Consider the following 72,089-nt stretch of genomic DNA (forward strand, 5'->3'; position numbering starts at 1 on the left):
TGTAATCAAGTCTCCGTATAAATGCACCTGCACTGTGATAGTCTCAGAGGTCCGTTAAAAGCTCAGAGAGCATCATGAAGAACAAGGAACACACCAGGCAGGTCCGAGATACTGTTGTGAAGAAGTTTAAAGCCGGATTTGGATACAAAAAGATTTCCCAAGCTTTAAACATCCCAAGGAGCACTGTGCAAGCGATAATATTGAAATGGAAGGAGTATCAGACCACTGCAAATCTACCAAGACCTGGCCGTCCCTCTAAACTTTCAGCTCATACAAGGAGAGGACTGATCAGAGATGCAGCCAAGAGGCCCATGATCACTCTGGATGAACTGCAGAGATCTACAGCTGAGGTGGGAGACTCTGTCCATAGGACAACAATCAGTCGTATATTGCACAAATCTAGCCTTTATGGAAGAGTGGCAAGAAGAAAGCCATTTCTTAAAGATATCCATAAAAAGTGTTGTTTAAAGTTTGCCACAAGCCACCTGGGAGACACACCAAACATGTGGAAGAAGGTGCTCTGGTCAGATGAAACCAAAATTGAACTTTTTGGCAACAATGCAAAACGTTATGTTTGGTGTAAAAGCAACACAGCTCATCACCCTGAACACACCATCCCCACTGTCAAACATGGTGGTGGCAGCATCATGGTTTGGGCCTGCTTTTCTTCAGCAGGGACAGGGAAGATGGTTAAAATTGATGGGAAGATGGATGGAGCCAAATACAGGACCATTCTGGAAGAAAACCTGATGGAGTCTGCAAAAGACCTGAGACTGGGACGGAGATTTGTCTTCCAACAAGACAATGATCCAAAACATAAAGCAAAATCTACAATGGAATGGTTCAAAAATAAGCATATCCAGGTGTTAGAATGGCCAAGTCAAAGTCCAGACCTGAATCCAATCGAGAATCTGTGGAAAGAACTGAAAACTGCTGTTCACAAATGCTCTCCATCCAACCTCACTGAGCTCGAGCTGTTTTGCAAGGAGGAATGGTAAAAAAGTCAGTCTCTCGATGTGCAAAACTGATAGAGACATACCCCAAGCGACCTACAGCTGTAATCGCAGCAAAAGGTGGCGCTACAAAGTATTAACTTAAGGGGGCTGAATAATTTTGCACGCCCAATTTTTCAGTTTTTGATTTGTTAAAAAAGTTTGAAATATCCAATAAATGTCGTTCCACTTCATGATTGTGTCCCACTTGTTGTTGATTCTTCACAAAAAAATACAGTTTTATATCTTTATGTTTGAAGCCTGAAATGTGGCAAAAGGTCGCAAAGTTCAAGGGGGCCGAATACTTTCGCAAGGCACTGTATCTTTCTAGTGACTGCGGGCTGAAAATAGAACAGGCGATACATTTTCCCTCGACCACTGCGGTCACTGGGAGCTTTGGTGTGTCTGAGTGTCTGTGCTGAACAACATGAACACTCATTTCCTCTCATAGTGTTCAATAGCTGTATGCAGAAGTTCAACAGCAATGTTCAATAGGTAATGAATCAGTTCTATCAGTTCTATGGGATGCAGTTCTATCTCTCTACACTGTCATACAAATGATGAAACCTCAAATGGTTCTGCACAGTGTGTTAAACCAACAACATTTGCATTTACACTCATTCCTTGTCATTGTTTTTCACAAGACACCCGGGGGGAGTAAAGGTGTGAACTTTTTTTTTAGTATAGTTCAAAGGGGAATCTAGCACCTGACACAGCCTCATCTCGTTCTAGCGGGCTGTCTCTCTACTTTCACAACCTGTGTACAGAGAGAAAGTGCAGTTGTAACTCTCAATCAACATGCCCGCTGTCAAAGGTGAGAGCACATCTTTCGATGTTTCATACATTTTTTAAAAATAAATGTCATAATTTTTTTATACATGTTAAATAGTTGATATATTCACGGGATATTAGCTTCCTGCAATTTTTCAACTAATAACAACTTTTATCAAAAGGAATATAAATACATTTTTGTTCTAAGATTTATTTAATCCAATAAATAAATAGATAAATAAATATGTGTTGTATAAGTAGGGGTTATATTGAATTAAATGACTAAAAAGGCACTACTGCAGGGCAGGATTAGCACAACAGTGTGTCCAGTCAATTGCTGCATGCATGTAGACAATGATATATACGAAAATAGTAAATGTGCTTCCGTTAGGTGAACATACTGTAGGTGATGTAGGGTGCCAGAATGGAAAAGCTAAAGCCTTTCAGCTTTACCTATACAAGCCATACAGCTGTATAGCTACGTAGGCTAGAATCATTCAATTGAGCTTTTACTTCTATATTATTAACACAATATCCGTGAATCGCTGACATCTGCTGCCCTTGTTTCAATTCATGATTTTTGAAATGTTAATTGACTTTTTTTAAGCGTTTCAAATCAATTGAGCATAGAAATACGGAAACTTGAACCAGGTTTGTAAGACTGAGAGGTTTGCAGGTACAGCCCCAGTTCACTCATGACACGTTTTGTAACCGAATCACTTCTGTTTTGAAGGTTTGAGAATTTCCAGTTTTCTGATCGTGCGATGAGTCAAAGGGGGATTTTTTTTTAAGTCGTTTTTGTTTTGTTTCTTTGTTTCTTTTTGTCTCTTAAAAAAAAAAGATTGATTTAATGCTTTCCATATTTGGGTATGCTATGATATCTTTGGACAACCGATCAATTGGTGCATCCCTTTCTGTTACCACCAGATGTCCTGCTGTGTCTTTTGTTGCACACTACAACAGGGGTCCTCAATTACATTCATCCGTGTGAATATTTTTCCTTGAGTGGATGGTCAGGAACATAGTTATATATGATTTGTACACTGCACAATTAACTGCAAAAGTCCCAAACAAATATAGTATTTGACAAAAGCAGAATCATTTCAAACCTTGAATACATTGAGATACGATCGCATATGCCTCTTTATTTATGCATGGGAATATTTGGGAACAGATTTTTCGAAATTAAAATCACTTTGAGCTGATTCCTTGGTGATTTTCCAGTGTTTTATGTCCAACAACAAACACGTTATTCTCAGAAAACTTGGGGTGGCCAAATAAAATCACCTGTGGGATGAATTTGGCCTGTTGGCCACTTATTGGGGAACCCTGCGGTACAAGCTAAATACCCAACAGTTGAGACAACTCAAATTCATTATTGAGACTTGCAAAAACAATATATGCTAATAACAAGGGACATCAACTCCTATGTAGCCTCATAAGTGACGTGTCTTGAACTCTTTCCGAAGGTTGTTCTTATAGTCAACTACTGTAACATATCAGTCTATTTATCGATCAACTGGTACTCTAGAGCTTTAACCACACCTTATCTGATTTTCAGATACACGAATCTTAGTACCAGCTCTGCTGATCTGGACCTACTTTGAGGTAAGAACAATGGACGAACACAGTCTTCAGTATACCATTTCATACAATATCATTTGTATGAAGTATTAATAGTCTTTTGATATAATTTTTTTGGACAATCATTTAAATGACATGTTGACAACTCACTTAATAACATGACACGAACTCTACCCACAGAAACGCACAAACACTACACTAGTACTAACCACAGTCTTTCAGTCAATGGCATACTGTATAGCGCAACTTCCTCTCAGGAAGTGGTACGCTCATCTGAAAGCATGTCAGTTTATCAAGGGGCCAGATGCAGGGTACATTGTGTCAGCTTCATTTTGGACCCAGTTCCCTGATCCTGAACACGAATCTATTTGAATGACATTTTATTAGAATTCAAGGCGTTCGACCACCAGTCAACCATCAATTGTCCTGATTTATAGTATGTCCCACTTTGTCTTTTTTTCAGACTTGCTTCTCTCAGAATGAAAACGTGACTACAGAGTTCACCACTGATTACAATGGTTACTCCACAGACACGAACGACTTGGATTATGATCATTGGACCCAGCAATGCCAGAAGGAATCCAACCGCCACTTCCGCTCCTGGTTCATGCCCACCTTCTACTCCCTCATCTGCTTCCTCGGTCTGGTCGGTAACATCCTGGTGATCGGTACCTACGTCTACTTCAATCGGCTGAAGACCGGGACCGATGTGTTCCTGCTCAGCCTGTCCGTCGCCGACCTGCTGTTCGCCGTGTCGCTGCCCCTCTGGGCGACCAACTCCATGACGGAATGGGTGCTGGGGCTGTTCATCTGCAAGGTCATGCACACCATCTATAAGGTCAGCTTCTACAGCGGCATGTTCCTCCTCACCTCCATCAGCGTGGACAGGTATGTTATTGCAAATGCGAACGCGTTCTCAAAGACTAACTTGGTTAAATAAAAGCCTGATTGAAACGTGTTGCAGTGTGCGTTCTGCTGTGACCTAATAGGCTGATCTGCTCCTATCTCTGCTGTGACCTAATAGGCTGATCTGCTCCTATCTCTGCTGTGACCTAATAGGCTGATCTGCTCCTATCTCTGCTGTGACCTAATAGGCTGATCTGCTCCTATCTCTGCTGTGACCTAATAGGCTGATCTGCTCCTATCTCTGCTGTGACCTAATAGGCTGATCTGCTCCTATCTCTGCTGTGACCTAATAGGCTGATCTGCTCCTATCTCTGCTGTGACCTAATAGGCTGATCTGCTCCTATCTCTGTAAATATTTGTATATATGAGCCTACCATATAAAGCCTACTTTTTGCCATTTTTCCGACAGGTACTTCGCCATCTCCAAGGCCGTCTCTGCCCACCGCCACCGCTCCACGGCCGTGTTCATTAGCAAGGTGACCTCTGTGGTCATCTGGGTGATGGCGCTGGTCTTCTCTGTGCCCGAGATGTCCTACACCAACATCAGCAACAAGACCTGCACCCCCTACACCGCCGGCTCAGACCAGATGCGCGTGGGCATCCAGGTGAGCCAGATGGTCCTGGGGTTTGTTCTGCCGCTCCTAATCATGGCCTTTTGTTACGGCGCCATTGTGAAGACCCTGTGCCAGGCCCGGAGCTTTGAGAAGAACAAGGCCATCAAGGTGATCTTCGCTGTGGTGGCGGTCTTCCTGCTCTGCCAGGTGCCCTATAATCTGGTACTGCTGCTGACCACTCTCGACACAGCTAACGGGGGCAGCAAGGATTGCATCTACGACAACAACCTCCTCTACGCCTCTGACATCACCCAGTGCCTGGCTTTCATGAGGTGCTGCCTCAACCCCTTTGTGTACGCGTTCATCGGGGTGAAGTTCCGCCGCGACCTCCTGAAGCTGCTGAAGGATCTGGGCTGTATGAGCCAGGAGAGATTCTTCCAGTACACCTGCGGAAAGAGGAGGAGTTCAGCGGTCGCCATGGAAACCGAGACCACAACCACTTTCTCCCCCTAAAGCTGCCAATGCTGCCTTGTCTGACGGCCTTTTCAACATGGACAAGACCTTGTGCACAGCCTGTGTTTATTTCTGATTATATTTGAAATGTTTGCTTGTAAGTGTTCTGTAGGTCACTTAAAAGGTCTAAAGGACATATATGTTTAATGTATCAGGCAGCTTACTGGTCGTCACCAGGAATTTATTTGGATCAGGTCTATACCATAAAAAAAAAATCCTGTTATATAGCTGCCAGTGGAGTACTAGCACTGTAAATACTCAATATCTTTGTATTATTTCTGTGTTGTTTTGAGTCTTATTTCAGAAGTCTTGTAAATAAAAAAAATTAATAAAAAATGTGTAGTCTGGTCTCTAAACTATAATTTGACACCTTGTTCAAGTGACCACTTGTTCCACAACCCGGATAAAAAAATACTAAAGTATTCTAGGGTATAAATACTGTAGTATTCACTGTAGTGTTTACTGTACTATACTGTATACTGTAGTATAAATGCTGTAGTAAAATAACTGTAGTATATACTATACTAATCCATGTAGTGTTTTTACAGGTTGTAGTATTTACTGTAGTGCTTTTGTAGACTTTAGTACACTGTAGTATTGACTGTAGGGTTTATGCAGATTGTAGTATTGACTGTAGGGTTTATGCAGATTGTAGTATTGACTGTAGGGTTTATGCAGATTGTAGTATTGACTGTAGGGTTTATGCAGATTGTAGTATTGACTGTAGGGTTTATGCAGATTGTAGTATTGACTGTAGGGTTTATGCAGATTGTAGTATTGACTGTAGGGTTTATGCAGATTGTAGTATTGACTGTAGGGTTTATGCAGATTGTAGTATTGACTGTAGGGTTTATGCAGATTGTAGTATTTACTGTAGGGTTTTTGCAGACTGTAGTATTTACTGTAGGGTTTTTGCAGACTGTAGTATACTGTAGTATTTACTGTTTTTGCAGACAAGGTGTCTTTGTTGTACTAGGCTTTCTCCTTCAGGCTTTCTCCTTCAGGAAACCTACTGGAGAAATATTAAAACAGCACAATTTTCCTAACCTGTATGTAGGTAGGACTTGGGTCTGAACAGCTAGTTCAGTGCTTCTGCTCTTTTCTATAACCTGTAGGGGAATGAATATGTGGTCTATACTTGCCATGTTTCTCAGTCATGGTGGCACAAATTGCGATACAGGGGAGGGGAATGGGCAGGGTATATGCAAATTAGTGTTTACTATAGTAAAAAAAAGTGTAGTGTTTTTGTGGACTGTAGTGTTTTTGACATTACTGCGGTTAATACTGTAGTATTTACCAGAGGTGGGACCAAGTAATTGTTTTACAAGTCTCAAGTCTTAGCACTCAAGTCCCAAGTCAAGACAGGCAAGTCCGAGTCAAGTCTCAAGTCAAGACCGTCAAGTATCAAGTCAAGACTGTCAAGTCTCAAGTCCTAAACTTTGAGTTTCGAGTCCTAAACAAGTCATAATGTGCTCTTCACCAAATGTAATACCATTTCATATTTTTAACAAGAGTAATAGTATATTACATTTATGCAAATCATGAATGCTTTTAAAAATATCTATATATTTATTACTTTCCAAATAAAAGTTATATTTCCATGGAAATACATGGGTAGCCATGAGAAAGACCACCCCCCCAAATAGTGATCGACTATCGAGGATGGCTATGGGGCGCAATCAGGCGATGTAGGCTTGTACACAATCGGCCAACCTTAACACACACATACACAGTCTCTGTGTGGTTACAGTAGGCTAACATATGTCAATGGTTTAAGGAACAGCAGCAACATCAGGCAGGATTTAGGCAACCAGCTGCTGTACGATTCAAACTGTAATACGTGAAATTAAGAGTTGATGGGCTGCACACTTTTTTTTTTTTAAAGCTTCATTTTTTAAATATTTGGGCTTGGGGAGGGTATCAAGTCAGGTCGAGTCATAAAGCTCAAGTCCAAGTCAAGTCATGAGTCATTGGTGTTAAAGTCAAAGTCGAGTTGCAAGCCATCCTATTTGTGACATGAGTCCACACCTCTGGTATTTACTATAGTATTCTACAGTATATTACAACATTCTATAGCAGGGCTGCCCAACCCTCTTCCTGGAGATCAACTGTCCTGTAGGTTTTCAGTCCAACCCTAATTTAGCGTATCTGATTCAGCTAGTTAAGGTCTTGTTGAGCAGCTGATAAGTAGAATCAGGTGTGTGAAATTAGAGTTGGACTGAAAACCCACAGGACTGTAGATCTCCAGGAAGACGGTTGGACAGCCCTGTTCTATAGTAAGTACTACACGTGATCGAGGGATTCTACAGTGTGGTGTAGTATTCTACAGCAGGGGTAGGTAACCCTGGTCCTGGAGGGCCACAGGCACTTCATGTTTTCGGTTTAACTGACCTGGAAGACCAGGTGTGTTGAATTTAGGCACTGAACTGATTAACAGTATACTGCAGTTTACTATAGAATTCTATAGTAAGTACTGTAGTATTCTATAGTAAACTGAAGTATTTTTTCATGTGGGAACCCTACTTCTAGGCTATTTGGCCTGTTAGATTTCCACCAATTTACAATACCTTGCTTCAATATGGGTATTTGAAGCCTGTAAGTCTTTATTTGTATAGTTCATCTGAAGATGCTCTACAGACCCATCAGTAACATTTCAGCTAACTATCTACTAACCCTAAACCTAGGCTTGACCCTTACCCTAACCCAGGGTTTCCCCAACTCGGTCCTGGGGACCCCAAGGGGTGCACATTTTGGTTTTTGCCCTTGAACTACACAGCTGATTCAAATAATCAACTAATCATCAAGCTTTGATCATGTTAGGGCAAAAACCCAAAACGTGCACCCCTTGGGGTCCCCAGGACCGAGTTGGGGAATCGTTGCCATAACCCTTATTTTAAACCTAACCCTAAGCTTAACCATAACCTTAGCAAGCAGTTGCTTATCAACAGATAGTTTGTTGATAGTATGGCCATCTGTAGAGCATCTACAGATGGACTATCCAGACTCTCCAAATAAAGTGTGACCTTGAAAACTTCCACGGCACAAAAGAACATCACATGGCCCGGTTAATAAATGGTTTACACTCAAACTATGGGGTTACAGAGGAGATTAGCAAAAGTCAGACATTGCCAGACATCGTTTCATTCACCTACTCGTTTCAAAACGGACCTTGGCGAGGTCACTTCCCCAGAAAAGCAAATGACAGTAGGCTATTGTTTGTAAGAAAGGGTTTATCCCTTTACATCCTTTCTGAGTGGAAAATATAAGACAGGGGTTGGACTCGTGCCCTCTTCACGACTGTGTTCTCTAGAACACTTACCCCTCCTTTCAATTTCACTCATTCTAGTTACAGATGCCTGTAAAAATACAAATTTATTCCAAATCACCATGAATTATATTATATATAATTCCTATTTCCTGTTACTGGCTCAAATGAATATCCTACAACTCTATGTGCTTACCACGTTGATGACATCATCCGACCTAACCCAGAATGTTAGAGCTGCAAGCAAGGGCGTGTGAAACAGTGGGCTGACTGGATGACAGTAGGAGGGGTCGGGAGCTATCAATAAAAGCATTCTACTCCTGGATTCATTTACTTTGAAACCTCAGGGACATAAACAACCCCTTTCTTTACACATTGAGAACAAGAGAACAACAAAAACAGGTAAGATACCTCAACTATATTTCAGTATACAGGATCTCATAAATGGGACGGAGGGAGATTAAGAATGCATTTAATTAGAATATGTATACTGTGTTTACTTATAATTCTGCTGTTACACTTTGGAGAAAAAAAAGATTTATGCAAGCAAGTATCAAAAAACGTTAATCAAGGATAGATAATTGTGTCTTTACAAATGTTAAAGTAGGGATTTTTCAGTAACAGACTTACACTATTGTTCAAAGGTTTGGGGTCACTTAGAAATGTACTAGTTTCTGAAAGAAAAGCAATTTTTTTGTCCATTAAAATAACATCAAATTGATAAGAAATACAGTGTAGGCATTGTTAATGTTGTAAATGACTATTGTAGCAGGAAACGGCTGATTTTTAATGGAATATCTACATAGGCGTATAGAGGCCCATTATGAGCAACCATCACTCCTGTGTTCCAATGGCACGTAATGTTAGCTAATCCAAGTTTATCATTTTAAAAGGCTAATTGATCATTAGAAAACCCTTTTGCAATTATGTTAGCACAGCTGAAAATGGTTGTTCTGATTAAAGAAGCAATAAAACTGGCCTTCTTTAGACTAGTTGAGTATCTGGAGCATCAGCATTTGTGGGTTCGATTACAGGCTCAAAATGCCCAGAAACAAAGAACTTTCTTCTGAAACTCAGCAGTCTATTCTTGTTCTGAGAAATGAAGGTTATTCCATGCGAGAAATTGCCAAGAAACTGAAGATCTCGTACAATGCTGTGTACTACTCCCTTCACAGAACAGTGCAAACTGGCTCTAACCAGAATAGAAAGAGGAGTGGGAGACCCTGGTGCATAACTGAGCAAGAGGACAAGTACATTAGAGTGTCTAGTTTGAGAAACAGATGCACCACAAGTCCTCAACTGGCAGCTTCATTAAATAGTACCCGCAAAACACCAGTCTCAACGTCAACAGCGAAGAGGCGTCTCCGGGATGCTGGCCTTGTGAGGCTGATAATGGGGCTCTCTAATGTGGCTCTGTATGCCTATGTAGATATTCCATTTTAAAAAATCAGCCGTTTCCAGCTACAATAGTCATTTACAAAATTATGAATGTCTACACTGTATTTCTGTATTTCAATTTGATGTTATTTTAATGGACATTTAAAAAAAAAAAAAATTAAACAAGGACATTTCTACGTGACCCCAAACTTTTTAACGGTAGTGTATATCAATTATTCTTATAAGCATTACGTGTATCGTGGTGAAGGTGGGTTGGGACCTCATGCACAAGCTACCTGCACATACACATGGAGATTGGACGTCCTTCGCAGGGTCTCAATCGAATGCTGCAACCTCATGCTACTGCAACTACAGTATGTGTTGCCCCTAAGGCTGATAGAATGTTTTTGAAGTGTGTCACATAACGGAGAGCCTCAAGCATCAACTTTCCTCACTCTGTCTGCAATGTGGAAATAGTAGGCTACAGTACACTCCAGCAACACTAAAGGGGGTCTTTATAAGGCCTCCCGAGTGGCACAGGGGTCTAAGGCACTGCATCTTAGTGATAGAGGACTCACTACAGACCCTGGTTCGATCCCAGGCTGTATCACAACTGGCCGTGATCAGGAGTCCCATGGGGCGGCGCACAACTGGCCCTGCGTCGTCCGGGTTAGGGGAGGGTTTGGCCGGGGTAGGCCATCATTGTAAATAAGAATTAGTTCTCAACCGATTTGCCTAGTTAAATAAAGGGTAAATAAAATAGGAAGCAGTTCTTAGATGTGACATCTGCACATCTTAATTGCTGTATTTACCATTGGTAAATCAGGATAGAAAACGTATGGTCTCTGATTGCTGTATCAGCAATGGAAATGTTGGGGGGGACAACAAGGGTTGCGTTGTCATGGTGACTCCCTCTGGCCCTGTGACTCACTGGGTGCCTTGCCCTGTCTGAGACGAGGGGGAGGAGGGGGTAGAGTCTATGATCTCCCTCTGACACACTACACACCCTTCCTCTGACTGCTTCCTTTATCTCCTCAACTATCACTGCAAGCAAACCTTTCACTTTCACAAGAGATTGCATCATACTTCTAGGTCAAACATGTCAGTTTCAGAATGACTATGGCCCTTACCTATACTCTTGCATGTGTGATGCTAATTAACAACAGTATTGATAAGCAACTGGTAGGCAGAAAACCTGAAGAGAAGGATATGAGTATCCGTTAATCGCCAGTAGCTGTTAAGCCAACAGTAAACAGGTCTCATATAATTAAATATTACTCATGTTTAGATGTAGCTCCTTTCACTGGGTTCACAAAAGAGTTGACCTTTGTTGACAATGCTATCAACAATACAATGAATGTTTGTGGAGGGTTCTTATAGTTCACGGGACAGCTGCAAGTCTATTGAGGCTGGGAACCGCTGGGTGGAGATCACACAATGTGGAAGAGTGATATTTGAATTGATTTGACTCAAGATAACAATGTGTGTGAGTCCAATGAAAAAAGCAATATGATGTGAATCCTAAAACAAACTTGGGTTCTGTTGAATTGCAATGTCCTTTAACTGACAGCTTTCTCTTAGTCGGCAACTCTGGTTGAAATTCCGTTCCTTACAACCAGACAGTTTTAATAACTTTTCCTCTCTGGGTTTCTTAACATTTTTATCTGTAATGTAGATTTGTATACATACATGTGCATTTGAGCAAAGTGTAAATATAACTTGTACAGTAGCAGGGTCAAGTGTAGGGTAGGTACAGCTGTCCTATTTAGGTCAGTTCGGACACAGTGCAATAACTTCCATTCATCCCATTGACACGCCAATGTTAGCAATCTCGCCCGTGCTAATCAAATGAAATCAAAGTTTAATATGGGACGTGGGAACAAATCCAATTAACAACCCAAAAAGCACTGTAACAGTAATCCAAATTCCATCTATATGTACAGTACCAGTTTAAAAGTTTGGACACACTTACTCAATCCAGGGTTTTTCTTTTTTTTTAACTATTTTCTACATTGTAGAACAATAGTGAAGACATCAAAACTATGAAATAACACATATGAAAACAAAGTGTTAAACAAATCAGAATATATTTTTTATTTGAGATTCTTCAAATAGCAACCCTTTTGCCTTGATGACAGCTATGCACACTCTTGGCATTCTCTCAACCAGCTTCAACCAGCTGGAATGCATTTCAATTAACAGGTGTGCCTTAATTTGAGGAATTTCTTTCCTTCTTAATGTGTTTCAGCCAATCAGTTGTGCTGTGCCATGGTAGGGGTGGTATTTAGAAGATAGCCATATTGGCAAAATACCAAGTACATATTATGTCAAGAACAGCTCAAATAAGCAAAGAGAAACGACAGTCCATCATTACTTTAAGACATGAAGGTCAGTCAAGTGCTGTCGCAAAAACCATCAAGTGCTATGATGAAACTGGCTCTCATGAGTACCGCCACAGGAAAGGAAGACCCATATTTAGCTTTGCAGAGGATAGGTTCATTAGAGTTAACTGCACCACAGATTGCAGCCCAAATAAATGCTTCATAGTAACAGTTTAAGTAACAGACACATCTCAACATCAACTGTTCTGAGGAGACTGCATGAATTAGGCCTTCATGGTTGAATTGCTGCAAAGAAACCACTACCAAAGAACACCAATAATAAGAAGAGACTTGCTTGGGCCAATTGAGATTGTTTGGGATGAGTTGGACCACAGAGTGAAGGAAAAGCAGCCAAGAAGTGCTCAGCATATGTGGGAATTCCTTCAAGACAGTTGGAAAAGCATTCCAGGTGAAGCTGGTTGAGAGAATGCCAAGTGTGCAAATCTGTCAAGGCAAAGGGCGGCTACTTTGAAGAATCTCAAATGTAAATTATATTCTGATGTGTTTAACACTTTTTTGGTTACTACATGATTCCATGTGTTTTTTCAGTAGTTTTGATGTCTTCACTGTTATTATACAATGTATAGAAAATAGTGAAAATAAAGGAAAACCCTTGAATGAGTAGGTGTGTCCAAATTTCTGACTGGTACTATGTACGCACCGGATGAATTTACACAAGATATACTAAGAATGATATTTACAGCAATAGATATATTAGTGAGTTAATCCCATTGGTGTGTCTGTTTCAGAGATTTACGTGATGCCTATAGCTGGAGCCATGTCTCACATAATACCCAATCACATTCTGAGGGTGGGTCAGAGTACCTGCCTGGACTCTGCTCGTGAGGCGGCTCTGGGGTGCAGTCCGAGCACCATGATAGACCCCAATGGGAGTTGCAGTGAACAGGACGACCTGGACATCTCCCTAGATAACCTGAACCAGCTCATTCTGGAACTGGACCCCACGTTTGATCCCATCTACTTCAACAAGAGGTCCCAGTCCAGCAGCCTCCACACAGGTAGGACAATGAGTGAGAGGGCATATAAAGCCCAATATTTATTCATTGCTGTAATATAGGCCTATTTATTTTCTACAGTACAAACTCACATGCTTTATTTAAACTGTAGTTTATCTACATACATGTATTTTTTTAATCAATATTTCTACGTAGATCTGTCAGGAGGCCTACGCCTACAGAATTACTTTCGCTCATTCAATTCAACAGTTTTGAAAATTGATAAATGTCCAACTTGGTCAAGGAAAGGGTTCAGACCTAGGGTACTTTTCCATCATAAAACATGGCTAGAAACATCTGCAGTTACGTTGGCTGGAGACCAAGCCTGAGAACCTTGAATAACAACTTCCTTTGTGCCCCATTCATGTGCCCATGGCCCGGGGATATGTATAAATCCACCCATAATTTCACATCAGTTTAATGTTACAAAATAGAGTACATATGTCTGGGGTTACTGCCCAGACAAAAAAAACAAAAAAACATACCACACCCAGAACATCTGAGGCAGACGCACTGGTGCTTTAAATACAGTCAACCTGTTCAACAGTAACTGTCTGACATGGTCTGAACAACTGAAAAACAGAAGTGAGCACAATTCCATACATAAGTATTCATTCTTAGAAAACCAAAGAACAAATGGCGTGGGATGTAGTGAATGAGGTCACAGTAATTGTGATGGATATAGTTACTGTTACTACCTACTCATCAACGGATCTCCCCCTTGGTACTAGTCACCGTTCCACATGAACTCTAGTCACAACATAACAGTCTCACTCACCCTGACCACAGGACACCTCACCTCAGGTGTCATGGGGCAACAGACTCATCTATTTCAATAGGTTCCCACTGTTACTGACAAGCGGGTAGATCATACAGTCAACCAGACATTTTTTTTGGGGGGGGGGACGACAAGTTTAAACTTCTCCGTGGCAAAGTACTGCATTCTCATCCTCACAGCAGGAACACAGTGTTTGCTTAGTGTATTTGAAGAGGCTGGGTTGGGACTCACTTGAACAAGTAAAAGCCTGCACGACGTGGAGGAATTTCAACCTGCTGTCTTTAGCCTCCCAGGAAAACACTTGTGTGGTAGACACTGAGTGCACAAAACATTAAGAACGCCTGCTCTTTCCAACACATAGACTGACCAGGTGAATCCAGGTGAAAGCTATGATCCCTTATTGATGGCACTGGTTAAGAATGGCCCACCACCCAAAGGACATCCAGCCAACTTGACACAACTGGGGGAAGCATTGGAGTCAACATGGACCAGCATCCCTGTGGAACGCTTTCGACACCTTGTAGTCAATGCCCCAACAAATTCAGGCTGTTCTGAGGGCAAAAGGGGGGCGAAACTCAATACTAAGATGTTTTTTAATGTCTGGTATACTCAGTGTAGTATTGCCATAGTAAAGCCACACCCATCTAATACAGACAACGCCATAGAAGGGAAAGGAATGGGATGTATGTGTGTGTACACGTATGAGATGAAACAAGTCTCCACAATCTGCTCTGACTGTTGAATATGGGTATGCGGCTCTTGAAAAGGCAATACATTTGATCTGTAACGGCACTCAGTGGATATGATTGTTGATCACAGGAAAACAACTATTTCAACACTTCTCATTCACATTATGGGGAAGGAAACGTTTAAGACCATCCAACTTGAAATGTGTGTGATCACTTCTCGTAAGTGACTGTATGTTAGAAACACCGGGAGAAAAATAAATAAAAATCAGACGAATTGTGTGACTCGTTGCTCGCCGAATAGGGAAGTTCAGTTGATTCCCTGGTTAAGCCACTGAACATTCTTTTCTCACGCTTCTCTCAGGTTTGTTCTTCCTCTCTCCTCTCAGATAACACAACATTTGCAATTTCTTATATTGTCTAGACCCATTCGGTTTCTCATTCCCCTTTTCATTCCCTTTTATCCATTCGATATTTAGCACCAACTTCCTCTGGCGTTCTCCCTCTCTCCTCTCCAGAGGACTTCTCTCCAGATGAAGACGTCTCCAGCTGTGTGGCCAGAGGCTGTGCTCCAAGGCACATCTCCACCTCCATCTCCCCCTCCTGCAGCATTCCCATCCCACTGTCCTCTGCTTCTGGCTCCAGGTGCAGCCCCCAAGGCTCCCTGGTGTTCTCTGATGCCTCCTCTCGCCCCCCACTGCCATGTGGAAGTGTCGTCCGCCGGCGGCTGCCCTCGACGCAGGGAGGCGATGTGGGCATGTGTTCATCCCCGGTTACCCTGCGCATGTCACACTCTCACAGGAACAGTGCCGTCTCGATGATCTCCACGTCGCCCGGCTCAGAAACCAGTTACATGATGGGCAGGTCAGACTCCTTCGCACTCTGTTAATACATGCTTTTGGAAATGACTTTAATATCGGAGTTTGATGCAAAGATAATGACAAGTTAGAACAGTCATGACTCCATAGAGCAACACTAACTGGTGCTGTTACAGATTGACACTTGAAAGCTCAATCTACCCTCTGTCTGGACTCCACAGTGCCGTAAACATCTTCTCTTCCACTCATCTCTCTTCCACAGCTATCAGTCCTTGCTCAGTGACGGTGAAGGCGACAGCCCCGAGTCTCACCTCCTCTACCGCACGTCCAGCTCCTACAGCGACGTGTCCAGGTCCTCGACCAGGCTGTTCACCAACAAGCGTTCGCCGACCGGCCCATCACCACTCGGCCACTTCCAGGGGATCCACAGCAGCCCTGCCTCCCTGGCCGGTTCACTGACAGACATCCCTGTGGTGTTGGTCAACGGAGCCCCAGAGCAGGAGCTCAGCCCCCAGTCACCTCCAGAGGCAATGGTCCCAGACATACAGATCAAGCAGAGGCCCAGCTTCAGGCCATCCTCGCCATCTCCCTCTCACTGTGAGTCCTGATGATGATGATCCTCGCCAATCTGTTTAAAATCTAAAATCTCAGTCCAGTGCTCTCTGCTGGGAAAAGGTTTGTGTGTATACAATAATAAAAGCATGTGCATTTTCTTTTCATGGTCCCTCAGCTTTACAAGGCCATTTCCAAGGCAACCAGCACTCCATGAAGTTTGTCATGGACACCTCTCAGTTCTGGTTCCGCCCACACATCAACAGAGTTCAGGGTAAGCGTTTTGAGAAGAAACGGGGAGCCAATATATTTGGCAGCAACTGTTGCATTTTATGTTCTAAATTATGTTTCAAAGACTCAAAGCAAATTTAGGTTGAAACAGAAAACAAAAGCTGATTTCCGGCTAAAATGAATGATTTTTATTGATACTCAGTCTGCAACAGAGTGACAAACAATGGTGACTATGGGGATAGCCCTGCACAACAATGGTGACTATGGGGATAGCCCTGCACAACAATGGTGACTATGGGGATAGCCCTGCACAACAATGGTGACTATGGGGATAGCCCTGCACAACAATGGTGACTATGGGGATAGCCCTGCACAACAATGGTGACTATGGGGATAGTCCTGCACAACAATGGTGACTATGGGGATAGCCCTGCACAACAATGGTGACTATGGGGATTGCCCTGCACAACAATGGTGACTATGGGGATAGCCCTGCACAATCTGATCTGTATCTGTGGTACCTGTGTGATTGTAGCTGAGGCCATAGTGATAGATAAGGAGCCGGGGACCTTCGTGGTGAGAGACAGCACGTCCTTCAGAGGCTCCTTTGGGCTGGCTATGAAGGTGGACCAGGCACCCGTCAACATATCCCCTACTGGCCAATCAGGTAAACGATCCTTAAGTCCTTCTCAGTACAACACCGCTGCTCAGAACCACCACCACCACACATCACACGGTCCTATAAACAGAGTACACACAACTAAAGCACATAAATGCCAGGATCAACACCAGTGTGTCTGGAAAAGACCTGACAGGTCTCACCTAACTCTCCCCGCTGCTAACTTGAGTGGGAATGTCGGTCTGTGTTGACCCTGAAATCTGTGGTGCAACCGGAGGCCGCTCATTACTCATAATGTCTACCTCTGTGGCAGTGCAAACACTCAATAGCATTTGATTACCAGAATGTTATAATAGAGATTAAATCCTGGCTTCTTACATCAGTAGTAACTATTATCAATATTACACATCACCGCATCATCACAGTAGAATCAAAGCATCTAACTGGCATATGTCATATCAGATTTGTTTTCAGTAAATACTACACTGCCTATCTGCCTTGTCTCTTTCCTGACTCTTGGCTTCTTTATTGCAGCGGAGGGCAGCTCAGATCTCGTGAGGCACTTTCTCATTGAATCGTCGGCCAAGGGCGTCCGTATCAAGGGCTCCTCACATGAACCGTACTTTGGTAAGAAGTGGGCTATGTCAACTTGTTCATTCAGAGTGTGACAATCCATCAATCCCACACTTATTTGACAGATTGCTCATTCATGGTAAACAGTCTTGACAAAAGGCCCACACCCTGGTTTAGGAGAAGCACGAATCACAAGACTTGAGTCAGCCATGTCTGGTCTGTGTCCTGAAAACTGGGAGGCAGAGGGATGGAGACGTTTTCATTTCAGGGCTTTGAGAGATGTGGGCTTCTATCCTGTCCTGTAAGAAACAATGAAAGTAGATGAGATTTATATTGGCTGTACCGCAACAATCACAGAAAAACAACAGTTGAGTCTGATTGTGACAATCTATGCCGATCTCAAACACATTTGTGATGTCGAGGTTGCTTTGTTGTTGCCTTGGATCATCAAGGCTACCCTGGTGCACAGACGTAATGCCACGACTCAGAAAGATCACCCACGCCCTCTTGTGGACATTCCTTGAAACAACATGAATACTTTATCATTTGATATGTACATTCAACCATTAAGTTAAAACAATTGGACTGGTTTTTTTTTGTATCCCCTTGCAGGTAGTCTGTCTGCCCTGGTCTTCCAACACACCGTCACTCCGTATGCCCTACCCTGCAAACTTCTGCTCCAGTCACATGGTATGCTATAATACTTTAACGAATAGCCTAAATCTAATCAGGCAACAAGCCACAGATGGTGTTTACATACATTTTATGATGATGTGAATAATAGCATATTCCACATAAGACAACATTTTCATTTCTAAACCAGGCAATTAAATAGTACAGTTGATGTCGCACGTTTACATACACTTAGGTTGGGAGTCATTAAAACTCGTTTTTCAACCACTCCACAAATGTCTTGTTAACAAACTATAGTTTTGGCAAGTCGGTTAAGACATCTACTTTGTGCATGACACAAGTCATTTTTCCAACAATTGCTTACAGACAGATTATTTCACTTATAATTCACTGTATCACAAATCCAGTGGGTCAGAAGTTTACATACACTAAGTGGACTTTGTCTTTAAACAGCTTGGAACATTCCAGAAAATGATGTCATGGCTTTAGAAGCTTCTGATAGGCTAATTGACATAATTTGAGTCAATTGAAGGTGTACCTGTGGATGTATTTCAAGACCTACCTTTAAACTCAGTGCCTCTTTGCTTGACATCATGGTGAAATCAAAAGAAATCAGCCAAGACCTCAGAAAATAAAATTGTAGACCTCCACAAGTCTGGTTCATCCTTGGGAGCAATTTCCAAATGCTTGAAGGTACCACGTTCATCTGTACAAACAATAGTACGCAAATATAAACACCATGGGACCACACAGCTGTCATACCGCTCAGGAAGGAGACTCGTTCTGTCTCCTAGAGATGAACGTACTTTGGTGTGAAAAGTGCTAATCAATCCCAGAACAACAGCAAAGAACCTTGTGAAGATGCTGGAGGAAACAGGTACAAAAGTATCTATATCCACAGTAAAACGAGTCCTATATCGACATAACCTGAAAGGCTGCTCAGCAAGAAAGAAGCCACTGCTTCAAAACCGCCATAAAGCCAGACTACGGTTTGCAACTGCACATGGGGACAAAGATTGTACTTTTTGGAGAAATGTCCTCTGGTCTGATGAAACCAAAATAGAACTGTTTGGCAATAATGATCACCGTTATGTTTGGAGGAAAAAGGGGGAGGCTTGCAAGCCGAAGAACACCATCCCAACCACGAAGCACGGGGTTGGCGGCATCATGTTGTGCTTTGCTGCAGGAGGTGCACTTCACAAAATAGATGGCATCATGAGGGAGGAACATTATGTGGCTATATTGAAGCAATATCTCAAGACATCAGTCAGGAAGTTAAAGCTGGGTCGCAAATGTGTCTTCCAAATGGACAATGACCCCAAGCATACTTCCAAAGTCATGGCAACATGGCTTAAGGACAACAAAGTCAAGGTATTGGAGTGGCCATCACAAAGCCCTGACCTCAAGCATATAGAACATTTGTGGGCAGAACTGAAAAAGCGTGTGCGAGCAAGGAGGCCTACAAACCTGACTCAGTTTCACCAGCTCCGTCAGGAGGAATGGGCCAAAATTCACCCAACTTATTGTGGGAAGCTTGTGGAAGGCTACCCGAAACGTTTGACCCATGTTAAACAATTCAAAGGCAATGCTACCAAATACTAATTGAGTGTATGTAAACTTCTGACCCACTGGGAATGTGATGAAAGAAATAAAAGCTGAAATAAATCATTCTCTCTACAATTAATCTGACATTTCACATTCTTAAAATAAAGTGGTGATCATAACTGACCTAAGACAGGGAGTTTTTACTAGGGTTAAATGTCATGAATTGTGAAACTGAGTTTAAATGTATTTGGCTAAGGTGTATGTAAACTTCCGACTTCAACTGCATCTGTTTGGTCTACAGATCTGAACAAAGGACAGGAGGAAACAAATGACAGGTCAGCACCAGAAGACAAGACCAAGACAGGTGAGAATTGTGCACCCATCGTTCATCATTAGGTTGTCGAGTTGTGGTATCAATTCGCCAATCAGCTAGCTAGGTTTTAGATTATTCTGCCTCTAAGGAATAACATGCATCAACATCATATTTCATGAACATGTTTGGTAGGCCTTAATGGTGACTGGCTAAAGAAGTATTCTAAGCTAGCTAGCTATAGTAGCCAGCATTTCATTGTAATATTAGCTAATTATCTGTTAAATGGCTTACCTGAGTAAACTTGGCCTTACAAAAAAAAAAAATTGCAGTTTTGATACAGCAGTAAAAGTAGAGTAAATGCAGTTGACTGGTATTTTAGCAGAAAGAATGGCAGCATACTGCGGTTATACTGCACATTTAGTCCGTAACGGGTGAAAACCAATGCAGCAGTTATCTTGAATTTGTTAGTTCAACTATAAGTTAGTTTCCCCGTAATATACTTTTGTACATATTTAAATATGTTCCAAAGTCAGCGAACGGTATCTTCAGGTAAGACGTGCAGAGTTTCCCTAAAAACACGCCACTTTGATATAGCTACCTCTTGTGTGTAGTTGGTTAGGAGAATTAGGTTAGCGAAAATTTTATCCTAACCTGCTACAAAAAATCACTTAAATCGAAGTGGCATGTTTTTTAGGGATTCCAAAGCAGTGCATGCCAACAAAGCTCAAAGGTGAGGTGATCACCTGACCCCTCGTGACTCCTGCCAAGTATCTGGATCATCACAGTATTCTTGATAAAGCCAGAGATTTGGATATTGACGAAATACCTATGTATTCGTCTCGGCAATTGAATTCGTTGTCCACAGAGCGGAATGGCGCGCTGTCAAGCTTCCACATATTCCTCTATTTGGATTGGTGGATATATTGTTATTTAAATACTATTTTGAATATTCGATGAGGGGTGTTGACGTCACCCGCCTGTGTTCAATGGAGAGTACGATTATATTCGAGCCTAATAATATGCATAGACTGTCTCGAATTTCAACAGGGACAACTCTGATAGAACGTTTTCTCAAAGTTGCCAGGATGTCACGTGAATAACAGTTATATCAGTACACTCGTAACAACCTAAACATGATGAAACTTATATTAGATCAAATAAGCCTCACGTATCAAAATAGCAATTCATGTTTATCTTGGCTAAATTCAACACTCTCTCATTGCCGCCCATACAAAAACTCCTCGCCTGCTTATTAATTAGGAATCTGCTTAACGTGGACAGATTTTATACAGCGCTGTATGAGTGCAACACAAGCTGCAACAATGTTGCAACTTCTTGCATTCAATCAATTATGCTACATTATAAACAGTCATAGTAGGTTGCACACAGCATTTGGACTCCTATAGTATTTAGGGAATGACTGTTTAGTGTAGAAATCTGCAGTACAATGTAGTGGTTGTCCCCCTGTCCTGCATGCTGCAGTAGACAGCTGTGATTAAAAAAAAGCACCACACTGGTTTCTCTTCTCTCAAATGAATTCATGATCTTCCCTGTCTTCTCCCTAGCTTGCAATTTCCTCTACCTGAGTGCTATCCCCACTGAGACGTTGACAGGGCCGTGTGCTGTACAAAAGGCTGTGTCCTCCACCTTCACGATGGACCTGAGCACCATCACACCCACCATAGTCAACCTGAAGGTGTCACCCAAAGGTGTCACCTTGACAGACATCCAGAGAAAGTAAGAAAAATATGGCGTTTTTTCTGAATGACATTTTCTTTTGAGTTGTTCGGTGACTCTACAGCTGATGATAGTAAATGACTTCTAAGACCTTTCTTGATGAAATGAAATCTGATGAATGTGTGTGTTCCCATTAGACTTTTCTTCAGACGTCATTACCCTGCACACATGCTCAGCTACAGTGGTGAAGATCCAGACAAGAGACTGTGAGTTGATTCTTTCAAAAGCTTGTGTTTCAGGGCCCCGAGTTTTTCCTGGTAAAGTCATGTGGTCAGGAAAAACATGGGGCCTACAAATCAGAAATAAAGTCCACTCTGATTGGACTGTTTCTCTCTCCATTTTTAAACATCATTTTAATCTCTAAATTCAACCACTTTTTATCTTCACAGGTGGCACAAGAGTTCCAAACCAGCAAGGTAATGTTCTTCATTATTAGATAGCTTCAGCATGCATTTGCCCACATTATAATAGGTATAATTTGTGAATGAAAGCTAACAACAATGTAGGCTAATATCCAACTTTGATTCTTTTTTTCCCCTCCAGGATATTTGGTATAGTGGCAAAGGGCACTGAAGCGGGTAGGGAGAATGTGTGCCACGTCTTCGCAGAATACGACCCTCTTCAGCCCTGTAATCTGACCATTGAGTTGACACAGGGCATAATTTTCAAACCATAACCTCAATCTGTCCAGTATGGGAAGGTGAGATAAGACAATATCACCGGACTGAATGTTGGAAGCTCTTTACATCACTACGGTCTACGAGGGCGCCCAGAGCCAGACCTGACACAGATACTCTGATGTGTCAATTCTCGGTCCGTGTATGCAGGCAGGCACGAGTTAAAAGTACGCAGAAATGAATAGGGCCAGATTTTTTTTTGTGGGGGGGGGGGTTAAAAAACAACATTTTAATAAAAAAATTAATCCACAGGGTAAATCTAAAATCCCGATTCTCGAGCTGCAACACACAGACATGTACGGTGTGGACATTCAGTGGGACATTCAGTGGGCTCTAAAGTGCCAGCAGTTCACTAGGATTTGCTAGTGAAAGAAATTAAATGCAAATATGAAAAATAACTGGTCGCATTGGTGCGAGTGTGATACACATTTAATTCTGCGTCCCATTAGTTGTATTTTCCACGTAACATTACGAGGATCACGCAACCTGATAGTCTGTAACTGTAATTATGATCCACGTCACAAAAAGCATTACAAAGGTATAATCAAAAATAAATATAAACATCTTGGCATTAAATGGGGTCGGGAGTTTAGAAGGCTGCGCGATGAAGAATGAATGAGTGTCCGGTATTAGCTATAGAGGCAATGCTTCTAGAATGCCTTGCACTAGATTTGAGATGTTATCAATTTTGAAAATCCAAATGATGTATGCAGCTGCAAAGAAATACAATACGTACCTTACATAGGCTGAAACACTCTTCTAACGAAGATCTCGCTGACATTGCCAATGGGCAGACAGATTGCCAACGACAACCATTTGATCAGAGTCTGGTCAACATGCGCACGGATCAGGCCTGGAGAGAAATCGGCTGTGACGCTGGGGATATTGGTCTTATTCCACAGCAATGCAGACTGCGAACGAATATTCAGTCTCGTTTCCAATAACAAAACCCAGTACAGAGTCTCCCCCAGTACAGACATTCTGAGTCCCCTCGTTACCAAGGTTTCAATGATGGGCAGTGGAACTGTTTGCCACAGTGAAGTCTACCCCGATCCCTGCTGCGTAATTCTAAATCCGCTAGCTACCAGACAAGTCTGCCTAGGAAATGATTTCCTGAACATTTGAAGGTCTCTAGAAGATTTGTTCTCACCCACTGTTTCCTATCATAGCTTTTTCGTTTGTACTGTATTATGGATAAAATGTTTATTTGATACTGATGCTCTGCTTCAAACATTTGTTATTCATATCATGTCAGAGTTTTTTTTTATCGCGGATAAGACGTTTGCACCTTTTGTACCTAAACAATTAACTTGCTATTTGTTTAATAAAATAAAAACTCAAAGAATAAAGGCCCTTTGTCTTTCTAATTAGTTATTGTTAGTGACTTTTACCATAGGTGTAATTGGAATTCTGTCAATAAGAAAGAAGGAAAGAAAGTATTCCAACCATGTATAGACTTGATTTGGTACAATTATATAATTGCGATCAGACTCACAAACAGCGCGCGTATGAACATGTGGGGGGGAACCCCAATTCGGCGCGTGCTACGCGCGCGAGTTGAATCTCCAATTTGACACGCACGTCTGGTACTCTAAAAAATTGGACAGGGTTGGCAGGTCTGCAAGTGATTCCTGTAGCATGTTGCAGGTCTGATGACCCACTGAGCCCAAAAAGCTTACTTTCCATCAAAGCTAAGATGGTGTCCGTTCATGAAAATGTGGTACCCCCAATTAATTTCATACAAGGTAGGAAGATCCTGTAGATTTCAAAATCGATAGGTCACATAGATGTTACAAGCTATAACATTGTATAGTTTGGATGGGAAGGGTTAGACAAAGTACACTACTAATGTACTGTAGATCAGTACCTTATTTAATAGTCAACCCCTGATTATGTGGAGGGCACAGTAACTGGAGCTCTCTTCATTTCTACAGGAAACTGTGATATACATCTGTAGTAGTTATCTAACGAGATTGAAAAGCACTAGAGGTTCATTAGATAAGTAGAGCTATCCTCTCCGGGACAAATTCTAACTTGAGATCCATGTGTCACCTGCATTTTGGCACAACTCTCCCATCTACACTAATGCATGAGAAAATGTGATTTATGGGCATGCAAGTTAGAATTGGGCCCTAATATGGGTAATTTGATTATGTATAGCCTATTGCTATGCTTCATGACAATAATTATATTTTTTCCTGCACTAACTTTATCATATCTATTTTGTCAGATGTTGTATATTATTGTGTATTGAATACAAAACGTATCTATTTCATATTTTGTCATGTTTATTTTATATTTAGGATGATAATAAACTTAAAGTGACAAGTGTTTGTGTCTTGTCCGGTAATGGATCTTTAATATCCCTGCAGGGTGCACCCATACCCCAAACACATAACTGCCAAATACATGAAAGAATCGGGAAATACATTAGATAATATGACTCTGTGGAAATACATTATCTCTGAAAAAATTTGCAGCATTTGTACACATACCCATGACTAGAGAAATATACTATTCTATATATATATTTTTTAAACCCACTGAAGACAGCGTTTGTGTTTTATTTAAATGAATACATTATTAGATAAAGGCATAATTCTTCATTCTAAAGTTAAAGAGCTCCAAAAACGAAAAGAAGAATTAGTCCCAAGTACTCCGTGAAGCAGAGCAAATCAAGCGCATGAAGAACTGCATAGAATATAATTGTTTTTAACATTTGTACACAGGAGGGACCCAACTGCAATGCACAATGGTATTATCTTCGCGTCATATATTTGGTGCCAACTCAAAAACATTGCAAAAAAATAAAATAAAGATACTGTCTTGTAGAGTGTAATCAGTCATATAGATATTATGTATACGACACAACAATACCAAAATAAAGCATTCAGGATACTGTAGAGCAAATATTTACAAATACCGGCCCCTGCTGGCTAAACCAGGGTATATCTCTACGATACAAGAGGCGGGGTTAGATTAGAAAAAGGCCCTCCGTCTCCAACCGTTGGAGAGCTTCTGTCCTGTAGGTTTTCACTCATATCCTAATGTAGCGCACCTGATTCTAATAATTAGCTGGTTGATAAACTGAATCAGGTTAGTTACAACTCGGGTTGAAACGAAAACCTACAGGAGGGTTGCTCTCTCCAGGAAGAAGCCTCACTGCAATTTCGGGTCACAGTGAGCAGTGTGGGGGAAATAAATAGCATTTTTTTATGTATTTTTTTTACTGTACATTTCTAACTTCGTTGCTTTGTTTGGACTTTGTCCATATATAGATTATATATAGACTACAGTTGATTTACAGCATTATAAGGAAAAAGCCCGAAGTACTTTTCCCGAAGTACAGGTTTCAGCCATAGGCAAACTGCCAGTGCTGGGTTGATCCATGACTGCGTAGCAAAACCATTCGCATTTTACACACAGCGAATTGAGAAGTAAAGAACCACCCTTAAATAGTCCCCAGTAGAATTCCACATACAACTCTGTGATGCCTCAGCTTTTTTCCCATGTTTATATTTTTCACCACCTGTATAAAGTGTCAGTTGTTACCGAGGGATGGTTGGATTATACATTTGTTAAATGTGATGACCACAGTGAGTACTATATACTCTATCATATATTATTGACCACAGGGGAAATCTCTTGAACATGGCATTTTGTCACATTTGCCTTGGATGGCAAAATCGCAAGTAGGCAATATGACTTTCTACTTTTACACATGATTAAGAAATGCTGATATATCAAATGAAACACTCATTAACCCCTCATGTACGTTGTCTTCTGTGGCTGGTTTGGTCTTGGGGGTTGGAAAATGGCTGCTGGTAATGCTGATGTCACTGATGATTGTGGGTGATAGTGGAGTTGCAGGAACTTTGATGTCATGACAATACCACTCGGGTCAATGGCTAGGATCAAAATATACAGGTTAGTACAAGAGGATTCTAATTTAGCAATAAGGCCCGAGGAGGTGTGGTATATGGCCAATAGACAGCGGCCAAGAGCTGTTCTTATGCGCAACGCAGAGTGCCTGGACACAGCCCTTAGCCGTGGTATATTGGCATATACCACAAACCCCGAGATGCCTTATTGCAATTATAAACTGGTTACCAAAGTAATTAGAGCAGTAAAAACAAATGTTATCATTCCTGTGGTATATGGTCTGATATACCACAGCTGTCAGCCAATCTGCATTCAGGGCTCGAACCAACAGTTTATAATATTTCATAACTCTTTGCAATTCATGGGACCAATGTTGCTAGTTAGCAATGGCGCTAATAGTTATTAATGGACCTGGTCGGTCCCATGAATGTGTTTTATATTTTGAACGCTTGCGCATGGAATGTCTTAATTCCCGTCTTCAGCCTAGGTCAATGGGAAGCAATGGTGACATCACGGTGATATCACTGTCAAGGGTAGGGATGCTGTTGCCAGATCACAACATTTATGAGGGAGGCAATTCAATGATGATCTCACCCATCAAGGATGGGCATACTGTTGCATCGACTATACTGTTGCCTCGACATTTGCCGCGATGGTGGGGATACTGCGGGACCTCTTCATCACCAGGCGGACCTCCACGTCGGGCAGGCTGTCCTGCTTGGTCTGGGCGCAGCCCTCGTCTGCCACCGCCATGTGCAGGTCGAATCGTAGCGACACCGACTTCTTCCGCAGCTTGGGGTTCCCCTTGAAGAAGGAGCCCTCCCACTGCTTAATCACCTTGTCGATCCTGTCCGTCCTGGGGGGTTGGGGAAACAATGGGTTCGGTTTTAAAAGGCAATAGCTGCTAGACGGCAACTAGAAGCGTAGAGTACATGTTTAGAAACAAACAAACATTCCTTAACAAAGCTGGTGTTGTGAAGTGTACCCTGGCCACAGTAAACCTGGGGTAAATCCTAATATGGTATCTCTAACTGATGATTGGTCCTATATGATTGTATGGGTGGGACTTTTCCAGTAAAAGGTATGTCAGAGAACCCTTCCCAAATACACACTGATTGTACGTGCCTTCTGAACAGTTAATTGTGATAAGTATCTAATTCAAAGTCAAGGAATGTTTACGAGATGACACAGTTAGTAAAACAACAGGCTTTAAGCACACGATGATTCTGACAGCAAACATATTTATGCGGCCGTTCCCATCCTGGTTGGTACAGAGTGTGGTTTTAACACCTGATGTGTGCACAAATAATTTAGGAATGACAGACGCCACTCCCTCTTGGGAAACGCCGGTGTCTCCACATCTAATGGAGCTCATTAAGGAATGTCTCTCAATGAGAAAAATTCCCAACAACCCCCAGACCGAGAGCTCATGCCAAATTTATGCCACATTTCGCAACTGAATAAACTGCTGTTAATCACTCCTGGCTTAGGCATGCAGAGGTACTTCCCTGTGCGTTTCTGCACATCTTGTCTCTCGGACTAGATGTTGCTAAGGGAGGGAAAATGAAAGTGTCTATTGGTGTCCTCTTTAGTCTAACAAAGACAATACACACGGAAAGGTGGTTCGTGTGAAAGATACGTTCAGCTGCTACCGAAAGTGGGAACAAAAATGCGTCCTGAATTATATTTAGAATACCTCATTTGACAGTTTGAAAAGATATCCCATAATGGTCTCTTGAATAACATATGTAAAGCATCCCTGCTCCCTTCATTGTAGTTGACACTCAGGAACGATTACTTTTCACACTTACTGAATCAGGCGGTGACACTGGGTCAGCAATCATGATTAATAGGTCTGATTAGGGATGTGGCGATCATGAAATTTCGTCATCTGGTGATTGTCAACCAAATAACTGCCGGTCTCACGGTAACTGACCATTATTGAACCTAAACACATTTAGCATCTGCTGGCTTCTACACATAGGCTGCAAGCCACTGATGCAGACCTTCAGCACATCTCAATTTGTAAAATTCTAATAAATCCATGTATTATAGCCTACACCTTAACAATAAATCCATTCTTTATTTTAGACAGGTATAAAGAAACATGATATGAATTTTTATTTTTTTGTCTATTTCATAAGAACAGAATAGCATACGTAAATTGACCTTATGTTGGGCCCTGATCTGGCTATGCCATATGACTGTGAGCTACACTAGTTCATTTAGCAGACAAGATTTGCTTAGAATTCCGTGGCATTATTTTGCATTATTTTATAGTATGAAGAATACAATAGAATAAAGCTGAATAAAACAGAAATGATATTTTCTCCAAAAGATTCGAGGGAGTGCGCACATGCAGCTATTCTGTGTTGAGCAGTTAACAAAGAAATAGGTACTCCTATATTCTTAATTTAGTTTTTAATGTACCTTTAGTTCTTCAAACATTGGGCTATATGTTTCGATTGTTAATACATTGGAAGGCTGCATGATGCCACTCTAATGATGATTTGAAAAAAAGTTGCATGAAAGGCATGAGCTATGCTTAGTTTTTTTTTGCGCAGGCTGTACACACTTCATCAGTCTTTCATTCACAATTTGACAAGCACTTGATAATGCCTCGAATTTCCCAGTGGCATCCCCTTTGTGTGACCGTAATGCACTCTTAAAAATCCATGCCTTTTGCGGGCCAGTGACCGTTGTGCCCTTGGGCTCAATATAATAATTATAATTCCCTTTTCTCTAAGTGCTATGTGCTCCGAAGCACTTCTCACTCACATGGCTCTCCATCACACGATCGGGTCTTTCTCACAGGCTACAAGTGTAGACAGACACATCGGGGACGCAAGTGCACGCGTCCTTATCCAATTCCGAGGTGCATATTGAAGATATTGGAAGAACTGTCCACATTTACTTTTCGTCAGCCAACAAGATGAGGAGGCCTAACGACGAGCAAAAGCACTAGCCTATGTCAATCTACCGTCCCCCATTGTACAAAAGTTGACCTATTCTGTTCTGTGCAATAAATAAATATTCCAAACATAGTCTGAGACAGTTGTGGGATGTGATAGATTCCAAATTAATGCAACCACTATGCAATGAGGCTGATGCAACAGATGAGAACATTTAGCTTAAAATGTTGATAAACTATGAGGCTATTTCTTCACATTATAAGCGCAGCAATGCGTACACGGCAGTAGGCTATAAGCACACGGCAGTAGGCTATAAGCACACGGCAGTAGGCTATAAGCACGAATGTTTCATTAGGAGGAAAACACCATGATCAAAAGTGACCGCAAATGTGACTAAGCATGTAATGCTTTTATTATAGAGGTGCATCTTTATGGTGAAAAGGATCTTTCCCAAACTTGAAACACATTCGCTGCCTATGTATGACAGTTGGACTCTTACACCCCTTGTAAAGTGGATTAATGTGCTTCATTTTAAGAAGTTATTTGGCCACTTTAAGATATAGATCTACGGGCTAGGCTACATGAGTTGTGCGACTATGAATTGAAAAAGATGGGAAAAAAGGCCTTGTTTCTAGCCACACGCTAGGCATCATTCACAAGTGATAATATATAATTCAGTTCAAGTGATAGGCAAATATTGTCACCCATCAGACTATTCCTGATTTAATCTTGTCTTTCCATATACTAAATAATATATGTGTGAAATTAGTTTTGATTCAGAATGGACCATTATTATGCACTTGTCCCGAAACTGGCAGGGGAAAAATTACATGTCATCTATGCACTTAAATAGCGAACGGAGGATGATTTTCCTGTGGTAATTGTTATATGCTAGCCAGGTAGGCTATACTGTTGTAAAGAGAAGCAATGTGCTTAATATTAGGAAAGTTGAGAAAAATATATAGTAGGCCGAGCCTATAGAAAGCTGATGGGATGCTATTTTTAATAGAGGCCATCACTCTGTTTTCTCACACAATTGCATAGCCTATAGAAATGTTGCGCAACATGAGCTCATGGGCTCTCATGAAGTGTTCGATTAGATTTTGAAATACATTTGTATTGATGTCAGAGTGATTAGAGGGACATGCTAGACTACAACTAGAAACGTAGAGTACACGTATTGGAAACAATCAAACAAACATTCCTTAACAAAGCTGGTGTTGTGAAGTGTACCCTGGCCACAGTAAACCTGGGGTAAATCCTAATATGGTATCTCTAACTGATGATTGGTCCTATATGATTGTATGGGTGGGACTTTTCCAGTAAAAGGTATGTCAGAGAACCCTTCCCAAACACACAAGGATTGTACATGCCTCATGAACAGTTAATTGTGATAAGTATCTAATTCAAAGTCAAGGAAAGTTTACGAGATGACACAGTTAGTAAAACAACTGGCTCAAGCACCAGGGCGACGATGACTCTGACAGCAAACATATTTATGCGGCCGTTCCCATCCTGGTTGGTACAGTGTACTCAGCACAAGTGTGGCGGTAATACGGTCACCGCAACAGCCCTAGGTCTGATAAATACTTACTCCACGGTGCCAGTGCCCTCTGCACTCTCCCTCACCACGTTGCCTTGGAGGATCTCCTGGGTCTTCACTGTGGAAATCCTCAGATCGTTGTCTCTCTCTGGCTCTGCACATAAAACACATACTCAAATCAAACAGAAATTTGATTGGTGACACACACATACACTGCATGACCAAAAGTATGTGGACACCTGCTCGTCGAACATCTCATTCCAAAATCATGGACATTAATATGGAGTTGGTCCCCCCCTTTGCTGCCATAACAGCCTACACACTTCTGGGAAGGCTTTCCATTAGGTGTTGTAACATTGCTAGGGGGACTTGCTTCCATTCAGCAACAAGAGCATTGGTGAGGTCGGGCACGGATGTTGGGCGATTAGGACCGGCTCACAGTCGGTGTTCCAATTCATTCCAAAGGTGATTGATGGGGTTGAGGTCAGGGCTCTGTGCAGTCCAGTCAAGTTCTTCCACACAGATCTCGACAGACCATTTCTGTATGACCCTCGCTTTGTGCACGGGGGCATTGTCATACCGGAACAGGAAAAGGCCTTCCCCAAACTGTTGCCATAAAGTTGGAAGCACAGAATCATCTAGAATGTTATTGAATGCTGTAGCGTTAAGATTTCCCTTCACTGGAACAAAGGGGCCTAGCCCAAACCATGAAAAACAGCCCCAGACCATTACTCCTCCTCCACCAAACTTTACAGTTTGCACTACACTTTGGGGCAGATAGTGTTCGCCAAACCCAGATTCGTCCGTAGGACTGCTAGATGGTGAAGCGGGATTCATCACTCCAGAGAACGCGTTTTTGATGCTACAGAGTTCAATGGCGGCAAGCTTTACACCACTCCAGCCAATGCTTGGCATTGCGCATGGTGATCTTAGGCTTGTGTGCGGCTGCTCAGCCATGGAAACCCTTTTCATGAAGCTCCCGACGAACAGATCTTGTGCTGACGTTGCCTCCAGAGGCAGTTTGGAACTTGGTAGTGAGTGTTGCAACCGAGGACAGACGATTTTTACGCGCTATGCGCTTTAGCACTCGGTGGTCTTGTTCTGTGAGCTTGTGTTGCCTACCACTTCGCGGCTGAGCCGTTGTTGCTCCGAGACATTTCCACTTCACAATAACAGCACTTACAATTGACCGGGGAAGCCCTAGCAGGCGAGAAATTTGACAAACTGACTTGTTGGAAAGGTGGCATCCTATGACGGTGCCACATTGAAAGTCACTGAGCTCTTCAGTAAGGCCTTTCTACTGCCAATGTTTGTCTATGGAGATTGCATGGCTGTACGCTCCATTTTATATCCCTGTCAACAACGGGTGTGGCTGAAATATCCGAATCCACAAATGTTTTTATATATAGTGTATTTAGCATACTGAATGTGTGTGTGTGTATGGTATTCCTGCCTGATTATGTGTATACAGGTGTGCATATGACTATTAACATTAATATGTGTGTACCATTCTGTGTGTGTATGTGTCTGACCACGTCACCCACCTGTAAGGATGACCAGGCTCTGTTGCCTATACAGCGTTAGTGCAGGGCTCTTCCTCAGGCCGTTCTCTGTCACAGACCACTGCTGGGGTCTCTCAGGCAGGGGCTCGGACAGTGGCTCCTCAGGGGTCACTGCGGGGTCACTGAGGCCATTCTCCTCCACTCCATTCTCCTTGGGCTCCTCCCCTATGGGGCCTGGCTCTCTTATGGGGCCCCTCCAGCGCCGTAGCCCCATGACCTGTCCATTACGCCCACCTGGGTACCTGTGAATAGATGAGAAAACATGGTGAGTAGGACTCAATGAAATCTGTGAGGGGGGACACTCCTTCGGCAGCTGTCTCAGATGCTGTCTACATATTTGATGGGATAACTTTAGCCATTTCCGTGCACTCAAAGAGATTGCCTGGCGGAAGGATATCTTATAGTGTGGTCAGCACATCCGAATCATGATATGACATGACAGAGCAGATTGATACAATACAGAGCCTGGCATCTTGAGTTGAGCAAGTGCATTGTGATCTTCTGAGAACATAGATCTGAATCCAATAGACTGGGAGAAGATCTAGGATGCATCATCGAGCGTCACCTTACTCAACCTGGATGGTCATAAAACTAGATCCTGCGGAGCACCTCCCAGATCAATAAAAGGTGGTACTAAAAACATAATTATGAGGCCTGCTGGGGTGAGTGTGCTAAATTGAGGGACAGATCTGCGATGTACAAACATAATGGCCGTAAACTGTCTGTGCTTGAATGCATTCGTGTGACCAGCCTGTGAATGCCCCAGTGATGATAACTGAGTATAAACTTTAGGCCTGTAAATTGAATGGAATCTTCCGTAATAAATGTTAAGAGGAAACTACATTAAAGATCTCAGGGAGAGGTGAAGAGGTGAATGTGGGGATGTCTGGTACAGAACATCTGGTAGTTTAAAACGGTCTTATATCTGTACACACAACACAGAGAAATGAGTCTGTCTGTCTGCCTGTATTGTCTGTCTGCCTGTCTGTTTGCCTGTATGTCTGCCTGTCTTTCTGCATGTCTGTCTGTCTGTCTGTCTGTCTGGCACCTACCATACGCTGCTCAAGGCTTAAAAATCCTTCTTTAAGCCGTCTCCTCTCCTTCATCAACATTGATTGAAGTGGATTTAACAAGTGCCATCAATAAGAGATCATGGCTTTCACCTGGATTCACCTAGTCAGACTATGTTATGGAAAGAGCAGGTGTCCTAAATGTTTTGTACACTCAGTGTACATTAGCACACTCCTGGTGAATTTCCAGTAACCAACAGTTTCGCAATTTATTGACTCACCACCCGAACATCTCTGTCTCAACCTGCAATTATTTTTGATTCTCTATGCAGCTGCAACAGTAAAGAAAGAAAATCTGTCACACTCCTCAACAAAAGAGAAAGACTCAACACGTAAATCTAGTTGTTTGGACAGAGAAACAAAGGGGATAAAATATGAGGAATCCTTTTTTAAATGACCTTCATCCTTTAAGCTCATTTTCAAATCCAATCAAATTTTATTACTCACATGCGCCGAATACAACAGGTGTAGACCTCACAGTGAAATGCTTACTTACGAGCCCCTAACCAACAATGCGGTTTAAAAAAAATACAGATAAGAATAAGAGATAAAAGTATCAAGTAATTAAAGAGCAGCAGTGAAATAACAATAACGAGACTATATACAGGGGGATACCGATACAGAGTCAATGTGCAGTGGCACCGGTTAGTTGAGGTAGTATGTACATGTAGCTAGAGTTATTAAAGTGACTATGCATAGATTACAACAGAGAGTAGCAGTGGTGTAAAGAGGGGGAGAGGGGTGGGGGACAATGCAAATAGTCTGGGTAGCCATTTGACTAGATGTTCAGGAGTCTTATGGCTTGGGGGTAGAAGCTGTTTAGAAGCCTCTTGGTGCTCCGGTACCGCTTGCTGTGCGGTAGCAGAGAGAACAGTCTATGACTAGGGGGGCTGGAGTCTTTGACCATGTTTAATGCCTTCCTCTGACAATGCCTGGTAGAGGTCCTGGATGGCAGGAAGCTTGGCCCCAGTGATGTACCGGTCCGTTCGCGCTACCCTCTGTAGTGCCTTGCGGTCGGAGGCTGAGCAGTTGCCATACCAGGCAGTGATGCAACCAGCCAGGATTAGGGGGAATAGGTTTTGTCGTTCCCTCTTCATGACTGTCTTGGTGTAATTGGACCATGTCAGTTTGTTGGTGATGTGGACACCAAGGAACTTCAAGCACTCAACCTGCTCCACTGCAGCCCCGTCGATGAGAATGGGGGCATGCTCGGTTCTCCTTTTCCAGGAGTCCACAATCATCTCTTTTGTCTTGATCACGTTGAGGGAGAGGTTGTTGTCTGGGCACCACACATCCAGGTCCCTGACCTCCTCCCTATAGGCTGTCTCGTCGTTGTCAGTGATCACGCTTACCACTGTTGTGTCATCTGCAAATTTAATGATGGTGTTGGAGTCGTGCCTGGCCATGCAGTCATGAGTGAACAGAGAATACAGGAGGGGACTGAGTATGCACCCCTGAGGGCCCCCTGTGTTGAGGATCAGTGTGGCGGATGTGTTATTACCTATCTTTACCACCTGGGGCGGCCCGTCAGGAGGTCCAGGATCCAGTTGCAGAGGGTGGTGTTTAGTCCCAGGGTCCTTACTTTATTGATGAGCTTTGGGGGCACTATGGTGTTGAACGCTGAGCTGTAGTCAATGAATAGTTGGGAAAGGGCAGTGTGGAGTGCAATAGAGATTGCATCATCTGTGGATCTGTTAGGCAGGTTACCTTAGTGTTCTTGGGCACAGGCACTATGGTGGTCTGCTTTAAACATGTTGGTATTACAGATTCGGACAGGGAGAGGTTGAACATGTCAGTGAAGACACTTGTCAGTTGGTCAGCGTATGCTCGCAGTACATGTCCTGGTAATCCATCTGGTCCTGCGGCCTTGTGAATGTTGACCTGTTTAAAGATCTTACTCACATTGGCTGCAGAGAGCGTGATCACACAGTCTTCCCGGAATAGCTGGTGCTCTCATGCATGTTTCAGTGTTCTTTGCCTCAAAGCGAGTATTGAAGTAGTTTAGCTCATCTGGTAGGCTCATGTCACTGGGCAGCTCTCGGCTGGTTTGCAATCCGATGAGAGTCTGAGCCGGTGTAGTACGATTGGATCTTAGTCCTCAATTGACGCTTTTCCTGCTTGATGGTTCGTCGGAGGCCATAGCGCTATTTCTTATAAGCTTCCGGGTTAGAGTCCGACTCCTTGAAAGCAGCAGCTCTAGCCTTTAGCTCAGTGCGGATCCTGCCTATAATCCATGGCTTCTGGTTGGGGTATGTATGTGCGGTCACTGTGGGGACAACGCCATCGATGCATTTATTGATGAATCCAATGACTGATGTTCTGTACTCCACAATGCCATTGCAGGAATCGAGGAATATATTCCTGTCTGTACTGCAAAACAGTCCTGTGGCTTCGCATCTGCTTCATCTGAACACTTTTTTATTGATCTTGTCACTGGTGCTTCCTGCTTTAATTTTTTGCAGGAATCAGGAGGATAGAATTATGGTCAGATTTGCCAAATGGAGGGTGAGGGAGAGCTTTGTATGCGTCTCTGTGTGTGGAGTTACAGGTGGTCCAGAGTTATTTTTCCTCTGGTTGCACATTTAACATGCTGATAGAAATTTGGTAAAATGGATTTAAGTTTCCCTGCATTGAAGTCCCCGGGTACTAGGAGCGCCGCCTCTGGGTGAGCGTTTTCTTGTTTGCTTATGCAGATCATTCAATGATGTCTTAGTGCCAGCCTCTGACAGTGGTGGTATGTAAACAGCTACGAAGAATACAGATCTCTCTGTAGTTAGTGTGGTCTACAGCTTATCATGAGATACTCTACCTCAGGCGAGCAATAGCTCGAGACTTCCTTAGATATCGTGCACCAGCTGTTATTTACAAAAATACATAGTCCGCCAGCCCTTGTCTTACCAGACACCGCTGTTCTATCCTGCCGGTACATCGTATAACCAGCCAGCTGTATGTTGATATTGTCGTCGTTCAGCCATAACTCCATGAAGCATAAGATGTTACAATTTTTAATGTCCCATTGGTAGTTTAATCTTCCACGTAACTCGTCGATTTTATTCTCCAAAGACATTTGCTAGCAGAATGGAGGGAAGTGGGGGTTTATTCGATCACCTACGAATTCTCAGAAGGCAGCCCGCTCTTCGGCCCCTCTTTCTCCGCCTCCTCTTCACGCAGATCAAAGGGATTGGGGCATGTTCCCGAGGAATCAGTACATCCTACGCGTCAGGCTCATCAGAGTCGTGAAAGGAAAAAAATTATTCTGCTAGTCCGTGGTAAGTAATCGCAGTCAATTCCTGACATTTAATCCAAGTAAAAATTCCCTGTCTTAGGTCAATTAGGATCACCACTTTATTTTAAGAATGTGAAATGTCAGAATAATATTTGAGAGAATTATTTATTTCAGATTTTATTTCTTTCATCACATTCCCAGTGGGTCAGAAGTTATACATACACTCAATTAGTATTTGGTAGCATTGCTTTTAAATCGTTTAACTTGGGTCAAACGTTTCTGATCGCCTTCCACAAGCTTCCCACAATAAGTTGGGTGAATTTTGGCCCATTCCTCCTGACAGAGCTGGTGTAACTGAGTCAGGTTTGTAGGCCTCCTTGCTCGCAAACACACTTTTTCTGTTCTGCCCACAAATCTTCTATAGGGTTGAGGTTAGGGCTTTGTGATGGCCACTCCAATACCTTGATTTTGTTGTCCTTAACCCATTTTGCCACAACTTCGGAAGTATGCTTGGGGTCTTTGTCAATTTGGAAGACCCATTTGCGACCAAGCTTTAACTTCCTGACTGATGTCTTGAGATGTTGTTTCAATATATCCACATAATTTTACTTTGTGAAGTGCACCAGTCCCTCCTGCAGCAAAGCAACATGATGCTGCCACCCCTGTTCTTCACGGTTGGGGTGGTCTTGGCTGATTTATTTTGATTTTCCCATGATGTCAAGCAAAGAGGCATTGAGTATAAAGGTACGCCTTGAAAAACATCCACAGTAAAAATTAGCCTATCAGAAGCTTCTAAAGCCATGACATTATTTTCTGGAATTTCCCAAGCTGTTTAAATGCACAGTCAACTTGTATGTAAACTTCTGACCCACTGGAATTGTGATACAGTGAATTATAAGTGAAATAATCTGTCTGTAAACAAGTGTATGTAAACTTCCAACTACAACTGTATGAATTTGATGTGTTTGGTGATACGTTTTTGACTGTCTGAATGTGCATGGGAAACAAAATATGGGTCATTATAGGGCGTGGGACCCTCATTGGGGAGTTTTTATAGCATACTTTTCATGTTCTGTTAAAAGCAACTGGGGCAACTTCATTCTGGTTCATTTGCAAAGTGAAGGAGAGTTCATGCAACTTAAGAGGGTCTCCGCCCATCCTCATGTCCTCACAGATCCTGAGATCATCTTTCTCATACTGACTAATGATTCACAACCCTCACTTTCGATCCCTTTTCTTTCAAATGTATAGTGCCCTCAAAAAGTTTCTTGAGCAAAAAACCTTCAACTTTCTTCACCGTCTCGTTAATTAAGAACTTCAATGTGATACAATTTCTGTTTGGACATTTTAATGTTGTACGAAAGCTTATCCTGCCTGTTTATTTCATCCGTCTTCATTCATTTTATACCTCTCGGAGCTTTACGGTTCTTATTTATAGTTCAGGTTTGCGGTTTAGGATAAAGACCTGCCAACTCATTGCTGTGAATATGCCCTGTAGCATGAAACTGTTTTAAAATGTAATTTCACAATATCACGTTATACCTTCATATCAGCTATTTCACCCTTAGTAGGTGCGTATTCATCTGTGTGCATCTAAACTCAGCAAAAAAAGAAACTCTCACTGTCAACTGCGTTTATTTTCAGCAAACTTAACGTGTAAATGTTTGTATGAACATAACTGAGACGTAAACTGAACAAGTTCCACAGACATGTGAATAACAGAAAAGGAATAATGTGTCCCTAACAGTCAGTAACTGGTGTGGCCACCAGCTGCATTAAGTACTGCAGTGCATCTCCTCCTCATGGACTGCACCAGATTTGCCAGTTCTTGCTGTGACATGTTACCCCATTCTTCCACCAAGGCACCTGCTTCAAGTTCCCGGACATTTCTGGGGGGAACGGCCCTAACCCTCACCCTTCGATCCAACAGGTCCCAGACGTGCTCAATGGGATTGAGATCCGGGCTCTTCGCTGGCCATGGCAGAACACTGACATTCCTGTCTTGCAGGAAATCATGCACAGAACGAGCAGTATGGCTGGTGGAATTGTCATGCTGGAGGGTCATGTCAGGATAAGCATGCAGGAAGGGTACCACATGAGGGAGGAGGATGTCTTCCCTGTAGCGCACAGCTTTGAGATTGCCTGCAATGACAACAACCTTCCACCTTCAACAACCCTCCGACCATCACCCCTGGTGAGACACAACCGCGACTCATCAGTGACTCATCAGTGAAGAGCACTTTTTGCCAGTCCTATCTGGTCCAGCGACAGTGGGTTTGTGCCCATAGGCGACATTGTTGCTGGTGATATCTGCTGAGGACCTGCCTTACAACAGGCCTACAAGCCCTCAGTCCAGCCTCTCTCAGCCTATTGCGGACAGTCTGAGCACTGAGGGTGGGATTGTGCGTTCCTGGTGTAACTCGGGCAGTTGTTGTTGCCATCCTGTGCCTGTCCCGCAGGTGTTGTTACACGTGGTCTGCCACTGCGAGGACGATCAGCTGTCTGTCCTGTCTCCCTGTTGCGCTGTCTTAGGCGTCTCACAGTACGGACATTGCAATTTATTGCCCTGGCCACATCTGCAGTCCTCATGCCTCCTTGCAGCATGCCTAAGGCACATTCACGCAGATGAGCAGGGACCCTGGGCATCTTTCTTTTTGTGTTTTTCAGAGTCAGTAGAAAGGCCTCTTTAGTGTCCTAAGTTTTCATAACTGTGACCTTAATTTCCTACTGTCTGTAAGCTGTTAGTGTCTTAAAGACACAGGTGCATGTTCATGAACTGTTTATGGTTCATTGAACAAGCATGAAGATTTGTGAAGTTATTTGAATTTTTACGAATTATCTTTGAAAGACAGGGTCCTGAAAAAGGGACTTTTCTTAGTTTATGTCTGTGTAATTGACCAGAAATCGCTCAGCTGCTCCATTCTAGAGTAAAGCCTTTTGCTCTGGGGGTTACAGTTACACATGTCAAATCTCAGGGAAGGTTACTCGTCACCATGTAGTTCACCAAACCTCCTCTGCTACATCTGACCCAGGATCTGTACCAAATGGCATCCTATTTCATTTTTAGTGCAACATTTTTGTTGAGGGCCCATATAGCCCCTGTCTGTGACCGTTAGCCTCCTCACCTGCCCTCCTCACGCTCCAGCAGGCGCCTGTAGGTGGCAATCTCTTTCTCCAGCCTCATCTTGGTATTGAGCAGCTGGCCGTGGCGCTCTCGCTGCGTGGCCAGGCCGCCCCTCACCTGCTCCAGTTCGCCCTCCAGACCTTGGATGACCTGGGACAGGCCCTGCAGTTGGCTGGAGTACTGACGCTGGGTGTGGTGGAGGGAACTCTCCAGACCTTTCTCCTGGGGAAAGGAAGGACGGGGGAGAGAGGAGAGAGGGTGGACAGGAGAAAATGATGTGGGACAGAGAGAGCAGATGAAAAGGGAGAGAGAGGACAGAGGAGATAGAGGAGGAGGTGAGAGGGGAGAGGGAAGAGGGGATAGAGGAGAGAGGGTAGAGGAGATGGAGAGAGTGGAGAGGAGATGGAGGGGAGATGGAGGAGAGAGGGGAGAGGAGATGGAGGAAAGGGTAGAGGAGAAAGAAGAGAGGAGAGAGGTGAGAATAGAGAGGAGATGGAGATGGAGGAGAGAGGGGAGAGGAGATGGAGGAGAGAGGAAATGGAGTAGATAGAGGAGATGGAGGAGAGAGGGGAGAGGAGAGAGGGGAAATAGCAGGATCAGAGAGATTAAATAATTTTAAAAATGGAGAGGGGAGAGAGAGCAGAGAGGGGATGGAGAAGGTGGAGCACAGCGATGGAGAGGGAGGACAGTGTAGAGGGGAAAGAGGGAATATGATAGAGGAGAGGGTGGATAGGGAAAAAAATGTGATGAGAGGATGACACAGAAGGTGGAACAGAAGAGATAGAGAGAGGGGCCGGGGTCGAGGGGGAAGAGGCAAGAGTATAAGAGTGAAAGAATCCCCAATAGTGCTTTCAGAATCAATCAAGATGAATGTTCTCCATACTCTACTGATCCACTCTACTGATCCATGGGTGTTTGTCTGCCGCAATGCTAAGCTTATGGTGGTGTGTGTGTGTCTGTGTGTGTGTGTGTGTGTGTGTGTGTGTGTGTGTGTGTGTGTGTGTGTGTGTGTGTGTGTGCGCGCTCACCAGAGCATGTAGGGACTCGATCTCCACCTGCAGGCAGTGCCACTGTTTCCTGGCCTCGGCCAGCTCTGCCCGCGCCTCCCTGAGGGCAGTCCCTCCGAGGTTCACCTGGGCCCATGCTGCCTCTTCTGCATTGAGCTGGGGGAGAGAGAAAGAGGTCATATAACACACACACATACACCTACACGTGCGCACGGAAGTACGCATGCACGCACCTACCCACACACACACACACATCATTCACATGGACGTACACGAAAATAAAGTTCTGATGGAGATAGATGCTGACACACATACAAACAGGAACAGTTCACATGGAACTCAGGGACACACACACACACACACACACACACTCATACAAATTGGCACCTGCACACACTCATAAAAACTGGTACCCTCACACACCCATAAAAACTGGCACCCTCACACATTGGCACAGAGCCAGAGGACTCTGTGCAGGTACACAAAGTAAAACAACTCTAAACCATGACTTAAACTTGATGAAACATTGTAAATATGCTTCACACCTTTATAAATCTACCTGTAATCATTTTCCCCACAGATTCCCACAGGGCACAAACACGTTGAATCAAGTTTGTTAGTTAAACATGAAACTGACACTTGTGCTCAATGGATTCCTCTAACCTGTGGACATCATAATATTACTCTGTAATTACCAAATAAACAAGAACATATTAGGGGCAATTATTGTAAATGTTAACCTTAACCAGTCATTTTACAGTAAGATGGATAACATAATAGCTAGTTAGCCTCGTCCCATACAGAGTATGTACAGTGCATTCGGGAAGTATTCAGATCCCCACTCAGGCCCTATTCTAAAATAGATTCAAAAAAATATCCTCGTCAATCTTCACACGATACCCCATGATGAGAAAGCAAAAACAGTTTTTTTAGACTTAGAAATTTTGAAAATAGGACATTTACCTAAGTATTCAGACCCTTTACTGAGTACTTTGTTGAAGCACCTTCGGTTATTACCTTGAGCCTTCTTGGGTATGACGCTACAAGCTTGACACACCTGTATTTGGGGAGTTTCTCCCATTTTTCTCTGCAGATCCTCTCAAGCTCTGTCAGGTTGGATGGGGAGCGTCGCTGCACAGCTATTTTCAGGTCTCTCCAGAAATGTTCAATCGGGTTCAAGTTCAGGCTCTGGCTGGGCCACTCAAGGACATTCAGAGACTTATCCCGAAGCCACTCTATTGTCTTGGCTGTGTGCTTAGGGTTGTTGTCTTGTTGGAAGGTGAACCTTCACCCCAGTTTGAGGTCCTGAGCACTCTGGAGTAGGTTTTCATCAAGGATATCTCTGTACTTTGCTCTGTTCATCTTTCCCTCGGTCCTGACTAGTCTCCCAGTCCCTGCCGCTGAAAAACATACCTACAACATGACGCTGCCACCACCATGCTTCACTGTAGGGATGTAAGACATGATGCTTGGCATTCAGGCCAAAGAGTTCAATCTTGGTTTCATGGTCTGAGAGTCCTTTAGGTATCTTTTGGCAAACTCCAAGCGGGCTTTCATGTGCCTTTTACTGAGGACTGGCTTCCCCAGATCTATGCCTCGACACAATCCTGTCTCGGAGCTCTACGGACAATTCTTTCGACCTCATTGTTTGGTTTTTGCTCTGACATGCACTGTCAAATGTGGGACCTTATACAGACAGATATGTGCCTTTTCAAATCATGTCCAATCAATTGAATTTACCACAGTTGGACTCCAATCAAGTTGTAGAAACATCTCAAGGATTGTCAATGGAAACAGGATGCACCTGAGCTCAATTTCAAGTCCCATAGCAAAGGGTCTGAATACTTATTTAAATAAGGTATTTCTGTTTTTATTTTTAATACATTTGCAACATTTTCTAAAAACCCGTTTTACTTTGTCATTATGGGGTATTGTGTGTAGATTGATAAGGGGAATTTTTTTAATCTAATTTAGAATAAGGCTGTAATGTAACAAAATGTGGAAAAAGTCAAGGGGTCTGAATACTTTCCGAATGCACTGTATGTGCTTCAGCCAACTCTGCTTCGCCGACAGATCTGGAACCAGGCTGTAACAGGGCTGTATTCCACTCCAGACTCCAGTCCACTCTGACACAAGGGGGCTCTAACTAGGAGGGCAACAAACAAAGTCATTCTGTAGAGCAGACGCTGGTGAAGTACCAGTCGCTGCCTGCCTGCAGCCATGGGCCAAGGTACTTCATCACGCCTGTTACATCAAAGTCACTGGCTGCATCCCAAATGGATCCCTATTCCCTAAAAATTGCACTACTTTAGACCAGAGCCCTATGGGAGCCCTATGGGCCCTGGTCAAAAGTAGTGCACTAACCAAGGAATAAGGTGCCAATTGGGATGCAGCCAGATGGTAAAACTGACCAGACGGAAACAAGACAGCCATGATGAGTGACTCATTCCATTCCCCATATTCAATTGAAACTGAAATGCTCCTATTTCAAAACCTGAAATAGGAGCTGAAATATCATCTCATGGGCAATAAGCAAAACTGACTAGATGGGCTGCGTTATTGTTGAAAACAACACAGCTATGAGAGGAAGCTATAGCCCATTTGCTAAACATATCATATTCCCTGAAATCAAAATGCTAATATTTCAAAGCCTGTAATACTGTCACCCATCCGATGTGATGTCAAAAACAACAGCTGTGCCAATTGCAAGTTCTCCTTTTCAACTGAAATCCAAATGCTCCTATTTCAAAGACTGAAAAGATTACTGTCCTCAGCTGATGCCTTATAAGGACTTAGCAGTAAACAGATCAGAGAGGTCCGTTACAAGTGGTGCTGTTACAATGCTGCGGTTGTGGTTTACGACGTATCGAGATCTAAAGAGGTTGTTTGGAGCAGCGTTTCAATGTCGCAGTAAAAGTGGATCTCTTCTTCTTCTTCGGAGGTAATGGATTGTCCACGGGTACCTTTCTGTATGTGGAGTGGTGTGTGATGAGGATGAAGAGGGAAGGAGAGAGAAAGAGAAGGAGAGAGAGAGAGGTGAACAACCCATCTCGGACCTCAGACCACCTCAGAGCTACGACCCCTAATTCAGTACAACAAATCAAAATTAAACCAACTCCTCTTATCTTACCACATGTCACTGCGTTGCCTGGAAACAGCCGAGGTGAGCTATGGTCAGGGTGTGACTAGGTGGCAGGGAGCCAGGGGAGGATGAAAGGAAAGACAGAGAGAGGGATGGATGGATGGAAGGAACTGAAGAGATGCGGAGGGACGAAGGCAGTGGGGACACTGCGTACCTGTGGGAGAGACCCTCCATGGGCTCGGGGCCTGAGTGTGGCTCCAAAACGGCTCGGCCCGGCAGCGGAGCATGGAGCTTGATTTGGGCCGGCGGCCAGGCCGGGGTGTTGGTCATCTGGGACTCGACTTAGGCCGGTGAGGCTGAGGCGGTCGCACTGCGTCCCGATTCGGTCGAGGAGCTGGGAGAGCTCCATCCCTGTGCCATCCTCCTCCCACGCTGTGGCCGTCACTAGCAGCGCATCACGAGAGTCGGCCCGCTGCTGCTGCAGAGCACGGGCTGCCTGCACAATGAGCCAACCAGTGAGAGGTAGAGAGAAGAGGTAGAGAGAGACAGGGAGATATATGAATGTAAGAGAGTATACAAGTGTGTGTGTGTGACAGCGAGAGGCGATGGATCCTGAGAATGAAGGAGAAAAGGGAACAGAGAGAGAACGAGGGCAGAGGAAGAGAGCAAGAGAGAGAGAGAGAACAGTGTGCGATCAGACACACGCAATGCAGGGGAGGGAGTCTGTTATTGAGCCTGTGAGTCTGGGACAGTGTGTGTGTGTGTGTGTGTGTGTGTGTGTGTGTGTGTGTGTGTGTGTGTGTGTGTGTGTGTGTGTGTGTGTGTGTGTGTGTGTGTGTGTGTGCGTGTGCGTGTGCGTGTGTGTGTGGGAGAGAGTAGCTGGATCACGTAAAGACCTGAGTGGAGGAAGGGAAGGGGAGTATTAGTCAGCAGGAATAAAAAGGGTTAGTAAAAGAGAAAGAGAGAGAGAGAAGGGTGGGAGGATGATAGGGAAGCATTGAAAGGGAAAGGATGGTGTGAAACCTAACAAGCCTTTCCACTGAGGTCAATAGGGGAGGTGTCTGGTTAATGGGATAATAAGGAGAAGGTGTTCTGAGACGCTGCTCTTTCTTTACAGTAGCTTGCTTCTCCCTCTCCCCCTCTCTCTCTCTCTCTCTCTCCCTCCCTTGCCCTCCCTTGCCCTCCCTCTCTCCCTCCCTTTCTCTCTCTGTCTCGTCTCACCTCTCTTCTGTCTCTCTCTCTTTCTCCCTCTCTTGTCTCCCCTTTCTCTCCCCTCTGCACATAAACATTCAAAAAAGAAGGTGGAATATACTGTACAAACACACTGGATGCTGATCAGTAAAAAGTAAATGAATTTCCTCCTAATTGGAACAGGACGTAGAGTTGGATAACCCCTACCAGAGTCACTTCCCACTGGGCACAAACTGGTTGAATCAACGTTGTTTCAATCATTTTTTGATGTATTGTGAAGTGGAATCTACATCGGAAATACATTGGATTTGAAAAAAGTCATCAACGTAAACTGTTGTTTTGAGGGTGAAACTTTAACCACAGGATTATGTAATCATGGTAACCAAATTTCAACAGAGACAAACCTTGTACAACATGTTCAATTTGTAACTTTAAAACAATGTCAGATCTTCAACGTTATATCCAGTATCAGAAAAAAATTATTATTATTTCAATTCAACCCAGAACTGGAAAAATAAACAATGAAATAGGCCAATGGCTTCAAGTTCTGGTTGATTTCAATTGTAATGATATTTAGTGATATTGGAATGTTTTTGGTTGTCAATGCAACCAAATATCAACATTTGAAGGAGATGTACCTTCTGCTTGGATAGTTTCATCTGTGCCACTGACTTAGTCTTATTTTTTTTCTCCTTTTTGTCTACAAATTAATCATTGATATGTTGGATTCACGTCTGCATCTCAAACAGAAATCGAAGTTAAAGAATTGGACCGAATCAAAACAAACTTGAAATGCCCATTCATCAAAGTTTGTTTTGAATCAGTCCTATTCTTTAACTTCGATTTTTGGTTGAGATGCAGACGTTTCATCAACATATCAATTGTTAATTTGGAGATAAACTGGAATTAAAGTCAGTGGCACAGCTGGAACTATCCAAGCAAGAGATAAATCTCCTTCAAATGTTGATATTTGGTTGTATACTAAATACAATCAATAGCCTATTAACCTGTCGACATGTTAACAAATGATGTGTTGGATTCATGTCTCCAACTCAACCACAAATACAAGTTGAAGAATGGGATTAAGCCAGTGGCTCAGATGGAACTATACAAGCAGTAGATGCATCTCCTTTAAATGTTGATATTTTTGATGCAACCAAACACAATTCAATATTAATTTTACAGTAAATAGCCTAAAGTTATCTTACAAACAAATGTTACAGTATTTATTCAACCTTTTTTTTACGGATGTCTTTACTGAACAAAAGCAGCTGTCCGCAACCGTACAGACCCTTGCAACATGCACACGGACACTGGCACAAGACCGTACCACATAGTCCTGGTGCATGTCCTGCAGCTCTGTCATGGAGTGGTGTAGCTCCGCCTCCAGCTGCACGTTGGTTTGCTCCACCCTCATCTGGTTCTCCCTCAGCAGAGCCACCTGTTGCTCCAGACATTTGGTCCGCCTCTCTTCCGCCTCACATCTATGACAGGACACACGACACATCTCATCATATCAACTGGGTTGTGTTCATCAGAGCACTCAATGGAAAAAAATAAAAAAAATAATCAAAGAACACATTTTTGTTGTTGTTGTTGTTGTTGTTTCTTACTGGACAGGTAGTCCCTGTTTCCATGTTTCAGTCGGTGATATTGACTTGTATTTAGCCTTGACCACAGTGGTCTTTGCAAAGCAGCTATAGGCCTATACTTTACCAAGAGGTGGTTACATAGGGAAATGTTTTTCAACGTAAGGCTACTGAATGTACCCGACTCTGGTTCAACTAGCCAGGGTACCCTACATGGGTGGTGAAACAGCTACACAGACTGTGCATGTAGGTAAACACCGTGACACAGTATATGGGAAACGTTACAGCCACACATCCATTGTATCTAAGCAGGTGCATAGCCCTTTCCTGCAGTCAGTGACTAAAAACACCCTCGTCGGCCTCACGGGTGGAATGTTATTCATATTTTTCATAATTTCATAATTAACAAAGATGTTTGTATTTATTTATGACGGAACTATGGTGTTTCTATGTCAAACGGTTTTGTTATACTTCAGTCTTCTGTGGTGTACTGTATATAAAGTGTAACAGTGGGATGCAAACTCTATATCCGACATGGTACAGGTGTCTTCTGTTTTTAAGCCCATAACCATGTGTGTGAGATGTGTACTTTTGTTTCAAAGTAGATTTGTTTAAGACTGCCAAGAATCACTCTGTGTGACCCCGATGATGACCCCACTGCAGTAAGATGTTTTAAGATATACAAGTGTTTTCAGGTAAAGGTAAATAGACTGCACACTGCAATCTCTGCTCCCATGTGTTTTAGTGACCCTTCACCAGCTCTGACATAATCATGTAAAAGACCTTATCGTACAGTACAAAAAAAATCTTCCAACACTCCTTCAGTAGTTGCAATAGTCCTCACTTCCCAGCATGCTAAAGTCACAGTCACGGACATCAAATCAAAATGTATTGGTCACGTACAACGGTTTAGCAGGTGTTATAGCGGGTGCTGTGAAATGCTTATGTTACTAGCGCCTAATGATGCAGTAAAATGTCAACAAGTACACAAGTAATACATATATATATTTGAAACACAATATAAACCTTGTGACACAGAGTTGCAGACAACATCGTGACAGTGGCCCAGGTAAGGCCAGCAGGACACCATATATAAATAGAGGTGTGTATTCATAGCTCATAGCTGTCTGCATGCTGTTGCCCTCCCTTGCCCTTCAGGGGTTAATGGATATCCGTCTGCATCCCAAATGACACCCTATTCCCCATTCAGTGCACTACTTTTGACCACACTCAATGGGCACCCTGGTCAAAAGTGGTGCTCTAAATAAGAATTAGGGTGCCATTTGGCACACAGCTCTCTTGGCAGTAGCAGAGGGGCTGGTGTGTCACTCTGCATCAATACCGATGGGGAAAGTGCTGACCAGGCACAACACAGCCGGGCTGCGATTTGTATGCAGGTTGTTGAGCAGGAGTGGGAACTAGCCGAGTTACAACAAAGTGCGGGCTGCACTGCTGCTACAGTAGAGAAGTGATTATAAAGTATCGCTGCAGGGGAAAATGAAATATCTGATTGTTATTCAAGAGGTGCATTTAAAGTGTTATAGACTGAAATTGGTAGGAGTAGGATTTGATGGATTTTTCCAGAACTGCTATGGTATAGCATTGTTTTCTTTAGATATGATGATAATAAATACTATGAGGGTGTATGTGATACTGTATTAGTATAGTATTCTAGGCCTTGACCTAGAATGTCCCAAACACTACTGACCTGGCCTGGATGGTAGAAGCCCTGGACATCATGTGGTCAGACTGCAGGACCAGCTCTGCATTCTCCATCAGCAGCTTACCAACCTACAGAACCAAAACACAGTCAACACACACAAGACAAAAATAACAAGGAAGGGAATAAGATGCGACGAGAAGCGTGTAAAACACGATCGATTTCAGAATGTGTTCAATCTTGTTGATCCATGTAACGTTATCGGTCCAATAGTTAGGAAAACACAATGAAACGTGACATCACATACGAACACACCTCAGTACACTGGAAGTTCACATTACCCCCCCCTCCCCAAAAGTATCCCTTCAATAAATTTAGACAAGTCAGTTGGAATTGCTCATTATTCTGTGAGAATAAGATCACTTGAGGTTGAGCCACTTCACATTCATTGAAACCGACTGCGCAATAATATTCTGCCTGTTCATGCGTGCCAGATTGCCACCAGCTCAGTGAGTCAGATTTATTACATGATGACGTTCCACGATTCGGGTTCATTAAGACAAGGCCTGAAGCAGATGTGGCACAGGTATTATTCAAGCCGAAGAACCTCTCACAGGGATTCTAGTACTTGACCTCATAAAACCATAAATGTTTGGCGTTAAACTGCAATACGAGCACATGAAACTTTAACTCATGTTATCCAAAATCCCTTGCATCTTTGATATTGAAACACTTGCTGTACAACCTAGGGCCATTTTGAGCAAACAGTTTTCAATGTTGACTCGTCCATTGCCAATCACAATAGCACAATGCTTACTCAAGGCCAACACACCCATTCTGAAGGAAGAAAGTCAGGAATAACTTGGACTTCATTGGGTTGTGCTTTTGCTCACAACAACCGCCTCAAAGGTTATGATCATATTTTCATTGCATTTACCCGTTCCATTATCTTAGCTCTGCCAGTTATTCATCTCTGACTGTGTTGATTCATAGCCCTGAGAGAGTACAAACCAGACATTAGCGGCTTGTTTTCGTCCGACAGGGCACTTCTCCAACATTAACGGATTGATTTAAAATGAAATCACATCAAATTGTATTTGTCGCATGTTTCGTAAACAACAGGTGTAGACTACCAGTGAAATTCTTACTTTACAGGCCCTTCCCAACAATGCAGAGAGAAAAATAGACAAACAATAACACAGGAAATAAATACACAGTGAGTAATGATAATGTGGCTATTTACAAGGGGTATCAGTATTCCTTATTATGGCTCGTCATTCAACGCTTCTAAATAGAACGAGGGTGGCGCCAGGTCTTAAAACCTAAACCCACAACAACAACACTAGTCTAGGACTGAAACCGGCCTTGAGGAAGATGCACATAACAAAGTCATTTGTTACTATAAATCATGAATTCATGTCAAAGGAAGATTTGAAGAATGATATCAGTTATGCGTATGTCAAGTCATACATTTTTCATTTGATTTGATTTATTTAACCAGGATAGTCCACTCAGTAACAATTGCCACTGTTTTCCAGGGAGTCCTGGGTTCCACAGAAATCAATATTCCAGGTATTAGTCCAGGCGAAAGTGTGAGGAAATGTCATACATACACTACCGGTCAAGTTTTAGAACACCTACTCATTCAAGGGTTTTTCTTTATTGTGACTATTTTCTACATTGTAGAATAAGACATCAAAATGATGAAATAATACATACGGAATCATGTAGTAACCAAAAAGGTGTTAAATCAAAATATATTTTATACTTGAGATTATTCAAATAGCCACTCTTTGCATTGATGACAGCTTTGCACACTCTTGCCATTCTCTCAACCAGCTTCACCTGGAATGCTTTTCCAACAGTCTAGAAGGAGTTCCCAAATACAGTGGGGCAAAAAAGTATTTAGTCAGCCACCAATTGTGCAAGTTCTCCCACTTAAAAAGATGAGAGAGGCCTGTAATTTTCATCATAGGTACACTTCAACTATGACAGACAAAATGAGATTGTAGGATTTTTAATGAATTTATTTGCAAATTTTGGTGGAAAATAAGTATTTTGTCAATAACAAAAGTTTATCTCAATACTTTGTTATATACCCTTTGTTGGCAATGACAGAGGTCAAATGTTTTCTGTAAATCTTCACAAGGTTTTCACACACTGGTGCTGGTATTTTGGCCCATTCCTCCATGCAGATCTCTTCTAGAGCAGTGATGTTTTGGGGCTGTTGCTGGGCAACACCGACTTTCAACTCCCTCCAAAGATGTTCTATGGGGTTGAGATCTGGAGACTGGCTAGGCCACTCCAGGACCTTGAAATGCTTCTTTACGAAGCCACTCCTTCGTTGCCCGGGCGGTGTGTTTGGGATCATTGTCATGCTGAAAGACCCAGCCACGTTTCATCTTCAATGCCCTTGCTGATGGAAGGAGGTTTTCACTCAAAATCTCACGATACATGGCCCCATTCATTCTTTCCTTTACACGGATCAGTCGTCCTGGTCCCTTTGCAGAAAAACAGCCCCAAAGCATGATGTTTCCACCCCCATGCTTCACAGTAGGTATGGTTTGGATGCAACTCAGCATTCTTTGTCCTCCAAACACGACAAGTAGAGTTTTTACCAAAAAGTTATATTTTGGTTTCATCTGACCATATGACATTCTCCCAATCTTCTTCTGGATCATCCAAATGCTCTCTAGCAAACTTCAGACGGGCCTGGACATGTACTGGCTTAAGCAGGGGGACACGTCTGGCACTGCAGGATTTGAGTCCCTGGCGGCGTAGTGTGTTATTGATGGTAGGCTTTGTTACTTTGGTCCCAGCTCTCTGCAGGTCATTCACTAGGTCCCCCCGTGTGGTTCTGGAATTTTTGCTCACCGTTCTTGTGATCATTTTGACCCCACGGGGTGAGATCTTGCGTGGAGCCCCAGGTTGAGGGAGATCATCAGTGGTCTTGTATGTCTTCCATTTCCTAATAATTGCTCCCACAGTTGATTTATTCAAACCAAGCTGCTTACCTATTGCAGATTCAGTCTTCCCAGCCTGGTGCAGGTCTACAATTTTGTTTCTGGTGTCATTTGACAGCTCTTTGGTCTTGGCCATAGTGGAGTTTGGAGTGTGACTGTTTGAGGTTGTGGACAGGTGTCTTTTAAAATGATAACAAGTTCAAACAGGTGCCATTAATACAGGTAATGAGTGGAGGACAGAGGAGCCTCTTAAAGAAGAAGTTACAGGTATGTGAGAGCCAGAAATCTTGCTTGTTTGTAGGTGACCAAATACTTATTTTCCACCATAATTTGCAAATAAATTCATTAAAAATCCTACAATGTGATTTTCTGGATTTTTTTTCTCATTTTGTCTGTCATAGAATTGTACCTATGATGAAAATTACAGGCCTCTCTCATCTTTTTAAGTAGGAGAACTTGCACAATTGGTGGCTGACTAAATACTTTTTTCCCCACTGTATGCTGAGCACTTGTTGGCTGCTTTTCCTTCACTCTGTGATCCGACTCATCCCAAACCATCTCAATTGGGTTGAGGTCAGGGGATTGTGGAGGCCAGGTCATCTGATGCAGCACTCCATCACTCTCCTTCTTGGTAAAATAGTTCTTACACAGCCTGGAGGTGTGTTGGGTCATTGTTCAGTGGAAAAACAAATGATAGTCCCACTAAACCCAAACCACATGGGATGGCATATCGCTGCAGAATGCTGTGGTAGCCATGCTGGTTAAGTGTGCCTTGAATTCTAAATAAATCACAGACAGTGTCACCAGCAAAGCACCCACACACCATAACTCCATGCTTTACGGTGGAAAATACGCATGCGGAGATCATCTGTTCACCCATACCGCATCTCACAAAGACACAGCGATTTGAACCAAAAATCTCCAATTTGGACTCCAGACCAAAGGACATATTTCCACCGGTCTAATGTCCATTGCTCGTGTTTCTTGGCCCAAGCAAGTATCTTCTTCTTATTGGTGTCCTTTAGTAGTGGATTCTTTGCAGAAATTCAACCACAAATGCCTGATTCATACAGTCTCCTCTGAACAGTTGATGATGAGATGTGTCTGTTACTTGAACTCTGTGAAGCAATTATTTGGGCTGCAATTTCTGAGGCTGGTAACTCAACTGAACCTATCCTCTGCAGCAGAGGTAACTCTAGGTTTTCCTTTCCGTATTGACTGACCTTCATGTCTTAAAGTAATGATGGACTGTCATTTCTCTTTGCTTATTTGAGCTGTTCTTGCCATAATATGGACTTGGTATTTTACCAAATAGGGCTATCTTCTGTATACCAACCCTACATTGTCACAATTCCACAAATGAACTTCTAACAAGGAACACCTGTTCATTCAAATGCATTCCAGGTGACTACCTCATGAAGCTGGTTGAGAGAAATGCAAAAGAGTGTGCAAAGCTGTCATCAAGGCAAAAGGGTGGCTATTTGAAGAATCTCAAATATAAAATGTATTTTGATTCGTTTAACACTTTTTTGGTTGCTACATGATTCCATGTGTGTTATTTCATAGTTTTGATGTCTTCACTATTATTCTAGAATGTAGAAAACTGTAAAAGTAAAGAAAAACCCTTGAATGAGTAGGTGTTGTAAAACTTTTGACCGGTAGTGTTTGTACATTTGTAGATGACATGTTCTCACATGGTAATGCCTGCAGATATCGTATCAGTGCAGCTATGCATGAAGGATCTTTATGATGATCAATGGAGTGGCAATCGCTCATATTTTATGCAACACTCTCACTGAAAGTGAAATTGGGCATAAAAGTCAACCCTCCCGTTGGCTTCAATACTAATAGGTCAGATCATGGTGCTTTCTTCGCCTTTGTCTCCATTCACATTCAGAGACCATAAATCAAGGAGTGGTTGCAAAACCTCCAATCAGCTCATGTGAGCTGACAATTACAGCAGCCCGTGTTAATGGTCTTCTAGGGCAACGGCCTTTAAAGCAATAAAAGGATCCACATTCTTGTGTGTGACAATGGAGTGATGGCTTGTTTCCAAATGTCCTGACATACAGTATGAGACTACTTCTCAATCTCTGTAACAGTTGACATTGTCTGGGTTGTCATATGCCAGTTTTAATTTGACTGCTATTAAGTGTAATCATCGCCAGGATTGAAAATGGTTAAAAACCGGTTTGTTCAGTCAATGCTGTATCTATCTAAAGCCAAAACCCTGCACGCAAGAAAACACCTTTGAAGTAAAGATGCTTTGCAAGCTATTTTCAGAGACATTTTGTCGGCTTTGGTCTACTCTGGTAAAAATGATACGGATAATATACACCACAAGTTAGGTTCCTAAAGTCAGTCCTACTAGCTACTGTATGGCCACAACACACCAGCTCAATCAAATCTAGGCATTTACAGTACATCAGCATAATCACTGGCAAACAAATGGACTGTTTAATGAGTTGGGGTCCCTCAGGGCTCAATGTTTGGACCAATTAAAAAGGTAATAGATGGCAGTCTCACCTGGGAACGAAGGTCGTCCACAGTGCTTTCCTGCTGGGTCCATTCCTGGGGGTGCGGAGCGTTCCTCAAACCCCAGTCTGCAATCTGGCCCTCCAGACACAAGTTTGCCTCTTGCAGCTTGTTTACCTGCTCCAGGAAGCCCTTCAGACGGCTGTTGAGGCCCTGCATGGTCCACCGAGAGTCCTGCAGCAAATCCATGATGCTCCTATGCAGTGTACACCAAAAAATACACACAAACGCCTCTCAGGGGTATTATCAAACACTTACAGCCTCGCCAACTCAGGAGAGTGTCAACCCAAACGTACAGTAAACACTTATGCCATCCAAAACCTCTTGCACTTCAATTTCAGCATACGTCAACAACACAGCCACTTCTAGACACTTTGCAACCCTGGCAGGCAGCGCCCTGCCTGCTACCGATACTGGTGAGATTACGGACCCATGAGGTGTTTACTGGGTAAATATTTACCTAGCAATACTCACCTGTGAGGCAACGTGGCGTCCCTCACTCTCTCTCCTCCTCTCTCACTCCCCCCTCTCTCTCTCTCTCTCTCTCCAGGCTAGGCAGCACCTTGTGTTGACAGTAGTAAAATAAGCACCAGTCTCAGTAGTCCCTGGTCGCGGCAACGAGCTGCTCCTGATCCTCCCCTCCTAGACGGAGCTGGACCACATTCTTCTCCACTTCTTCGAACAACTTTCACTTTCCCACTGGGTCCCAGGTCAGAGACGGTCCCCTGTCTGTGACAGATCAGATAGGAATGGTAGGGTTAGGGCTAGTCTCGCTATCGCTCTCGCACCAACTATGTGTCAGCTGTCATGGGGTCAGCCATGACAGGGTCAGGTTCTTTCCGCCCCAAACACAGCCTGCAGCAGTGCTCTAGGGGAGAGTGCTGGGGTAAAGCAACGCGCTCACTCGCTGGACACACTGCTGCTTACATCACCAGCGCTCTGAGGCCCTTTGTGTTCTCTGATCCAGGATTACTGAGCCCTGTGTGGAGGGAAAGTTCAGGCACACACTGCGACAACACTCTCTGTTTGTGTGTCTGTGTTTGTGCGTGTTTGCGTATGTGTGTGTCTGTTTGCACATTTGTACGTGTGTAAACAACATATCTAGTATCTACTAATACTACACTTTAATTAATAATGAGAAACTAATGTCCATCCACTTACTCATTAGATCAGCAGCCTGTAATAAACACTGAACTTTGTGCTGTGTTACATGGGTTGCTCAATTCCTCCCTTGACTACCACTACCCTCTCATTGGCCTGTTTTGTGTGTGTGTGTGTGTGTGTTTGTCTGTCTGGGGGGGCAAGTGAGATCATTTTCCAGACATTCTCGCAGGACACAACTTTTTCATCCTCTTGAAGTTGACAACAATGTTCTACTTGTATAGGAGTTACCAAATGTGTGTTGATTCGTCATGGCAACCATCAAGCTTTCTTTCAGTCTTTCACTGACTTTTTTTGGGACTTTACCTCAAGTAATGTGAGGATGTTATTCCCATGATCGATTCATCTAACCAAGATCTTAGACATTTTGGCACCAGAACATACGTCATAACAATACGAGCTTTAAGTCAGGTGAGGTAATAATATAAGATGTATGGTTGAGGTAGTTAAGGTGTGGGCGCGGCATCGAAAGAAGCCGGTGAACGTCTGATGGGAAAAAGCACAATAAAACATCCAGTTTAAGCCGCTCTGACAGGGTGTTTGGAATGTGAGTTAAGGTAACACAACTCATAGTCATCTCTATTTGTCTTTCTCTCTCTCTCTCTCTCTCTCTCTCTCTCTCTCTCTCTCTCTCTCTCTCTCTCTCTCTCTCTCTCTCTCTCTCTCTCTCCTCTCTCTCCCGGAGTAGGCACCTTCCAGTCCTTTCCAGTCCTTTGCACTCTCAATCTACCTCATTAGGTGATAAAGGCAGCAGATGACTGTGGGATTGACTTGTTGGATCAATAAAGGGTTTCTCTTCCTTTCTGTGTAAACAGCCACTGCCTACATTGTACCATTCACAGACAGGATCTAGGGATGATTAATATGAGGTCACACTTAAAGCTGCTACAAACACTGTGTCTGTCTAGAGTCTATAGTACAATATCACCATGGAAACACTGTGTCTGTCTAGAGTCTATAGTACAATATCCCCATGGAAACACTGTGTCTGTCTAGAGTCTATAGTACAATATCCCCATGGAAACACTGTGTCTGTCTAGAGTCTATAGTACAATATCCCCATGGAAACACTTCATGGGCAAAAAGAATGATCTCTCATTGAAGTGTTTCCCTCAATAAGTCAGTGCCTGTGGTTTTGGCTTTGGTCCATAACAAGCGCATACTAGTAGAGAGAGTCATAGGAGAGTCTATTCCGACGGGGACGAGAGAGAGGTGAGAAATGCTAGACCCACACATCCACCAGACCAAAATGTGAAACCAGGTGAGACCTAAGTAGCCTGTCAAAGGGAAAACTAGAGCAGGTGGAAGTAAGAGGCAACGCGGGGCTGTTAGGGCTCTTACCATCACACATACACGCCCACGCAGCGCTGGCCCGCAGCCTATCCCCCTGGTATGATGGTTTGATGTCTATGATGATGGGCGAGATTGATAGTGGCGTCGTTAACCGGATGAAAACAATACGGCGCAGCAAGATCTTCTGCGTGTGCGTCGTTAACCGGATGAAAACAATACGGCGCAGCAAGCTCTTCTGCGTGTGCGGCCTGGGACAACATATGACAAAATGTGAGTGAATGCGCACGGGGGGGAATGCGTTCCAGCCGGTTCCAGTCAGGACACTGCGGTGCGTTGCTCCCACAAGGACGCAGTTTCGTCGCACGACATTTGCAGGGAACGTTGAGGCACGCAATTAACTGAGGGGGATCAGGCAAGCAGGCAGGGAGCAAGGATAAGCGAACAAGTAAAAACCTGATAGAGGTCAAGTGTTGATCTTGATCTTGACAGTGCTACCCAAGACCTTCAGTTCATACTCCTTAACCTGTTTCCCCTAGTACATTCATTGCTCTAGGTGTTTTCTGCAGGCAGAAGAGCACAAGCAATTATGACAACTAACAGTTTTTTTTAACCTATTCCATTAGGCATTCAAGCTTTATTAAACCAACATTAGGACCTGCAGGTATCATTTGAAACACACCGTGGCACACAGTACTGTGTTAACGCCAAGAGGGTTTTGTCTGAGCATGATCTCATTATGCAACCTCTGAGACTAGAGTCCTGATTTGTAGGTTACGATGGTATTAATCCAAACCAGTTCAAAGGATTAGCTGCAGTAAAACGCTTTAGCATGATCTCAGTAACTGGTCACGTTTTGGCTTCCACATACCTGACATGCCATTGTAAACCAGTAAACCATTATACTGTTGAAGACGGTCTGGGACATACACACATTTACAATACTTCATAATCACACTTTTTATGAGTAGGGGTAATAATGTCTGTCTGGGCCAAATTCCTAATCTGGTCTACCATACTACCATGGCCACCTAATTATCCCCAGCTTCCAAATGGCTCATTTAAAACCTATCTACGTCCTCCTGCAATGCTCCACAGGTCTCTGCTGTAAAAACGTGTTGTTGTTATAGCTGACTTTCGAAAGCTGCACCACATTGTGAAAATGGATGTCTTTTCGAACCGGTAAATGATTTTTCAGGACAACCATAGGGAGCAAGCAGCGTTTCACGGCTGCTGACTGGGTCCTGGTTAGAAAACATCTGTTTTTGTTCACTTGGTGGGCCACAAACCTTTGAAAACTAACTTGTGGGAACTTTCAATCTTAATTCCTCATGAACCATTTTGAGCTTCAGTCACTTAGTCAATAAGTCAGTAGAGAGTTCAAAAGGAGTAAGGCCTACTGTATGCATTGGGTCCATCTCTCCTGTCACCAAGGGAGTGTGCAGTTTTAGACCACCTGCATGGAGCGGCGCCCCTTAAATCCAACACCCATTCTAATCCAGTGTGAACTCCCTTTTATCTGACTCCCTTTTATCCAGTGTGAACTCCCTTTTATCAGATTATTTCCCTGAACCTCAGATCATTTGCATATACTGTAGAGTGACAGCGGTTGACATGAAACCCTGTGAACACAATCATCAGATGACTCAGATAGTACATGTTTTTATCTACTCTCCCTGCCACACCTAAGACATACATGATAACCACGACAGGTATTCAGAGGTGAGATCCAACCATTTCTGGTTGTCCTCTAAGTAGATAGCAGATATACTAGTCATTCCGTACATCTATCTATCTATCTATCTTTCTGCATATACTGTAGAGTGACAGCGGTTGACATGAAACCCCGTGAACACACTCATCAGATGACTCAGATAGTACATGTTTTTATCTACTCTCCCTGCCACACCTTAGACATAAATGATAACCACGACAGGTATTCAGAGGTGAGATCCAACCATTTCTGGTTGTCCTCTAAGTAGATAGCAGATATACAAGTCATTCCGTACATCTCTCTCTCTCTCTCTCTCTCTCTCTATCTATCTATACTCTGTATATCTATATATACAGTACCAGTCATAAGTTTGGACACACCTACTCATTCGATGGTTTTTCTGTATTTTTACTATTTTCTATATTGTAGAATAATAGTAAAGACATCAAAACTATGAAATAACACACGTGGAATCATGTAGTAAGCAAAAAAGTGTTAAACAAATCTAAATGTAATTTACATTTGAGATTCTTCAAAGTAGCCACGCTTTGCATTGATGACATCTTTGCACACGCTTGGCATTCTCTCAACCAGCTTCACCTGGAATGCTTTTCCAACTGTCTTGAAGGATTTCCCACATATGCTGAGCACTTTGGCTGCTTTTCCTTCACTCTACGGTCCAACTCATCCCAAACCATCTCAATTTGGTTGAGGTCGGGTGATTGTTGTAACGGTCGTTGTATGAAGGAGTGGAGGATCAAAGCGCAGCGTGGTAAGTGTTCATCTTGATTTTTAATACGAATAGTGAACACTGAAACAAAAAACAATAAAACGACAAACGAACAGTCCTGAACGGTGAAATAAAACACAGAACAGAAAATAAACACCCACGAAACACAAGTGGGAAAAGGCTACCTAAGTATGATTCTCCATCAGAGACAACTAACGACACCTGCCTCTGATTGAGAACCATACCAGGCCAAACGCAAACACAACATAGAAAACGGAACATAGACAACCCACCCAACTCACGCCCTGACCAAACTAAAACTAAGACATAAATAAAAGAACTAAGGTCAGAACGTGACAATTGTGGAGGCCAAGGCATCTGATACAGCACTCCATCACTCTCCCTCTTGGTCAAATAGCCCTTATACAGCCTGCATGCGTGTTGGGTCATTGTCCTCTTGTAAAACAAATGATAGTCCCACTAAGCGCAAACCAGATGGTATGGCGTATTGCTGTAGAATGCTGTAGGAGCCATGCTGGTTAAGTGGGCCTTGAATTCTAAATAAATCACAGACAGTGTCACCAGCAAAGCACTCCCACACCATCACACCCCCTCCTCCATGCTTCACGGTGGGAACCACACAGGTAGAGATCATCCGTTCACCCACTCTGCGTCTCACAAAGACATGGAGGTTGGAACCAAAAATCTCAAATTTGGACTCATCAGACCAAAGGACAGATTTCCACCGGTCTAATGTCAGACACATTAGGAAGGAAAGTAATTCCACAAATTAGCTTTTAACAAGGCACACGTGTAATTTAAATGCATTCTAGGTGACTACCTCATGAAGCTAGTTGAGAGAATGCCAAAAGAGTGAGCAAAGCTGTCATTAAGGCAAAGGGTGATGACTTTGAAGAATCTTAAATATGAAAATATATTTTGATTTGTTTAACACTTTTTTTGCTTACTACATGATTCCATATGTGTTATTTCATAGTTTTGATGTCTTCACTATTATTCTACAATGTAGAAAATAGTTTAAAAAATAAAAACCCTTGAATGAGTAGGTGTGTCCAAACATCTGACTGGTACTGTATGTATGTATATAATTCCACTAACTAGGTAAGTCAGTTAAGAACAAATTCCTATTCCTGACGGCCTACTGGGTAACAGTGGGTTAACAGTCTTGTTCAGGGGCAGCACCTTGTCAGCTCTGGGATTTGATCCAACAACCTTTCGGTTCCTGACCAAACACTCTAACCTCTAGGCTACCTGACGCCCCTTTATGAATGTATGTATGTTGCAACTACAGATTGCCCCTTTAAGTCTATCAAAAGTGTGCGAGTTTGAGCATGTGTCCATTAGGCCTAATGGAATTGTTTTTTATCAGCATGAATTAGATTGAGCAATAAAAGCCACACTTGTATTCCATAGGCTGAGAGCCACACTATACAGCTGTTGCAAGAGTACATTTTTCACAGGCTGTCCACTGGTTTCAAAAACAATGATTGATAGGCAGCTTACATTTCTTGAATTCAACCATTATTGGGTTCAAATACACACTTAGATTTGTGAACAGCCATCCACAACAACCATAATCCGTGAAGCGCAAACAGCTAAATGAGAGAGCTGCAGTGTGATTCACATCAATGCGCTATGTAGATACAATAATACGTGATATCCGTATCGCCGTAGACTACACCACTGCTGTCGTCTTTACCGCCAAGCGTTTATCCAGGTTGGATAATCGTTAAATGCTGACAGCAGTTGCACCAATGGAAGACATAGCTTGGACTGTAGCCTACAAAAGCCTATTCCTGCTCTTTTCCCGCGATCCATCAAACACATTTGGTGTGTCATCATTGTGGTCTCTGACTTGTGGTCAGACTCGCTCAGGTGGAACAAACTTAAACTTGTGCCATTTTTCAATGCTGATTTGAATGTCATTGACAAAACAGAGACGTGTCAAATAGGTTTTTTCTCGCAAACATCACTTCTGAATTTCAAAGTTATCCCCGACGTAATTGTCTAGTTTTTAAAAAGTATCTGTAATCTGATTACAATACTTTTTCAGGTCATTTAACGGAGTACAGTTACCGGTCTTTTGTAAACTATTACACGTAAAAGATTACATGTAATCAGTTACTCCCCAACCTCTGCTTTTTATGTCATGTCTTTATTTCATGCCTTCTCATCTGTTACTTCCTTTTCTTGTAAATATATGATTCATGAATGAATGTACTCACTGTATCGCTATTTAATTAAAGATAGAATATGATATATTTTTAAGTGATAAAGTAAAAAACTGCAAAATCCGAACAACTTTTTCATTTGCCTTCTTCATGCAATAATGGCATTATAGTGCCGTGAATAAGTATTTGGCACCTTTATTTTGGCAATTTTTTTATACCGAATGTTATGAGATTTTCAACCAAATATTATAATTTTTAAAATCTTTATTTAACTAGGCAAGTCAGTTAAGAACAAATTCTTATGTACAATGACTGCCTACCGGGGAACAGTGGGTTAACTGCCTTGTTCAAGGGCAGAACAACTGATTTTTACCTTGTCAGTTCAGGGATTTGATCCAGAAACATTTTGGTTAATGGTCCACTACTTTAACCACTAGGTCGACCTGCCACCCCAAAAACATGATAAAGGGAACCTGAGTTTAATTTATTTTTATTTTTAAGATACTTATTTTTTTAAATTAAATTAACAAAGTTTTGCAAAGCCCAATTCCCCTGTGTGAAAAAGTAATTGCCCCCTTACACTCAATAAATGGTTGTGCCACCTTTAGCTACAATGACTGCAACCAAATGCTTCTGTAAGGACCAATGCCGGAGAAGAGAAGCAGGTACAGAGAGTAGAACATTTAATATGGAACAGACATCAAACAGTTCTGTCTTGCCGATACACGGAAAACCCAGCCAGGTCCTGAGGCAGCAAAGCAAAGCAAATCCCCAAACCATCTCGTCCAAAACCATCTGCCCTTGACTCAAGTAAATACTGCATTCCACAGTAAGAACCTTTTACCAATGAACAAGCATGGTGGTGGCGTTGTGATGGTTTGGGGATACTTTACTGCCTCAGGACCTGGACGACTTGCCTTAATAGAAGGAATCGTGAATTCTGCTCTGTATCAGAAAATTCTACAGGAGAATGTCAGGCCATTCGTCGGTGAGCTGAAGCTAAAGCGCAGCTGAGTCATGAAGCAAGACAATTATCCAAAACACACAATCAAGTCTACATGAAAATGGCTAAAAAGCAACACATTTGATGTTTTGGAATGGCCTAGTCCAGACCTAATCCCAATTGAGATGTTGTGGCAGGACTTGAAATGAGCAGTGCATGCTTGAAATCCCACCAACGTCGCTGAGTTAAAGCAGCTCTGCATGGAAGAGTCAAAGAGAAGAGTGGGCCAAAATGCCTCCAAAGCGATGTGAGTCATTACAGCTAAAGGTGACACAACCAGTTATTGAGTGTAAGGCAATTACTTTTTCACACTGGGGCATTCGGTGTTGCATACCTTTGTTTATTAAATAAATTAAATACGTATTGTTGTGTTAATTGTTCACACAGGTTCCCTGTATTAGATAGTAGGTTTTGGTTGAAGATCTGATAACAGTCAGGAAGGGGACAAACACTTTTTCACAGCACTGTAAGTGTCGATATGACAGCAGTCAAAAATAGTCCCTTATTGTCAGTTATTGGACACATTATTCATGGCCTCACTTGTGCTTTCAGTATGGTGTGCGTCTTCACGCAATGGCATCAGTTGGATCTCATTTAGCTGTTATCCCTTGTCCTAACCGTTGAGACAAATCTTTGTCACATTCACTTGCTTGCAACACCACAAACACGGCACTTGCAGGTGACACGGGTGTTCCGAGTGCCTCTGCCCACCACACCAAAAAAAATGGCCCGCCCTGTTCGTCATTCACAATTGGTGATTACATAATAATGCATCCTTCGCTTCCCCTCGCTCATCAACTCACCCATCATACTTCACTGATTTCATCTGTTGTTTTATGTGTGAAATTTGTTCTGATATAGTTTAGGTTCAGTTTCGAGGCAATTATCAGAGTGATTACCAACTGGGCAGGGCACCTTCAACTGTCGGGAGTAGGAGGGGCAGCGGGGAAAACCGTTCAGAAATGACATATCCTCCTAAAACTGGTTAGAACACCAGTTCTGTTTGTGATGTTAAGATTCTAACAACGATAGTGCATTATAGAGACTTATTTAGAAAAACCCAAGGATGGGGGGGGGGGGGGGTGTAAATGAGTTTTGCGTCCACATTACGCTCTGTGCACTTCTCGTGTTAAAGCTGAGGGGAGAGGGACAACTAAAAAAACGATTAGGCCACATCATAATCGGCTTCGACATGGTTTTTGTGAAAGCGCCTCCGGGCTTAAGGAGTCATTGTTGTTCTGAAAAACAATTACACCTAGGAGTGGCACACTTTCCTGAGATCACCTTTCTCCTGAACAAGGATTGGGACATACTTTACACACGTCCAAACAAGTCAAGTCAAAGGCTCCATAGACAGCAGGAGGAGTCGCCAGAAGTGCAGGAGGTAGAGTCTATGTGCATAGGCATTATCTGGTTTAGCCTACCACCTGCCCATCACAACTGATTTAGGATTGACTGTTCCTTCCTAAATTATAATTGATAAATTCAACTTGGTCAGTTGGTTGAAGCTAGAATCCTTAGTTGCTACCTCCATTTTTGTACTTAACAATGAATTATATGCACCCATTGATTCTGGAAGAATATGAATTATAAATGCAGTGCATTTATAGGTCGCAATTCAATGGCTCAAACACGAGACGTATGTGGCAGGGTATACAGTCAATCACAGATTACGAAAAGAAAACCAGCCCCGTTGCGGACATCGACGTCCTGCCCCCAGACAAACTAAACAACTTCTTTGCTCGCTTTGAGGACAATACAGTGCAACTGACACGGCCCGTTACCAAGCCTGTGGGCTATCCTTCTCCGTGGCTGACGTGAGTAAAACATTTAAACGTGTTAACCCTTGCAAGGCTGCCGGCCCAGACGGCATCTATAGCCACATCCTCAGAGCATGCGCAGACCAGCTGGCTGGTGTGTTTACGGACATATTCAATCAATCCATATCCCAGTCTGCTGTCCCCACATTCTTCAAGATGGTCACCATTGTTCCTGTTCCCAAGAAAGCTAAGGTAAATGAACTAAATGACTATTGCCCCATTGCACTCACTTCTGTCATCATGAAGTGCTTTGAGAGACTAGTCAAGGATCATAGCACCTTCACCCTACCTGATACCTTAGACCCACTCCAATTTGCTTACCGCAAATAGGTCCACTGACGATGCAATCACCATCACACTGCCCTATCCTATCTGTACAAGAGGAATCTCTATGTAAGAATGCTGTTTATTGACTACAGCTCAGCATTTAATGCCGTAGTACTCTCCAAACTCGTCATTAAGCTCGAGACCCTGGGTCTCAACTCCGCCCTGTGCAACTGGGTCCTGGACTGTCTGACGGGTCGCCCCCAGGTGGTGAAGTTAGGAAACAACATCTCCACTCCACTGATCCTCAACACTGGGGCCCCACAAGGGTGCGTTCTCAGCCCTCTCCTGTACTCCCTGTTCACCCATGACGGTGTGGCCATGCACACTTCCAACTCAATCATCAAGTTTGCAGATGACACTACAGTGGTAGACTTGATTACCAACAACGACGAGATGGCCTACAAAGAGGAGGTGAGGGCCCTCGGAGTGTGGTGTCAGGAAAAATAACCTCTCACTCAACGTCAACAAAACAAAGGAGATGATTGTGGACTTCAGGAAAAAGCAGAGGGAGCAGCCCCTCATCCACATCGACGGGACAGTAGTGGAGAAGGTGGAAAGTTTGAAGTTTCTTGGCATACGCATCACGGACAAACTGAAATGGTCTACCCACACAGACAGCGTGGTGAAGAAGGTGCAAAAGCGCCTCATGAGGCTGAAGAAATTTAGCTTGTCCCCTAAAACACTCACAAACATTTACAGATGCACAATCGAGAGCATCCTGTCGGGCTGTATCACCGCCTGGTACGGCAACTGCACCCCCCTCAACCGCAAGCCTCTCCAGAGGGTTGTGCGGTCTGCACAACGCATCACCAGGTGCAAACTACCTGCCCTTCAGGACACCTACAGCACGCGATGTCACAGGAAGGCCAAAAGATCATCAAGGACAATAACCACCCGAGCCACTACCTGTTCACCCCGTTATCATCCAAAAAGTGAGAAGGCGAGGTCAGTACAGGTGCATCAAAGCTGGGACAGAGAGACTGAAAAACAGCTTCTATCTCAAGGCCAGCAGACTGTTAAACAGCCATCACTACCATAGAGGGGCTGATGCCAACATACAGTCTCAAATCTCTGGCCACTTTAATAAATGGACTTAATAAGGGTATCACTAGTCACTTTAAATAACATCACGTTAATTATGTTTACATATCCTACATTACTCATCTCATATGTATATACTGTACTCTATTTTTTTAAATATATTTTTTTACCTTTATTTAACCAGGCAAGTCAGTTAAGAACACATTCTTATTTTCAATGACGGCCTGGGAACAGTGGGTTAACTGCCTGTTCAGGGGCAGAATGACAGATTTGTACCTTGTCAGCTCGGGGGTTTGAACTCGCAACTTTCCGGTTACTAGTCCAACGCTCTAACCACTAGGCTACCCTGCCGCCCCTATACCCTTGCCTATGCCGCACAGCCATCGCTCATCCATATATTTATATGTACATATTCTTATTCATCCCTTTACATGTGTGTATAAGGTAGTTGTTGTGAATTTATTAGATTACTTGTTAGATATTACTGCATTGTCAGAACTAGAAGCACAGGCATTTCGCTACACTCGCATTAACATCTGCTAACCATGTGTATGTGACCAGTAAAATGTGATTTGATTTGATTTGCTCTCAGTTGTTGTACCCCATCAGAACCCAAAAGAGAAGCTTTTTTTTACCCCAATGTTTGTAAACAAAGTAAATGTAAACAAACACTGTATAGCTTCGAAACTACAATGTTGATATCGTGAATGATCAGTTGTTGCATCCATAGATCCATGTCTATGAATTTGAGAGTGGTTAAATTTCTCCAGGCCCATTCCTCAGCTTTTACCAAAACAGAGGGCTTTGTTATTGTTTCAACTACAGATTCAAGCTTTAAGGGTTTAAAAGAACAATCTGTGCAGGCTGGCATTAAAAGCATTACAAGGATTGTGGCTTACACAACCACAAAACTGGAGAGAGCAACTTATTTGCTAGACCAAGGAGTGTCAGATAGTAATTTTAGAGTTGTGTGATTGGTCCCTCAATAACCTTGATACTGTAGTGTACATACTGGTAGAAATGGACCAATAGGCCTATTCATGGGGGTACATGCGTGTCATTGAATTTTAAATACAGCACACAGAGCAAGTGAACAACTTGACAGCCAGGGGGAAAGAAGACTAAGGCTGGTATTTTGACCAATCACAGTAGATGTTTTCACATCAGATCTTTTTCAGAGCTGATCTGATTGATCAACAGACCAATTAGTGAGAGAAGAAAATCGGGCTGCTAAAATGTCTGCTGTTTGTCACTGGGGCTGTCTGCTTAGACCTGACAAGACACCCTGAAGGTCTGAAGGTGGTTTACGGAGGTCAGTGAGTAAAATGGAGCAATTATACTGTCTGTCCGCATCCTTTGAAGCCTAGTGCGTTCACAATGGCTCAAATCCACAGTTCAGTTCACCCTATAGAAGGGATCCCCTACCCCAACCCAATTGGCCAAAAGTAATCTTTCAATCATTTTAGATGATTCCATTTCATGTGGCCCAGGCGTGGTTAATTAAGACAGTCTTAATTAAAACCGTCTTAATGATAAATGACAGTATGTTGAGAAAACACATCCGATCATGGGAACACTTTAAATGTGTGTTGTAATGAGTGTTGTAATGAGTAAAAAGTCTGTGTGGCACAAAGTGTGCATGCATGATGTCTGTCTGTTACTGTTTTCGCCTAGAGGACACAACACCTTATTCCATTTCCCCATCAGGTAATGAACTGATGCACAGATGAGGAAGCCATGTGGGCTTGAAAAGAACTGCTAAGTACTTAGCCACTGGGCACAGATATCAATTCAACGTCTATTCCACGTTGGTTCAACATCATTTAATTGAAATGACATGGAAACAACGTTGATTCAACCAGTGTGTCCATTGGGTAGTAGTTCAGTAGCCATCTGTCAGTACGCCGTGTCACTCACGAACAGGCGGAAAGTGTAGGGACGTGACAGGGACCTCCATCACACCTGTGTGAAAGCCACCGAAATGAAAGCATGTCGACAAACCAGCTAACATCAACCCACTCTGACCTTGAAAATAATCACATGATAGAGAGAGAGAGAGAGACAGGGAGGAAGGGAGGAAGGGAGGGAGGGAGGGCAATTACAGTAAAGATACTCTCAGCCCTTCAAATTCAACTTGCTTTCAAAGCCAGTTCCACTGCATCTTTTCATTGTTCCCCTCAAACCAGGGACTGGTTTAGACCTGGGACACCAGGTGTGTGCAATTAATTATCAGGTAGGACCGAAAACCAGAAGGCTCCAGATCTTCTAGGGTAAGAGTTGAATAACCCTGCTCTAAGCTATGCTTGGGTAACTTTCAAAAATGCAGCAAAACTTGTAAGCATTAAAACCAAAGGGGGAATTCCAACTATTTTTTAAAAATTGGACAAAGCTATGATTATGAGGGTGGGGATGGGGAATGTGCTCCTCTCCAATCTTGTTCACCTGAAAGGCTATTCGTGTTTTTTGATTGGAACATCGTACAGCGGTTTTCATTAGAAAGTACATATTGTTCTGAATGGACCAGGTGGCTCCCTTGGAAAAGCTCATGTCCTTTCATTACCTGTTTTGTTATTTCTCATTGAGGCCCACAAGTACTAATTTGAGGCTATTGGCGATTTGATATATATTTATTTCTGCATTGAGGATTGCCAACATTGAACTACAACAGAGAAAGCTGTTTGTTATTTGTATATGTGTTTATTATAGATTCCCCATTAGCTGCTGCTACTCTTCCAGCAGTCCGAGAACATTTTTCAAACATTACAGTACCTTCATTAAAGAATTCACAACACACTGAGTGTGTTCGCCTCCCATAGTCTGTTCTGGACATGGGGACTGTGAAGAGACCTCTGATGGCATGTCTTGTGAGGTATGCGTTGGTGTCAACACCTCTTACAAAAACAAGTAATGAGTAAGTCAATCTCTCCTCCACTTTGAACCACGAGAGATTGACATGCAGATTGACATTAATAGCTTTAATAAATAGCTCACTAGATTTAAGCACCACATGTCAGAGCAGCTCACAGATCACTGCACCTGTACATAGCCCATCTATAAATAGCCCAAACAACTACCTCTTCCCCTACTGTATTTATTTATTTATTTTACTCCTTTGCACCAGAGTATTTCTACTTTGCACACCCATCTACTGACAAATCTACCATTCCAGTGTTTTAATTGCTATATTGTATTTACTTGCCACCATGGCCTATTTATTGCCTTTACCTCCCTTATCTCACCTCATTTGCTCACATTGTATATAGACTTATTTTTGCACTGTATTATTGACTGTATGTTTGTTTTACTCCATGTGTAACTCTGTGTTGTTATATGTGTCGAATTGCTTTGCTTTATCTTGGCCAGGTTGCAGTTGTAAATGAGAACTTGTTCTCAACTTGCCTACCTGGTTAAATAATGGTGAAATAAAATAAAATAGATCAAATTAATATTACCTCTCTGTGTACTTTTAAGGGCCAGCCGTGCTGCCCTGTTCTGCCCAGGTCCCTCTTTGTGGCACCTGACCACACGACTGAACAGTAGTCCAGGTGCGACAAAACCAGGCCATGTAGGACCTGCCTTGTTGATAGGGTTGTTAAGAAGGCAGAGCAGCTCTTTATTATGGACAGACCTCCCCATTTTAGCTACTGTTGACTCAATATATTTTGACCATTACAGTTTATAATCCAGGGTTACTCCAAGCAGTTGATTCACCTCAACTTGTTCAATTTCCACATTATTCATTACAAGATGTACAGTAGTTGAGGTTTAAGGTTTAGCTGAATGATTTGTCCTGAATACAATGCTTTGAGTTTTGGAAATATTTTGGATTAACTTATTTTTTGCTACCCATTCCAAAACTACCTACAACTCTTTGTTGAGTGTTGCAGTCATTTCAGTCACTGTAGTAGCTGACATGTATAGTGTTGAGTCATCCGCATACATAGACACACTGGCCTTACTCAAAGCCAGTAGCATGTCGTTTGAAAAGATTGAGAAAAAAAACACGGGGCCTAAACAGCTACCCTGGGGATTTCCTGCTTCTACTTGGATTATGTTTGAGAGGCTTCCATTAAAGAACACCCTCAGTGTTCTGTTAGACAAGTAACTCTTCATCCACATTATAGCAGGGGCTGTAAAGCCATAACACATATGTTTTTCCAGCAGCAGACTATGATCGATAATGTCAAAAGCTGCACTGAAGTCTAACAAGACAGCCCCCACAATCATTTTATCATCAATTTCTCTCAGCCAATCATCAGTCATTTGTGTAAGTGCCGTGCTTGTTGAGTGTCCTTCCCAATATGCGTGCTGAAAGTCTGTTGTCAATTTGTTTACTGTGAAATAACATTGCATCAGGTCAAACACAATTTTTCCAGAAGTTTACGAAGGGTTGGTAACAGGCTGATTGGTCGGCTATTTGAGCCAGTAAAGGGGGGCTTTACTATTGTTATGTGTCACACGCAGTCACAAACACAAGATCACTTTCTCAAAGTGTAAACAACTGAGTTATTCTGAGGTTATGACGATGTAATATATATCAGAACAGAGATTGAAAGATAAGGGATGGAGTGTATTGCGTTTGAATGTTTCATTTTCCTAAAACAGCTAAAAGTACATCAGCATCGGTAACCGTTAGGGGCAAGTCATTAGAACAACGGCAGTTTGTGGTTGCTTTCTATTTTACAAGCTAATCATATCATTGCAATTGTCTTATACTTGAGGACATGTCTGTGAAAGCAACTCCATAGAGGGATGGCGAAGACACCACCTGTGCTGGAAAGGTTGTGTTTACGCTGAACATCTGGGAAACACCTAGGTCGTGATTCACACTTTGCACCTGTTGACAAAATAACGGAGACTTGAGTTTGACGGGAGGACGTCTAGCGGCCTGTATACTGTACCAACAATGGGCCTACGGCAGAAGCCAAACATGAACCCAGTTTTCTGTGTAATTCAGTTAATATCAATGGCATGTCAATCCAGAAAATCACATTGTAGGATTTTTAATGAATTTATTTGCAAATTATGGTGGAAAATAAGTATTTGGTCACCTACAAACAAGCAAGATTTCTGGCTCTCACAGACCTGTAACTTCTTTAAGAGGCTCCTCTGTCCTCCACTCATTACCTGTATTAATGGCACCTGTTTGAACTTGTTATCATTTTAAAAGACACCTGTCCACAACCTCAAACAGTCACACTCCAAACTCCACTATGACCAAGACCAAAGAGCTGTCAAAGGACACCAGAAACAAAATTGTAGACCTGCACCAGGCTGGGAAGACTGAATCTGCAATAGGTAAGCAGCTTGGTTTGAAGAAATCAACTGTGGGAGCAATTATTAGGAAATGGAAGACATACAAGACCACTGATAATCTCCCTCGATCTGGGGCTCCACGCAAGATCTCACCCCGTGGGGTCAAAATGATCACAAGAACGGTGAGCAAAAATCCCAGAACCACACGGGGGGACCTAGTGAATGACCTGCAGAGAGCTGGGACCAAAGTAATAAAGCCTACCATCAGTAACACACTACGCCGCCAGGGACTCAAATCCTGCAGTGCCAGACGTGTCCCCCTGCTTAAGCCAGTACATGTCCAGGCCCGTCTAAAGTTTGCTAGGGAGCATTTGGATGATCCAGAAGAAGATTGGGAGAATGTCATATGGTCAGATGAAACCAAAATATAACTTTTTGGTAAAAACTCAACTTGTCGTGTTTGGAGGACAAAGAATGCTGAGTTGCATCCAAAGAACACCATACCTACTGTGAAGCATGGGGGTGGAAACATCATGCTTTGGGGCTGTTTTTCTGCAAAGGGAACAGGACGACTGATCCGTGTAAAGGAAAGAATGAATGGGGCCATGTATCGTGAGATTTTGAGTGAAAACCTCCTTCCATCAGCAAGGGCATTGAAGATGAAACGTGTCTGGGTCATTCAGCATGACAATGAACCCAAACACACCGCCCAGGCAATGAAGGAGTGGCTTCGTAAGAAGCATTTCAAGGTGTTGGAGTGGCCTAGCCAGTCTCCAGATCTCAACCCCATAGAAAATCTTTGGAGGGAGTTGAAAGTCTGTGTTGCCAAGCAACAGCCCCAAAACATCACTGCTCTAGAGGAGATCTGCATGGAGGAATGGGTCAAAATACCAGCAACAGTGTGTGAAAACCTTGTGAAGACTTACAGAAAACGTTTGACCTCTGTCATTGCCAACAAAGGGTATATAACAAAGTATTGAGATAAACTTTTGTTATTGACCAAATACTTATTTTCCACCATAATTTGCAAATAAATTCATAAAAAATCCTACAATGTGATTTTCTGTTTTTTTTCTTCTCATTTTGTCTGTCATAGTTGAAGTGTATCTATGATGAAAATTACAGGCCTCTCTCATCTTTTTCAGTGGGAGAACTTGCACAATTGGTGGCTGACTAAATACTTTTTTGCCCCACTGTACCTGTACTGTGTGGGCAACCAACTATACCTTCTAGGGAGTTTTTCCTAGCCACCGTGCTTCTACACCTGCATTGCTTGCTGTTTGGGGTTTTAGGCTGGGTTTCTGTACAGCACTTTGAGATATCAGCTGATGTACGAAGGGCTATATAAATAAATTTGATTTGATTTTGATTTGATTTGATTTGATGTTTAGAGTACCTGTTAAAGGTCATTGTAATTGTTATATCTCTCTTTCTCTCTCTCTCTCTCTCTCTCTCTCTCTCTCTCTCTCTCTCTCTCTCTGTCCTGAATGCCCTCTTGATTCATGTGACATCTCTGTTAACAAATTGGCACTTCCTATTTTAGCTAGAGTTGCCTATTTGACTGTATCCTACATTTCCCGGTGACTACAGAGGGAAAAGTAAACTTTTTGTTGCGGGATTCAGTCGTCGGTCATCTCTTAAAACGCAATCTTCTATCTTATCATATTCATAACTTGCTCACTTGAGGT

General features: G+C 42.8%; 3 protein-coding genes across 6 annotated transcripts; 2 read left to right on the plus strand and 1 right to left on the minus strand.

The window, feature by feature from the left end:
- Positions 1-1,611: 1,611 nt before the first annotated feature.
- LOC109865822 (C-C chemokine receptor type 7) lies at positions 1,612-5,656 on the plus strand. Of its 2 annotated transcripts, none has more exons than XM_031799821.1 (4): positions 1,612-1,806; positions 3,325-3,371; positions 3,811-4,235; positions 4,663-5,656. In XM_031799821.1, the coding sequence occupies exons 1-4, from the start codon at positions 1,791-1,793 to the stop codon at positions 5,318-5,320; spliced, it is 1,146 nt and encodes a 381-aa protein (XP_031655681.1). In that variant the 5' UTR covers positions 1,612-1,790; the 3' UTR covers positions 5,321-5,656. The 2 variants fall into 2 exon arrangements, with proteins under 2 accessions (XP_031655681.1, XP_031655682.1); XM_031799822.1 differs by having other exon boundaries at positions 1,750-1,806; positions 3,878-4,235.
- A 3,246-nt stretch (positions 5,657-8,902) lies between these two features.
- LOC109866012 (tensin-4) lies at positions 8,903-25,692 on the plus strand. The gene is made up of 13 exons (XM_020454544.2): positions 8,903-8,987; positions 13,093-13,362; positions 15,342-15,687; positions 15,904-16,238; positions 16,372-16,467; positions 16,960-17,091; positions 17,578-17,670; positions 18,229-18,306; positions 20,096-20,158; positions 21,673-21,844; positions 21,982-22,050; positions 22,234-22,260; positions 22,388-25,692. Exons 2-13 carry the CDS (start codon positions 13,104-13,106, stop codon positions 22,518-22,520), a joined length of 1,803 nt encoding a protein of 600 aa, XP_020310133.1. The 5' UTR covers positions 8,903-8,987; positions 13,093-13,103; the 3' UTR covers positions 22,521-25,692.
- LOC109865285 (keratin, type I cytoskeletal 18-A) lies at positions 24,853-54,752 on the minus strand. 3 transcript variants are annotated; one of them, XM_031799786.1, is made up of 11 exons: positions 54,342-54,752; positions 53,859-54,063; positions 48,418-48,500; positions 46,451-46,604; positions 44,144-44,425; positions 40,869-41,003; positions 39,842-40,062; positions 32,403-32,662; positions 30,910-31,012; positions 26,998-27,259; positions 24,853-26,429 (listed from the first exon to the last, which is right to left on the minus strand). In XM_031799786.1, the coding sequence occupies exons 2-10, from the start codon at positions 54,054-54,056 to the stop codon at positions 27,028-27,030; spliced, it is 1,668 nt and encodes a 555-aa protein (XP_031655646.1). In that variant the 5' UTR covers positions 54,057-54,063; positions 54,342-54,752; the 3' UTR covers positions 24,853-26,429; positions 26,998-27,027. The 3 variants fall into 3 exon arrangements, with proteins under 3 accessions (XP_031655646.1, XP_031655644.1, XP_031655645.1); XM_031799784.1 differs by having other exon boundaries at positions 24,853-27,259; XM_031799785.1 differs by having other exon boundaries at positions 24,853-27,259; positions 53,859-54,752.
- Between the last annotated feature and the right edge of the window lie 17,337 nt (positions 54,753-72,089).

This window comes from Oncorhynchus kisutch, linkage group LG20 (assembly GCF_002021735.2).
Source record: "Oncorhynchus kisutch isolate 150728-3 linkage group LG20, Okis_V2, whole genome shotgun sequence".
In the NCBI taxonomy this organism is placed as follows: Eukaryota; Metazoa; Chordata; class Actinopteri; order Salmoniformes; family Salmonidae; genus Oncorhynchus; species Oncorhynchus kisutch.

Bases quoted from the DNA above. Each gene is read 5' to 3' on its own strand.
- LOC109865822 (XM_031799821.1), top strand. The intron at 3,372-3,810 runs GTAAGAACAATG...TCTTTTTTTCAG, and splicing joins TGATCTGGACCTACTTTGAG to ACTTGCTTCTCTCAGAATGA. The intron at 4,236-4,662 runs GTATGTTATTGC...TTTTTCCGACAG, and splicing joins ACCTCCATCAGCGTGGACAG to GTACTTCGCCATCTCCAAGG.
- LOC109866012 (XM_020454544.2), top strand. From the start codon at position 13,104: ATGCCTATAGCTGGAGCCATGTCTCACATAATACCCAATCACATTCTG. The intron at 13,363-15,341 runs GTAGGACAATGA...TCTCCTCTCCAG, and splicing joins GTCCAGCAGCCTCCACACAG to AGGACTTCTCTCCAGATGAA. The intron at 21,845-21,981 runs GTAAGAAAAATA...TGTTCCCATTAG, and splicing joins TTGACAGACATCCAGAGAAA to ACTTTTCTTCAGACGTCATT.
- LOC109865285 (XM_031799786.1), bottom strand. From the start codon at position 54,056: ATGGATTTGCTGCAGGACTCTCGGTGGACCATGCAGGGCCTCAACAGC. The intron at 41,004-44,143 runs GTACGCAGTGTC...TCTCTCCCCCAG, and splicing joins ATGGAGGGTCTCTCCCACAG to CTCAATGCAGAAGAGGCAGC. The intron at 31,013-32,402 runs GTGGGTGACGTG...TTTTATGTGCAG, and splicing joins GAGCCTGGTCATCCTTACAG to AGCCAGAGAGAGACAACGAT.